The sequence below is a fragment of the Apodemus sylvaticus genome, chromosome 1 (genome assembly GCF_947179515.1).
Source record: "Apodemus sylvaticus chromosome 1, mApoSyl1.1, whole genome shotgun sequence".
NCBI lineage: Eukaryota > Metazoa > Chordata > Mammalia > Rodentia > Muridae > Apodemus > Apodemus sylvaticus.
The window spans coordinates 173422997-173495085 of record NC_067472.1 but is presented as its reverse complement, the minus strand read 5'-3'; the positions used below and the strand labels follow the sequence as shown (position 1 = coordinate 173495085).

At 39.5% G+C, this 72089-nt stretch overlaps 2 protein-coding genes across 3 annotated transcripts in view; both read right to left on the bottom strand.

The window, feature by feature from the left end:
- LOC127670627 (zinc finger protein 120-like) overlaps window positions 1-4933 on the bottom strand; it is a 20186-nt gene extending 15253 nt beyond the window's left edge. Inside the window, exons 1-2 of one of the 2 annotated variants that reach the window (XM_052165101.1) lie at window positions 4398-4933; window positions 1-131 (exon numbers count right to left, since the gene is read on the bottom strand). The exon at window positions 1-131 is cut by the window's left edge and continues 17 nt beyond it. Coding sequence is in view for 1 of the 2 variants with exons in the window: in XM_052165096.1 (XP_052021056.1) it covers window positions 4398-4400 (3 nt within the window). In the remaining variant the exon portion in view is untranslated. The remainder of the gene's footprint in view (window positions 132-4397) is intronic. The other variant, XM_052165096.1, reaches the window with a different exon arrangement.
- A 14498-nt stretch (window positions 4934-19431) lies between these two features.
- On the bottom strand, window positions 19432-46598 carry LOC127694742 (zinc finger protein 431-like). Its single transcript, XM_052196432.1, has 7 exons — window positions 46551-46598; window positions 23102-23228; window positions 22843-22903; window positions 20547-21095; window positions 20098-20381; window positions 19868-20015; window positions 19432-19609 (listed from the first exon to the last, which is right to left on the bottom strand). The coding sequence occupies exons 1-7, from the start codon at window positions 46551-46553 to the stop codon at window positions 19432-19434; spliced, it is 1350 nt and encodes a 449-aa protein (XP_052052392.1). The 5' UTR covers window positions 46554-46598.
- Window positions 46599-72089: the final 25491 nt, after the last annotated feature.

The following is a 72089-nucleotide window of genomic DNA, read 5'->3' as shown; positions in this document are numbered from 1 at the left end:
TTCCTCTTATCAGGTGGCCTTGTACAGTGTCAATATGAAGTCTATTGCCTTGTCTTTTTGTATCTTGTTCTTGTTTCCTTGTGCTCTCTTGGAGGCCTGCCCTATCCTGAAAAGGAGTTGGAGGAGTAGATCTGAGGAAGAGGAAGACAGGAGAGGTTTGGGTTAGCTGGGGGGAGTGGACACTGGTCAGTATATACTGTATGAGAGAAGAATATATCTCAATTAAAAAATTTCATTCACTGTGCATAGATGAAAATATAAAGAAGGGAAGCAACAATGAACAAAGAAAAGCAAAACAGCCAAGGCAGCAAAAGCATGATTTTCGTTCTGTTTGTATAAAGGGTGACCATCATGCAGGAATTCATAACAAGATCATTGATGGGCCCTGTCCAGATCTGTGAAATCAGAAGTCTTGCTCTCAGCAATGTGAAATATATATCATGCAAGAAACAAACCCAGGTCATTTTTTCATTAGCTTCCACTAGTTTGGATTATGGAATTACAGAAGTTCCTGCACACTCATTACCAAAGAGTATCCTTCCTTTTCTTTAAGGAAAGGCAATGTTTGAATAACCATTCAAATAATATAAATATATATGTAATGTAACATAGTAGAGCTATATTAATTATATAATACATTAAACATATACAAAGCATTATATCAAATGTTTAAACATGTCCTCCAAAGCAAAAGTGTTACCATCTAAGGCAGGAAATTTTATCATAGAAAAGAAAGAGATGTGTCATTTGTCTATGACTATTATATTTTTGATAAATTGTAATTTATCATCATTAAAATTCAAACAAAAAGACTGTGTCTTAACCTCACTTTTACTTTTTCCTGCATGATTTATTGGGTTTCAGAACTTGGACAGCAGCTGAGGTGCCTGTTTAACATAGGAAAATGGACCTGGCATCTAGGTTCTCCTAGCATCCCCCACTCTACCTGTTACAAGGCATGACTGCCACACCCCATTCTCTAAGATGAACTTTTCCTGCCCCAGAAACTCTTCCTTCATTGCTCCCTTGGCTCCACCCTTGGGTGTGCACTGACTTTCTTCCTTTCTCTTCCCTGTCCCCTCTCTCCGTTTCCATGACAACTCACTGACCTCTATAAGGTCAGTGACCCTACCCAAGATCTGTTTCCCAGGGCAGACATGACCTTGAACAATGTGAAGACAAGGAAGAGTCAGAAGATATAGCTATTCTAGAACTAATATGCCGTCCCAGGGAGAAATCAACGCATACACAATTAAAGGAATATTTAATGACAGCATGCATTCATCCCTGGCTAATGCTCAAGCAGGAGACCACTGAGAACAGATTTCATATTTTATATATACTGTCAACTTTAAGTCTCTTTTAGGTTCAGTCTCCACAGTAAATTACATTTTGAACAATTTAAATATGAACAAGAGACTGCAAGTCTGCAAGATTGGAGATTTATACAGCAGAGATATTCTCATATTTTTTAAAATAAATCTCAATTGTTCGATTTTACCAATAAAGACCCAGCAGCCAGATGCTGGGGTGAAAGTCTGGCAGAGAATGCACCCAGCTGACCTTTCTCCTCAGCAGATACCCCACCAAGTATGTCCCTCTCTCACACCACCACACACACACACAAAAAAAAGAAAACAAAAAACCAACCTTCTAATGTGCCTCCCTTCTAATTCCTGTGCATCTCTATCCATCTCCATGACTCCTTCTTACTCTTTATGGTTTTTTTCTTATTAATCCTATTTGCACTTCTGTCAACTGGTTATGATCTGACTCTTAACCTATGGGTGACTTTGTTAAATACTGTTTATAAAATTCAAGAAGGAAGCTCTTGGATTAAGGGCGTGTGCTGAAGTTGAGCCACAGCAAAATTAAAAGTAGTTTTTTCCAGTAAATAACAGTCTCAGGTTTCACTGTGAGAACAAATATCCTGCAACACAGAATTATTTCTCCTCCCCCTCCCATAAAAAGCAAGAGGTTTATTTTCTGGCACAGTAGGTTCAACTTTCAATTAGTCCCTCAAGTCAAGTGGCAACCCTGAATGGCTATTACAAGTAGTTTTTATACTTTTTAGGAGCACAGGTTACATCAGCAAGGTTACAGTTCAAACTTATTGTTTAAGTGTATTGACCTTTAAATAAATCTATTGGCAAGCATGACATGCATTTGAACTCTACCTGGGACTTTCCAGAGGATCAGATGACTATCAGTCAGTACATTGTGAGAATTTTTTACTCAAGAATGTTCCTTTGGGTGGAGACTGGAACTTGGCTTAACCTCGACCCCAGACGGGAGGAGGAAGCTGCAAGGAGGGTGTGGGGCTGGAAAAGCCCTTAGGATTTCTCATTCCCCGATTTTTCTTGTACAAGCTCCATTCCTGGGGCTACACTCAGGGGTCTCAGGTAATTAACTCATATTCTTTAGGTCCTGGACTCAAGGTCTCGTATTGTTGGCGCAGGAGCATCAGCTGCACTGCTCCTATTCTCTCTTTTATGAAGGCTATAAGCTTGTTCAATATGCAGGGTCCAAAGGTCAACACTAGCAGGAGAATAATTAGGGGCCCTAACAAGGTGGGTATGAGGGTGGTTAAACAAGGGGAGGAGTTAAAGCAAGACTGGAACCAGCCCTGACAGGATGCTAAGTGGAAGATCCCAGAGGATGAGAAACACAGGAGAAGTAGAAAGTAGAAAAGATAAAAGCTGGTGGGAAGGTCTTGTACAAGCTTTGTCTTATGCCAAGTAAGCTTCTTAAGAATAGCATCTTGTATACTACTTACCAAGGGAAAATGGAAAGAAATGGGAAACTTACAATGGGACAAACTCAGGAGGGCTCTAATAAAATAATACTGTAGAAGGGAACACAGGGTATTTCAAGGGTATCACTTAAAGGCTACAGAGGCCTTCCCCATATGGTGAGAAGAGTTGGGTTCTCAGAATCTGAAGTAACCCTTCCCCGAAGGCTTTGGCCTCAGAGATCCTTACCACCTCTCCCAAGCATCTTCTTGCTTTGGAAAAGGGACTCTTCCTATGGGGTTATAATTCCCTTCAGCTCCTTCAGTCCTTCCCCTAACTCTTCCACTGGGGACCCCTGGCTCTGTCCAACGGAAAGAACAATAATATTAACTAACCAGACACCTCAGAGCTCACAGGGACTAAACCACCAACCAAAGAGTATGCGTGAGTGGGTCCATGGCTCCTGCTACATATGCAGCAGAGAACTGCCTGATCTGGCATCCATGGCAGGGGCGGAGCTTGGTCCTGTGGAAGCTCGTTGCCCCATGGAAGGGGGATGCTAGGGTGAGGTGAGAGTGGGTAGATGTGAGGGGAACCCTCTTAGAGGCAAAGCAGAGGGGTATGGGATAGGGGAAGGTTGTGGAGGGGAGACCAGGAAGGGGAGAACATTTGAAATGTAAATAAATAAAATAATTACTACTACTAATAAACATAAAAGAAAAAAAAAGAAAGAAAGAAAAAGAAGCTCCATTTTACTCTCAGTACACCAGGGCCAGGTGCCATACCTGATGATTTTGAGAAAGAGCTATGCCACTCTCTGTACATGAGGTCCTCACAGAAAGCCTTGCGTCATCAAGTCAGTCCTGGACCCAACAGTTTTTGGTTTTTTTTTTTTTTCTTTTCAAAGAGTTGTCACCCGGTGTTCTCCTGCCGTTGTGGCAGAACTATGCTTTTACTCAAGAAGAAAACTAGCACGTTATGGTAAAATAGGCTTTAATGTCGATTGTGACCCTTGAGCAGCTGGTTAGAAGACAGTTCTTTGATGATGGCCCCAGTGGTTGGTTGTAAATCAGAGAAGCAGCCTTTCCGGTGCACTGGAACAAAATCTCTGGACAATCCTGGTGAACAATGTATCTATCCCAGCATCCTAACAGGTCTGGTTAGCATACTACTTATCTGTGGGGTGTTTCCAAGGTATTCCTCCCTCAGCTAAACTCTACTTGGTGTCTAAGCATCGGTAAATCCTTGAACATCATCAGTTCTACTCTTCTACACTGCAGTTAATACTGGAGTACTACCCAACATGAGACGCCTTTTACAAGCTCTACAAAACTAACTCCAAATGGATCTTACAGCTAAATGTTAAATGATAGGGGAGTTAACTTTTAGAAGAGAAACTAGGCCTCTCTGAGTTTGACATTCTGCTAAGGATGTTTCCACACACAAGTCTCTGTGCCAGATGCTCTGAGCAGATGCCGCCCTCATAATGAAGTTATTCGCAGCCCACCGCTGGGTTCTGGGAATAACTACGACAAAAAGGGAAGTAACAGGTGGCCAGATTTGGCCACAGTTTACCACCCAGACCCAGTGACGACCCACCATACCAGCTCCCGCTGCACAACAGCCTGCTCTCCTTCCCTCTGTGGGCAGTGACTATGCACTCACCATGTCGCGAATGAGGAACTTGCCAGAGCTTCCCTCACAGCATCCAGCAGCAGCGCTCAGAGAAAAACAAACAGAACTTTTCAAGCCGGCTCAGCTACAAAGCTGAAGCTGCAGCAAGGCGCACCCGGAAGATCCCGCCTCCTCTGATCTAGGTCCACATCAAGGCTCTGATTGGTCCTTAAGTCTTGAGTTACATGAGCAGGTCCACCTCAAGGCTCTGATTGGCCATTAACTCTTGAGTTACAGAAGCCCCTCCTTTAGAGTGTGCTGATAGTCCGGACACTGCTTAATGGTTGCTGGCCAGATCTTCCAGTACAGTACCAGGCCTTTTCCAGATACACAGAGATTTGCATTTCAGTAGCTCTTGTGTGTCGTCTACCTGTCTGTCTTCCCATCCAGCACCGGGGAGAACCCACCACCTCAGCTCCTGCCGCTCAGCAGCCAGCTCCTCCCCTTTGTAAACAGTGACCTTGCGCTCCCGTAGTCGGGAAATCTGGACCTTGCTTGAACAACCTTTACTACCCTCATTAGACACTTCCCTTTCTTCCTTCCGGAAATGAAGGTGGATAAGTAATGTAAATTAAGCTTGCTTGTGTAGTTGCCAAAATTAACCCGTAGGCGTGACCTGCCCAGAAACTAGGTAACTTCTAGGGATGCTGGGAATTGTAGTTCTTTGTAAGTAACATGCCCTCGCGGGAAAGTACCGGGGCCAAATTGATTATCTGTATAAAACCCCTGCAACATGTGATCGGAGGCTATTCCAGCTGGGGAATTCTGCAGATATTTCTGACCCAGGTCCAGATCTTGGTCAGCACTTATTATTTAATAAACTGTTTCTTTAAATTTGGATCGAAATGTTTGAGTTGGTTTTTACAATAAAACTCAAGATTAATTAAAGTATGAGGCGCCTAAGGAGATAACTGCCTCAAATTTGCTTTTTATTCTGGATAATCGAAAGGTGGACTGACCCAGCTGAGCCAGGGTCTCCGCGAAATGCGTTTCCCTCTGCAGACTTCCAAGGCGAATGGCAGACTCGGAGAAAAACAGTAAGCTTGCTGTTGGTTCCTGGATTCTGGTTAAGGGATTCCTGTCTGATGAACAGGGTGAAATTGATGGGGGTTTGTACATCCCGGCCAATTGGGAGACGCCTACCTTTTTTTTTTTTTTTTTTTTTTTGTCATTTCCGCGTAACTGGGAAGTTCATTTAAGGCCATCAGCATCAGTTATTTTCTTATCAGTTATTTGCCAAGGAGCCCTGGAAATACCCTCTAGTGACGCTAGGAGGCAGAAACTTTAGTGGCCCAGCACTTGGCAACTTCAGCTGGGTTCCAACACCTAGGCTGTCCAACAAACAATTTATAGGGGATACCAGGCAGTCCAGGGATTGATTATACAAGGAGAGCGCTGAAGCACAACCCTATTGGTAAAATTCTCATAATCAGTCTGATGAAACCTCTGTGCCATACCAATTCAATCATTGCTGCTGTCTGTTTTGTGACTTGTCCATGTCTGATCTGTCCTTGGGTGTTAGAATTTAGGGACCGTCTAAATTAGACAGATGCAGAGTTAGAAGGACTGATGAGCCTAGAAGCAGCAAAGACCAATTTTAAATATCGTTGTCTTACGTATCTGATCTGTCTTTGTATGATCTGCCTAGTGAAGCTGGGCCTCTTTTGTGATGCTCTGACTTGGGGCAGTATCCAAGAGCCACAGACTCTACCCCAGGCACCGGCCCTTCTTTTGCCTCTGTCTAGATGACACGAAAGCTGGGTCAATAAAAACTTAACATCTGAGAACACCAAGTATGGGTAAGGGGGACTTGGGGTTAAATAATAGCTGTGTAATGTCCAGAATCCCTCCTAGAAGCCAAGTGCTGCTGGACTGCCCTACCCCCAACTGCACTGAGCCAGACCCAGCTCCTCTCCAAAATATGAATGAATCTTGGATTTCTGTGCTTGCAAGTTTTATTGTTTATGCGTACGGATGCACGTGGCCATTGCATGCTGGTTTCTTCAAGGTGTGAAAAATGTTTCTTATTCCTGTACCTAGTTAGTTTACTGGGCTGGAGTTTACTCCTGGTTTTCTGGACACGGGACTTCATATAAAAAGAATTGAAATATTGTTTAAATATGGATGATACTAACATTGTTGTATAATATTCTACTTTATTACTAGCTTAGAAAATGAGTTATGGCTCACCCGTTTTCAGGCCCAGGCATGATTTTAAAGTCAGAGTCAAGAACTAAAAGGACTAATGACTTACAAGTTATTGGATATGGTTTAAAAATGTGTAATATCTATAGATGAATTAACTTGTAACTTGTGAGCCGGGCAGTGGTGGTGCACGCTTGTAATCCCAGCACTCTGGGAGGCAGAGGCAGCCAGATTTCGGAGTTCAAAAAACTTGTAACTTGTGACTAATGATTAGAAAGCCTATGTTTAAATAATCTTAAACCAAGTGGCATGATTCCATTCTGTGACATAGACAACACGTGACTGGTAGCAACCTTTTTTTTTTCCTTTTATTTAGTCACTCCTCATCCCACTAGCAGCACCCTCTTCTCCGAGTCCCCTGATCAGTTTCTCCTCCTCACTCAACCCTCTCTTTCCCATCAGAGAAGGGGTTAGCCTCCCACCCTCCACCCCACCTTACCCTAGATCATCAAGTAACTACAGGTCCAGGTGCACCTTCCCCCACCAAGGCTAGACAAGGCTGTCCAGCCAGGGGAACAGTATCCACAGACAGGCAAGAGGTTTGGGGACAGCCCCACTGCAATTGTTGGGAGACCTGCATGAAGACCAGCCTGCAATATCTGCTACACAAGTGTGGGGAGCTCAGGTTATCCAGCCCATGCCCAGTCTTTGGTTGGCGGATCAGTCTCTGGGAACCCCCAATAGTCCAGGTGAATTGACTCTGTTTGTCTTCCTGTGAAGTCCCATCCTCCTCCGATCCCCCCCCCCCAATCCTTCACCCAACCCTTCCACAAGATGCAGGAGCTCCACCTAATGCTTGTCTGTGGGTCTCTGAATCTGTTTCTGTTGGCTACTGGGTGGAGCCTCTCAGAGGAGAGTTATGGTAGGTTTCTTTCCTACAAGCATAGCAAACCATTAATAGCCTCAGAAATTGGTTCCTGAGATGGGTCCCAACCTGAGACAATCATTGGTTGGCCACTCCCTCCACATTTATTCCATATCTATCTCTTACATCTTACAGGCAGGATACATTCTATGTAGACGGTTTTATGGGTGGTTTGCCTTCTCCATCCCTCTATTGGGAGGCCTGCCTGTCCACAGGCAGCAACAACTTTAGGTGCCATATCCCTTACAGCTAGGTGTCTCAGCTAGATTCACCCTCATAGATTCCCTGTGGTCTCCCCCAATCACAGTCTCTGGCACATCCTCAAGATGTAAATCTCTACCCCAAATTTCCTCTCCCTCTCCCCTGATTGCCTGATACCCCTGCCCTTTTCAACTCCTCCTCTCCCATCCAGTTCCCTCCCTCCATCTGCCCCCAATATCCATTTAATGCCCTACTCTGAGATTCAAGCGTCCTCCCTAGGGCCGTCCTAGGTATTCAGCTTCTTTGACTCTGTGATCGGAGCATGAGTATCCTATACTGTATGGCTTACTTTCCACGAATAAGTGAGGATATATCATGCATGTCCCTCAGGATATTTTCTAGCTCCATCAATTTGCCTGCAAAACTCACAATGTCCTTTTTTTTAAATAGCTGAATACTATTACATTGTGTAAATGAAACACATTTCCTGTATCCATTTTTCAGTTGGTAGACATTCTGGTTGTTTTTATCTGCTGGCTATTATAAATAAGCTGCTAGGAACATAGTTGAGCAAATATCCTTGTGGGATGGTAGGACATTTTTTGGCTATGTTTCCCAGAAATGGTATAGGTGAGTCTTGAGGCAGAACTATTCCCAATTTTATGAAAAATCACCAAATTTATTTCCAAAGTATTTGTACAAGTTTGTATCTTCTTGGTTTCATTGTTCTTGTGCATCTCACAAATCACCCCCACCCTTTATTCCTGATGTATCTCTGTGACACAGACTCAAAAAAGAAAAGAGGATAATGTATGGTTTTGCAGGTACTAACACCCCTTTTGGTTTCAGACAAACCCAGCCCCACTGATTGCCACACACAAAACTATGTTGAAGACTAATTTAATATCTGCTTCCTGCCACATGGATTAAGACACAAGATGTTGATTGTGCTCTATCCACCTTCACAATTCCATGCACACCTGGGAAACCTCTTCATCTCAGAATTTCCTTTTGTGCTCTAGAGTTGAGTTTCAGTGAATGACACCATGCAAAAGTATACTGATTCCAATCTAAATTTGATGAAGGATAACCCCATTTCCTCCTTTCTACCAGTTTCTAAACAAAACTCAATGTGAAATGCAATGGTTCAAAACTGGACGAAAACAGTCCTTGATTTTTTTTTAACTGTGTTCACAGTGCACACTAAAAGCAGTACCTGTGTGTGTGCACACTAAATTGGTATTGTATGCACCATAAATTTCTACTGCAAGGGCTGCAGATCCTCACCCTCCTGACGGAATCTACACCCACGATGCCTGAAAGTCTACGGGTGCCTGCCAAGAATAGCACATGTGACAGCACAACTACAATGTGGCTCAGAGTCCATTCCAATTCTACATCCTACTCTGGCACTTTATCCAATCTACTCTCCTTGGCATGAGGACAGTGGTCACCACGCTTTCACCATGGCTTGGCTTGGCTTGGCTTGTGGTCTTCCTCACAGCTCCCTAGAGCTGCAGAAGTGGAGAGCTCTGAGAAGAACAAGCAAGCTATCTCCCACTACTGCTCCTCATTCCTAGGCTTTTCCACAGCGCATCACTAGCTAGGGTCACCAGCTTGGCCCCAGGACAGTAGCAGCTACCCTAGTTACTGAGCAGATATCAACAGACTCAAACAGCACATGGCTCCCCAGCTCTGTCCTTCCTCCCTATGGGCAGGCAGGGTCTCATGTGAAGGTTTACAGTTGTGTAGAAGTTCTTCACATCTTCCAAAGCACTTTTTCTTCCTCTTCTGGGCACAGGATCCTTTTTTATTTTTATTTTTGGTTTTATTTTTCTTGAGAAGGTTTCTCTGTGTAGCCCTGGCTATCCTGGAACCCACTTTGTAGACCAGGCTGGTCTCGAACTCAGAAATCTGCCTGCCTCTGCCTCCCAAGTGCTGGGATTAAAGGAATGCGCCACCACCGCCCGGCACAGGATCCTTTGTGTGCACACTCCATTACACAATGTCTTATGTAGTCATCCCTTTGATTTAATGGTGTGAGTTCTTGCAGCCAAACATAGGTCACATTCAAATAATAACTTATTAAAGCAAAAAGATGCTGTAAATTAAAAAAGAGAACAATAAAGGGTCTATGGTAGAGCTTGGAGGCTGGAAAGAGATGAACAGAATGATGAATTATAATAACAAAAATTACTTTAACTATTTGAAACAGACTTTATGAACCTAGAGATTAGGGATTTATATTAGTGTACACCAAGTTTTACCCATACCTTTTCTCTCAGAATAAGCATCTCAAACATGGAAATTTATAGTTCCACTTCAGTTTACCCAGATCTTCTTTTTAAGTTGAACTACAGTAATGTGGTTTCACAATAAGTTCAGTTTTTTTTTTACTGAGATACTTGGTTGCCTGGTGTGTGGACATGAAAAATGCCCAGTCAGGATACTTACTGATTATCTAAAATTGATTACCTCACTGTTCATTGCTAATGTCAACTACTGTCAATGCAGGAAAGTTTTCTACATCCCTTTTTTCCTAGCCCATGTTTTGCTATGACTACATGATCTTCTATGTTAATCAAAGAACTCAATTCTTACTATTTTCATTTCTAAGTCCCCATAAAAGCCAGAGAGATTGGGGGACACTCATTCACTGGTCTATTTTTTCTTTTCACTGACCAGTCAAGGGCCTGCCTGGAAGAAGTTGCAAGACTGTCTGTCTTCCCAGCACCTGGCAGCAGAGGGAGGATTGGGTGCTTAAAGCAGTTCTCAACTATATAGCAAAACCAAGCCTGAGGTACAGGAGACATTGCTCTAAAAGAAATAATCAATAACATTGTGAAAAAAAGGAAAGACATTCTACTTTATTAGATATATTCTTTATTTACATTTCAAATGATTTCCCCTTTCCTGGATCCCCCACCTCCCTGAAAGTCCCATAAGCCCTCTTCCCTCCCCCTGTTCCCCAATCAACCCTTTTCCTGCTTCCCTGTCCTGGTATTCACCTATGCTGCTGCATTGAACCTTTCCAGGACCAGGGGCCTCTCTGTCCTTCTTCTTGGGCATCATTTGATATGTGAGTTGTTTCTTGGGTATTCTGAGTTTCTGGGCTAATATCCGCTTATCAGTGAGTGCATACCATATATGTTCTTTTGTGATTGGGTCACCTCACTCAGGATGACATTCTTCAGTTCCACCCACTTGCCTAAGAATTTCAGAGATTTCACCTCACACCAGTCAAAATGGCTAAGATCAAAAACTTAGGAGAAAACAGGTGCTGGCAAGAAAACAATTCTCTGATGTGGAGAAAGAGGAACTCACTCCTCCACTGCTGGTGGGGTTGTAAGCTGGTACAACCACTCTGGAAACCAGTCTGGCAGTTCCTCAGAAAACTGGGCATGGTACTACTGGAGGACCCCATTATACCACTCCTGGGCACGTACTCAGAGAATTTCCCAGCATGTAATAAGGACTCGTGTCCACTATGTTCATAGCAACCCTACTTAAAATAGCCAGAAGCTGGAAAGAAACCAGATGTCCCTCTACGGAGGAATGGATACAAAAAATGTGCTATAATTACACTATGGAATACTACTCAGCTATTAAAATAAATTCTTAATAACCAGAAAACATTGGAGAATAATTTTTTTTAAGAGACGGGGTTCTCACTATGTTGCCCAGGCTGGAGTACAGTGACTATTCACAAGTGCGATCTCACTACTGATCAGTACAGGAGTTTTGACCTGCTCTGTTTCCAACCTGATCCTGTTTACCCCTCCTTAGGCAACCTGGTGGTCCCCTGCTCCCAGAGAGAATAAAATTAATTAAGAGATAAGGGCAGTGATCTCGAGCCAGGCTGTGGTGGCACATGCCTTTAATCTCAGCACTTGGGAGGCAGAGCCAGGCGGATTTCTGAGTTTGTGGCCGGCCTGGTCTGCAGAGTGAGTTCCAGGACAGCCAGGGCTCTACATAGAAACCCTGTCTCAAACAAACAAACAAAACAAAACACAACACAACAACAACAACAACAACAACAACAACAACAACAACAACAAAAGAGCATTGATTTCCTGGCTTAGGGAATGGCATTAAAAATATATTTGAAAAACCAAATGCACAGCTACAGCCAATGGCCTTTTTCTCAATTCTCTGTGTTGACTTAACTGTTGAAATGGACTGGGCTAATCTACAAAAGAGTGCCCTCTAGCTGGAAATTCAATATTTATTGAATGAAGCTAACCTCCCTAAATTGTATATCCACCAATTTGGTCACCCTTCATTCACAAATCATGGAATTAACACATGCTGGGAAATTAAAAAAAAAAAAACCCTGCCACTTTTGGGTCCTTTTTTCATAATGGTGATTCCAGGAGCTGGTTGTCTACCCTGATTACTCCTGGCACTGGACACAAATAAACTATTCCTCCTGGTTTGAAGGCAAAACCCATGCTCCTTTTGCAAATTCTTTGTGTGTGTGTATGTGTGTGTGTGTGTGAGAGAGAAAGAGAGAGAGAGAGAGAGAGAGAGAGAGAGACAGAGAAACAGAGAGACAGAGAGACAGAGACAGAGGGAGGAAGGGAGGGGGAGACACACACACACACACACACACACAGAGAGAGAGAGAGAGAGAGAGAGAGAGAGAGAGAGAGAGTGAGTAATGGACAGTTGACTGCATGACTCAGGGCTAGGACATCATTGTAGAGAATTCTATGCTTTAACCTTTTATTTTATGTATATGGGGGTTTTCATGCATATATCTTTGCACAATATCTTTAAAGTCCATCAGATCTCTTGGAACTGGAACGCGGCTACAGGAGATGGGGTTACCAGGTCATTTCTGTGACTAGAAACTGTGTCCTCTAGAACAACAGTCAGTGCTCTTATCTAGTATCCTATTCTTCTGGCAGCTTCTAACTTCATTTTTTGTTTTTTACATTATAATTAAAATACATTACATCACTTTCTACCTTCCTTGTCATTTCCCCATCCCTTCCAAATTCTTCATTGTTAAGATGAGCACAGCTATATGAATAAAACCTGATCATTCCATTTCTGTTGGATGTGTATATATAGTTTTACAGCTAAAACTTTTTATTGGATATGTAATTAAGGATCTCATTACTGCCTGAGGCTAACTTTTTTTTTAATTGCAGAAGTATTCCACTCTTGTTTTTAATTTTTATTGGGTAGTTTGATTTATATTTCAAATGTTATCCCCTGTCCCAATTTCCTATCCCAAAACCACCAATCCCCCTGCCTCCACAAGGGGTGTTTACCATTCACCCTCACTGGCCCTACCACCCTAGCATTCCCCTACACTGGGGTACCAAGTTTTCATAGGACAAAGGGCCTCCCCTCCCACTGATGCCAAACAAGGCCATCCTTTGCTTCATATGCACCTGGAGCCATGTATCCCTCCATGTGTATTCTTTGGTTGGTGATTAAGTCCCTGCGAGCTCCGGGAGGGTCTGTTTGGTTATTTAATGAGCTACAGGAGTCGGAGAATGAAGTAACCTAGGCTGATATGGACAAAACATCCAGAATAGAAAACATGGCATGGTAAATACTCACCTGACATCAGGTGGTGTCATTGTCTGGATGTTCTGGAGCTGCAGGGAAGACTATGGACACTAGAATGAGGCGATCACAATCTCCCTTGGTTCCATGGGCCTCTCACCACACCCCATTATCCATTCTCATCTTGCAAGACTTTGAAATTCCTGCCTCCATTTAATGCTTGTCCTTTGCTGAGTTAAAACAGACTCAATGTTAAAGGAAAACTATATTGCTCATGGTGGGAAGAAAACAAGAAAGCTACATTTGATGGGAGCTTTCTGTTACTTGTCTTAGGACTAGAGCCCGTGTCCTGGCTACTCATACCACAAGCTCAGCCACTCATTCTTATGAAACCAATTAAAAGAACCAAGTTATGTAGCTGTGACATGGGCATCTATAATGCAGTCACCCTGGCAGCATGGTGGACAGATCTGTCTGATGTTCTATTGACTTCCAGACCAGCCAGAAATTCATCGTGGGGTATATGAGAGAGGGGCAGAGAGAGAGAGAGAGAGAGAGAGAGAGAGAGAGAGAGAGAGAGAGAGAGAGAGACAGAGAGAGAGAGAAGGAAGAAGGGGGAGAGGGAGAGAGAGAGAGAAAGAGAGAGAGAGAGAGAGAGAGAGAGAGAGAGAGAGAGAGAGAGAGAAATCAATGGAAAAGAAAAACCAAATTATTAGTGAAAACTGAAAACATAAATGAGTTTAAACAATGTGACTTCTTTGGACCAGTGATGAAGTTATAAATTAACTAATTATCCTGGGGTCCTAACAGGTATAGATAGCAGGCAATATATATGCACAGCTAAGTAATCTACCCAATCCACATGAATATTTCCCATCTGTAAATCCCTTCCCAATTCCTGGCCCCTTGCTTATCCAACAAAGATATTCTCATCTGAAGTAAGCACTTTTCTCCAGATGCGAGTTTTGGGGAAATTCAAATTACATAGGGTACATTGTTTGACTGCATGTTAGCCAAAGGAAGATCTATATGTGCTCTTTATAATATCATTACTCCTACCAAGCAGATAGGTTACAGCCAATGGCAGCATTAGGACTCTTCAGTTTAATGTACCACTGGGTACTGGCAACTGGTGGATTGTGGGGTGCTGTCATTGACAGCTACTTAGAGTTGCCAAAAAGAGTGGAAAACCTGTAAGGGTCCTGAACCAAAACAGCTGAGTGGACACAGAGAGTACAACAGGAGCTAGCTGTCCTCTGGCACCCCACAAGCATTGCTCTTTGGCCTTTGATCCTCTGGCTTTCACACTTAAAGCTCTCTCCCTGACACTTCATCCATACTCCACAGCTCTCTATAAATGCCTGACTTCCCCAGCCTTAGAGTGACTTCATTTCAGTCTTGGGGTCCCTGACAACAACCTCCATGTCATCAGGAGTCAAACTTCTCCTATATGAATGTTTTGCAAGGAAGCAGAATATGATCCCAAGCAAACAAGCAGATCTTCACGCCTGGAGGTTTCTTTTCTCTCATTGCAGGGGTCAGCCATAAAGTCCAGCAAGGGTAATCATAACATGTGTCTTTGTAAGCTGGGACTGCTGCTTATTTACCACATTTGACATAAACTGGATCTTGTGGCTTTGATAATGTGGTGAGCCACTTCGTAACGATGTATCTCTCCTTATCATTCTTTGCACTCTTTCCTCATTTTGTGAAAGTTTGGGCTAGGAAACTTCTTTCAGCATCAAGCGTAAGATTCTGATGCTATCAATCTTACTTCTTATGGTTCAGTAAGGCCAAGGTAAAGATGAACATAGGATTCATACCTTTCTGCTATGATATGTCCATGGGGCAAAATAGATGGCTCAGCTCCTAAGAGATCTGGCTGATCATCCAGAGGGACAGACTTTGATTCCCAGCACCTTAAAGATAGCTCAAAACTATTTGTAGTTTCTGTCATGGAGGATTTGATGCCACATTCTGGTCTCCACTGTTACATGCCATGCATTTAGTATATGTTGGCAAAACTTTAATACTTAAATTGATTTTAATTAAGAAAACAACATATAAAGAAAACCTTTTTCACAATATGCAATCATTCATTCATATGTAATTTATATTTCTCATGTCCTAGAAGGCCTCAAGGTTGCATCAGATATTCTACACCTGGGAATACAAGTAGCTCTGAGCTATCTGATGCAAGAGCTACAACCCAAACTTCCGTACTCAAGAGGTGAAGTTATTGATCAAGTTCTTTAGCTCTCAAATGTGTCACTGTAATGCAGTGAGGATGCTCCTTTCCTCCTGTATCCTATCACTTGAAAATTATGAAAATCCCTCCGGATGGCTGTTGAAGGATTCAGAGGGTTTTCCATCCCTCTGTTAATGGGCTCTCTCCATTGCTTATTTTCATGGATAACATAATTCTTTAGATGTGGGTGAAGCTTTAAAAAAGTTTTGTTTGGCTGTGAGTCTTTGAATCTATCTGACTTAGTTGGTGGGTAAAGCACCAGAGCACAGTCATCCTGGATTCCTGCCTGCAACCATAACAAAGTATCATTAATAGTGTCAGGGATCTGTGCTTACCCATGGGATGTGTCTCAAGTTAGGCCCTTATTGGTTGGCCATTCCCTCAGTCCCTGCTCCATCCTTAATCCCTGCACTTCTCATAGACAGGATAAGTTTTGGATTGAAAGATTTAACAGTTGGTGGGTGCCCCAATTGCTTCTCCATGGTTCCTGCCTGGCCACAGGAGGGAGCCTCTCCAGGATCCATTTCCCCAATGCTGTGAGTCACAACTAAGGACACCCCCATTGATCCTTCCCTATCCCTTAAGGATTCCATAGGAAGACCCAACAGAATCAACAAAAGTGGACCCTTGGGGCTCTCAGAGGCCGAGGCACCATGTAGGCCTTCGCGCACACATGTAGCAGATACGCAGCTTGTCATTCACGTGGGTCACAAACAACTGGAGCAGGGGGTTACCCCAAAATCTAACGCCTGACTGTCGACTATGTTTTTCTAGTTGGGATGCCATGTCTGCCTCACTGAGAAAGGAAGCACCTAACCTGGGAGATTCTGGATGTGTTAGGTTAGGGGGACATCCAAGGGTGGGGAAAGGAGTGTGGGTTGAGGTAACTGGAGGGGGGACAATGAGAATGTAAAATAATAAATAAAAAAATAAATAAATATATAAACTAAAAAATGTTTCTTTAAAATCAGGCACAATGCAGCAAGATTATATCAAGGGAATACCCATAATGTGAGCTATAGTCTTTATTTTTAAAGACAGGCTAACCTAGATGGCCATGGCTGTCATGGAACTCGCTATGTGGACCATGTTGGCCTGCCACTACTGCCAAGTTCTGGGATTACAGGAAAGCACCTGAAACCCCAGCTGAGATATGTTTTTTTAAATGACTTATGTTTGAATAAAAGGATCAAAGGATAAAATAACACTGAAGAAACCTGTAGCCACAGAAAAATAAGGACCATCAATAAACTTTAATAAAGGGATGTGTCACACATACAGCACAGTTCTACACCAACTACAAAATTGTCAGAATATAAATGACTAAAAATATGAACCATCAGACTTGCATGAACATGATGACTATTTTGAGAAAGAGTTGCAGCAATAATTTTTTTGATGATTGAATGTGATGTCAAAGTCTTTACCAAATTATTTGTAGAAACAGGATTTTTCTCATGGATGAATGATTTTCTTATTACCTAGTATCAACAAAACAAATATTTACAGAGCTAGAGACATGGCCAAACATTTCAGACAAGATCATTTCTAGGACTAAGGGTCAGGTTTTTTTATGACTTCCTATAATTCCTGCTCCAAGATGACCCTAAAAGTTCTTGGAACCAGCATGTACATGCACAAAGCCATATAAAAATACACTGATATAAAATAATTAAAGTTAAACAAATCATTAACTAAATTTTTACTCACTAATGCTTTGTGTGTAAGCATTCATTCCTATTAAGAAATGGTGTAGAGACAGCTAAAGGCTTACCTACAGTTTTTCCTTATTGTGGTTTGATTCATGTAAGAGCAAACTAGTTCACAGTCAGAGAAATCAATCCTATTATGTTGACTTGGGAAGATTGAAAAAATGCTGCCCTGATGAAGGAAATATGTCACTGGAGATGTGCTTGAGAGCTTTTAGTCTACATTCAATTTCTAGTTCCCATTCCTTCCCACATGCTGCAGGTTGACGATGTGAGCTCTGAGCTTCCTCCTTTAGCTGCTATGTCTTACAGCTGATGTAATGATACTTTGATGGTGTGGAACAATAAGCCAAGTTAAACAGTTTTATAGGTTGTCTTAGATATTATGCTCTATCACCACAAAAGAAAAGACGTTAATACACACCCATGAAGTTTTACCTGGATGAATTCTTAGAGTAGTTAAAGAGAAGTGTGAAATCTAAAGGGGTTATTAGCTTGTCATTTAAATCTACAGTGATTTTGTCCAGATGAGTTTGCAGGTGCATTTAAAATGAAAAGGAACATTGTCCTTCAATAGATGGTTGACACTTGTCAGAATTTGTTTTCTCTCCAGCATAATCTTGTGTAGCTGAACAGAATGATCTAACCAAATCATTTATACTAAGATTCCCTTGCTCATGGGTTATTTCACGTCTGCAAAAATTCATAGGGTTTCTCTCCAGAATGTGTTCTTGTATGTATTAAGAGACTATTGTCATCTGCAAAGGCTTTACCTCAGTTGCCATGGACAGACCCAGTCAGGTCTCCTCCCGTGGGAAAAACAGGGTCCAAGTACTCACATAGGTAAGGAGTCGGCAAGTGACAGACACAACACACCAAAAAGCGGTTTGAATCTGTTGCAATTTTACTTCTGTAAAAATCTCAGATATATACACATTATTTAGGAACTACTTTTTGATTTCATGCCAGGTTACATCAGGTGATGATCAGATGGAGGGTTACATGTTTACAACTTAACTCGAAACTAAAAAGCACAGAGCGGGAAGTATCTTTTGGGAATCTTTTGGTACCCAGACAGTAGTTAATCAACCCAGACTTGATGTCACTCTATACTTACAATTCTACCAAACTATAGTCTAAGCAAATTTGCTGTAGCTAGTAAAGTTTATTAATATTTTATGGCTAATCAGGCCAATTTTTAATTGTTGTCCTGAGCCTGTGTGGAATTTCCCTATTTAGTGGAAAAGTCAACTAGCACCCTCTGAGTAAATAATGCTTCCTACCATATATTATAGTTGTTGAAATTCCCAGACTATTATTCTTAATTTCTGACACACCTTTCTGGTCTTTCCCTACCAGTTGTTGAACATTTATCCTTCCACTATCTACTATGTCTGGATTTCTCACAAACAACTCTTCCTGTTATAACTGATTATATCTCTAAGTGTCTCATTTTCTTTCCACTTAACTCGGAGTAAAGCTTGGAAAAATGGGGGATCTTGTGTTGAACAGTTCATGAATCTTCTTTGACCCAAGTCTGGTATTACCTTGTGCTGGTCATCAGGTTCACTGGCATCAGACTTTGTAGGCACTGGAGTGATCACACTATCAGGAATGTTTCCTGGAACATCCCTTGGGCCCTTGATCTATCAAAATCTGGCGAGGCTTTATTATGTTGACTGTTATCATGAAAATCAAGAAAGACAAGGCAAAGAACCCAAATCCACAGAATTTGATCAATGCACTGGAACAGCTTGCAGATCAGGACGCCAGGGACCTCTGGGAGGCTAAGTTCCAAAGAACACATGCCTCAGGTCTGAAAGCATGACTTTCGCCACATCACATAGACTCCACCAGAGTTGGTGTGGCACTCAGTGAGTCCATTTACAAGATTGCTCTACCTTATGCGTACTTCTCTGAGTTTGATGATAAAAGGGTTTGCCACATTGCTTGCATTCACAGACAGGGCTTCCCTCCAGTATGAATACTGTCATCATGATGATTACAGAAATGTGCTAAGACTTCACAATATTAAGTATATTCATAAGGTTTCACTCCAGAATGATCCTGTGCATGCCTTTGAAGATGACTGTGACGTAAAAAGGCTTTATCACACTGATTGCATTTGGATGGTTTTGCCAGTATATATATTCTTTTACATATTTAAATTTCACCTTAAAGGGCATTACCACATTGATTACATTCATAGGTTTTCTCTTTGGTATGTGGTCTTTAATGTATTCAAAGATAACTGTGTTTTTAAAATGGTTTATCACATCAATTATATTTGTAGGGTTTCTCTCCAGCATTATTTTTTGTGTATTTGGAGACTACTGTGACAGGCAAAGACTTCAGTATATGGAATACCTTCACAGTGTTTATCTCCAGTATGAATGGTTTCATGTCTTTACCACATTGATTATTCATAGGGTTTCTGTCTAGTATGCATTCTTTTCTGTATTTATAGTTGACCATGTTACACAACGTGTTTACAACATTGATTACATTCACAGTGTTTCTCACCATTGCATTTTCCTTAATGTATTCAGAGATAACTATATTGTGAAACTATATTATCATACTTGTAGGATTTCTCTCTAATACCTATTCTTTTCTACACTGTGATGTACAAAAGCTTTACATTTCTTCCCTTCATTTGGTTTCTCTACACAATACTTCCATGATGATGAAGACTTCAGAAATGTGCACACACCTTACAATGTGAAAGACCTTCATAGAGTTCCTCTCACAGATCATTCCTTCTATGTTTCTGAAGGCTATGTGATTTTCAAAGGCTTCACCACAGTGATTACATTCATAGGGTTTCTTTGTGATGATTCTTTCTATGGTATTGGAAAATACTGTAATGTGCAAAGGCTTTACCACATTGATAACATTCATAGGGTTTCTCTCCAGTATGTGTCCTAGTATGTATTATGAGACCATTGCGTTGTGAATAGGCTTTATCACATTGATTACATTTGTAAGGTTTTTCTCCAGTATGTGTTCTTTTATGTACTTGGAGATGACTCTGTTGTGAAAAAGCTTTATCACACTGATTACATTTGTAGAGTTTCTCTCCAGTATGTATTACTTTATGTATTTGAAGGTGACTGCTTTGTGCAAAGGCTTTACCACACTGCTTACATTCATAGGGTTTCTCTCCGGTATGTGTTCTTTTATGCAAACGCAAAGTAGAGGGTTGTGCAAAGGCTTTACCACACTGACTACATTCATAGGATTTCTTACCAGTATGTACTCTTCCATGTATTTGAAGGTATCTGGGTTGTGAAAAGGCTTTATCACATTGATTACATTTGTAGGGTTTATCTACAGTATGAATTCTTTTATGAATTTGAAGATAACTGTGAGATACAAATGATTTACCACACTGACTACATTTATAAGGTTTCTCTCCACTATGTGTTCTTTTATGTATTCGGAGATGACATAGTTGTGAATAGGCTTTATCACACTGATTACATTTGTAGGGTTTCTCTCCAGTATGTGTCACTGTATGTATTTGAAGATATCTGCGTTGTGTAAAGGCTTTACCACATTGATTACATTCATAAGGTTTCTCTCCAGTATGTTTTCTTTTATGCAAACGCAAAGTAGAGTGTTGTGCAAAGGCTTTATCACATTGATCACATTTATAGGGTTTCTCTCCAGTATGCGTTCTCTCATGTAGTTGAAGATACTTGGGTTTTAAAAAGGCTTTATCACATTGATTACATTTGTAGGGTTTCTCTCCAGTATCTGTTCTTTTATGTATTTGGAGACTACTATGACATGCAAGGGCTTTACTATGTTGAAAGCCTTCAGAGGGTTTCTCTCGAGTTTGAATTCTTTCATGCTTTTGAAGATGACCACAATGTGAAAAGGCTTTATCACATTGTGTATATTCAAAAGGTTTCTCTCCAGCAGTACTTCTTTCATGTCTGCAATGATATTAGGACATGTAAAAGCTTTATCACATTCATTACACTAGTGGATCTTTCTTATCTATATGAATTAATTTTATAATTGATCTAATTGTAAGGTAGATTCACATCTTAAGGTTTTATCACAGGCCCGGAGAGATGGCTCAATGGCTAAGAGCACTGACTGCTCTTCCAGAGGTTCTGAGTTCAATTCCCAGGAACCACATGGTGCCTCACAACCATCTGTACTAGAATCTGATATCCTCTTCTGGTATGTCTGAAGAAAGTGACCGTAAATTCATATACATAAAATAATAAAATAAGTCTTTTTTTTTTTAAAAAAAAGGTTTTATCACATTGTTTACAGTCTTGGTGTTCCCCCTTCATTGTGGTTAGTTTTGCATCATTAGAAATACCTATGATAGTTAAGGCATTTATTACTAGACTACATGAACTTTTTCAGATATTTGAAGAAAACTGCATGAATTTAGAGATTTACCACTTTAATTATGCTCATAAAATTATTTTGTACTGTGAATCATAATGTATTTCAAAAGTAATGGACAAATAGAGTTTCCACATTTCTAATGCTCATAGGGATTTTCTGCAGTATAAGTTTGTGGTTGTATTCCAAGTGAAGTTGAAAAACTAAGTGATTACAAACTTCTATCACATTCAGAAAGTCTCCTCCAAGTGAGGACTAACATATACTATCTAATAAATAGTTCTAGGTAAAAGAGATACTCTTCTTCTTTCTTTTTTTCTTTTTCTTTTTTTGTTAGATATATCCTTTATTTACATTTCAAATATTGTCCCCTTTCCTAGTCCCCCCACCCCGCCCCAGAAACTCCCTAAGCTTCCCCCCTTCCCTTGCTCACCAATCCACCCACTCCCACTCTTTCCTGTCCTGGCATTCCCCATACTGGGGCATCTGGCCTTTTAAGAACCAAGGGCCTCTCTTGTCTTTGATGTCCAACATGTTGCATATTTGGAGCTATGGGTCCCTCCATGTGTATACTTTGGTTGCTGGTTTAATCCCTGGGAGCTCTGGGAGTACTGGGTAGTTCATATAGTTGTTCCTCCTATGGCACTGCAAACCCCTTCAGCTCCTTGAGTCCTTTCTTTGTCTCCTCCGTAGGGGACCCTGTGCTCAGTTCAATGGTTGGCTAGGAGTGTCCCCCTCTGTATTTGCTTCTTTCAATACCCCTATGCTCATATGGCCTATATCCAGTATGACATATGATATACCTATTAAAACAATAACAAATAAAGGGTTTCCACTTTGCATTCACACAGCTTGACTTTTTGTTCCTCATAGACATGAAGTGTAGGGTAGGGATTAAGGTTTTTCCACAACAACATTCTTAATTCTCATAAACTTCCCCTCACTAAAGGTAGCAAATTTAAGAAAAATATATGAGTAATAAGAGCTTTACTATGGACTATTTGCTTATTAGAAGATTTTGGATATATTCATATCACCTATTCAGTGTGTATGAAAGTACATGAAATGGCAGGTTGACAGTGTATTTCTAATGGTGATATGATTCAAATACTTATATCTGTTAGAAACACCGTCATAGAGGAATGCCTTGTAAGAACATATCAGGTGCCTGGCATCAAGTTACTTGGTGTTATGAGAATGCAATAGTCAACAAATAACCTAAAGCAGTGAATATTTAAACTGTTACTGATCTTTAAAACTGTAAGAACACATCAAATTTTCTTCAGAAGCACATTTGAATCGGGTTTTACAAAAAATTACCTTCTGTATCTTCTATTACTTTGACAATGTTCTTCAATATGATGGCCTTCCCAATAGTAGCCTAAAATATAGTACCAGAAAGTAAATATTGTTGGAAATTCATCCATAAGCCATTATTTCCAGTAAACCCTAGAACCATGCCTGCTTTATTTACCTCATTCTTCCTCATTCTCATTCAAGATTACAGAAGAGCATCAATAACCAAGAAACAGTTGTTCCCCCACTTTATTTTAAAACTCAAAGGAAAATTCAGATTTACCTATAACCATGAGGTTCCTGTATGTGTCCAGCATCACATCTTTGTAAAGATTCCTCTGAGATGGATTCAGCAAGGACCACTCCTCCCGAGTGAAGTATATATGCACATCATCATAGGTCAATGCATCCTAAAATATCCCATGCATGTGTACAAGAGAAAGCATGATAGTGATAACACTGTAATGAATACTTCATTGAAAACATATTCATATAATTCTGATGATTCCCATCAAAGAAATCCTGCTTTAATCATGAAATCATTTTAGAAGAAAATCAAATGAGGTTCACCTAATAGTGTTGTGCCATTTGAATAGCATGTAGCCTACCAAAATAAATGCTAGTTAAAGGACAGATAGACAGATAGAGACAAATAGAGAAGGAGGATAAAAACAGATTAACACCATTGAGAAATCAGTATAAACAATTACAAACTACAAAAAACTATGAGCAAGTTGGCAGGTTTATCTTTTTGACATGGATGCAAACCTAGTCTATTAAACAAGTTCCAGGAAAGCCAGCTCAACCTAGTATGACGCTGTCTCTGTTGCAAAAATCAATCAAAAAAATACAAACAAAAAAATCCCACAAAAAAGTGCCCAACAACAACAAAAAACAACCCAAAGAAGGAAGACAGAAAGACCCTAAGAGGTTTTCATTAAATTTCCTACAAAGAGTTTAACAATCACTGTAGCTCTGTGTTCATATTCCAAGAACCTGAAATTGCCCAGTTAAAACTGTAAAATTAATAAGATCTTACTCAAACACAATAGATGTTTGAAGTTATAATGAACAAATGAAATATTAACAATGTAAACATTTACCCTAGAAAATAAGATATGACTCAGTGCTTAAGAGCTTTTCCTTAGATATAGGACTCAATTGCCAGTACTTAGCATGGAAGCTCAGAACTATTCAGCACTGTTCAGGAATTCTGAGGCAGTCTTTTGACTATAGTGAGGACCAGAAAGAGATGCATATGCATTCGTAGTCATTCAAAATTTTCAAAACAAAGACAGCATGCAAGAAGAATGTCTCACTATTAAAATCAAATGAATCAGAAGGACCCAGCAGTATAATGTCACAAATACATGCTATCCTAGGAATTAGAATAATACTCTCTGAAATTTTTCATTATTCAAGATGTGGGTGATTTGCAAATCAATAGCACATGCTTGTCATGTGCAAAAACATACATTCCAGGCCCATAAAACAGTAAAGTCCAGCCTATTAATCCCTATATTATCCCAACCAAAAGAGCCAGATAGGTGGATCTCTAAATGTAGGTCCATCCTAGTCTACATTCCTACTTATAGGACATCCAGAGTCTCACAGGGAAACCTGTCTTCAGAAACAAAAACAACAAAATTAAGACTATAAAAACATTATGATAGCAAAATTGGGTAGAACTCAATAGGAATTACTTCTACACTATCATATTTGATTTAGGGATAGAATCTAAAATTGTGCCAGCCTGACAGCATGAAAAATAAGCTGACTGATCAATTTCCACCATAAAGCAGTAGACCCAAAGAACAGGAAATGAATCTACGGACACTCCAATCCTATCTTCAAAGAGGAATTTTATCTAGAAAGGCTCCTCTTACAAAAGCTTCAATAAGCTCCCCACAAAAATTCATTGAAGACAGAAGAGTGTTCAAAAACATCATCCCAGATAGGGAGATTTTTTTTCATTCAGTTGACTGCATTCTGAATCTGGTACATATAAACTAGCTCATGGTCATCCCATGATGAAAATGCTTGTAAGTCTAATTTCAGTGATTCCCATATTCTGCAACAACTTGTACCCTGTTCAAATGTCCAAAGTCTGTTTTGACACTCAAGGCAGTCTCTGGACTGACACATCTTGTAAAATCACAAAACAATCTATATCTTTCCAACATACAGTGGCACAAAATAATATATATCCCCATTCCAATAGAAAGGAATGGGTACGCAGGGAGAGAAGATTGAACCAAAGCAAGAAGAGCCCCAGCAGCACAAACACCAGATCCTGCAGTTCAGTCTCAGACTCATGCAGTTTCACATTCAAAGAACTTAGATGGACCTACTCCTTCAACTTTCTTGGACCACAGTTGCAACAGGTTTTCTGTAAAGTTGCTGCCTGGGACTCTGAATCACTTTGCCTACTCATTACATTAATCCAAGCCTTAGTAGAAGGTGACCTTTTGGGCATCTTCTTAGTCTTTAAATGAAGAGCAAGGACCTTCTCTTTAATGGCTATAACCTCCTTGAAAACTCCTGCCTGTTTCAGCACTTGATTACCATTGAAATTACCTATTGCTGTTTTTTTTTTCCATGAACCACAGACTTTTTTTATTTTTGCCTACCAGTTGCTTTTATTCCACTGTAGTTGTGGATAAGTCACTAGTAGTAACCACCCAGCAGATTCAATATTCAATCTAAAAAAAAAAAAAATCAGCCCATTATTTTTCAATTCTGCTTTATTTGATTTCTCAGAGTATGGCCAGAAAAGAAAAGATTTGAGGCCAAAATATGATCCAAATACCTCTAGCTTGTTTTTCTTGGAGTGTATTTTTCACTGAAATCCTTTGAGATTGAATTCCTGTCTCCATTACTATCAATACTCCAATCATCCAGGTGATACAAAAAATGGTCAAGTAAGCTCCGTGTACATCTTTGGTACCTAAAGTCTTCCACATTTATTAAAAACACAAATCCACAGGTCCTGTCCAGCAACAAAAATCATTTTTGAGCTACATTTTTGTCCTAATTTGCATCTCTGCTGTTGTGATAAACCTTCAACCTTGTAAATCTTCCAACTATTATAATTTATTTTCTTTTTTATTAGGTATTTTCTTTACATTTCAAATGTTATCCCCTTTCCTCATTTGCCCTTCAAAAACCCCTATTCTAACCATCCTCACATGGCTCACTCTCCCACCCACTCCAGCTTCCCTGTGAGGTCATTTCCCTGCAGTGGGCAGTGTGATAAACCTCTAACCAAAAGAATCTCTTGTAATGAATGGGTTAACTTGGCTGATTCTGTCAGATCACAGTTCATCACGTTGGGATCTTAAATAGAAACTCAAGCAACAAAATGAAGGAACAAAGACCATGGACAACTACTGTTATCAGGCTTTTGCTCTGGGTTGGGCACTGCCTCATGCTTAGGTATCTATATAATCCAGACCAGGACCATTTACTTAGGGAGATTTCCGACCTAACTGGAAGACTCTTACCACATCCATCACTAATCATCAACACAGGCTCACAAATATATCAGCCAGTCATTCTGATGGGATACACCCTCAACTGAGGCTCCCTCAGATGAAGTGTTGACAACTGAAGCAAATTTTGCCAAAGAGACAATAATATGTAATAAAGTTTTTTAAGGAAAAAACAAACAGACAAATAGCAACAAAAACAAAAACGGGCTGGAGAGATGGCTCAGTGGATAAGAGCACAGACTGCTCTTCCAGAGGTCCTGAGTTCAACCCCATGGTGACTCACAACCATCTATAATAGGATCTGATGCCCTGCCCTTTTCTACTGTCTTTGAGGACAGCAAAGTGTACATAAAATATATAAAATAAATAAATAAATATTAACAATAAATAAAAATGCTGGACAGTGGTGGCACACTCTTTTAATCTCACCACCTGAGAGGCAGAAGCAGGCAGATTTCTGAGTTCAAGGTCTGCCTGGTCTACAGAGTGATTTCCAGGACAGCCAGGGCTATACAGAGAAACCAGTCGCAACCCCCCCACCCCACCAAAAAAAAAAAAAGAATGTGTCTAGCATATCAATGACTTAAATAGCAAAAACTGAGACATTGAAGACTGTGATAACTGGAAAATATAGGTGTACCAAGAAATGAGGAAAGACAAGCCTTTAGAATCCAGAAGAGTAAATTAAAAGCCTCTACAGAAAGTCCCCAAGCCAACAAATACCCAAGGGACTAATAACATAATATTGCAACTCTTCAAAGTACAAGAATATGTAAAGCTCTGTCATTTTTCAGAGAAACAACAATATACTTAAATTAAAGTTAGGAAAATAACGTAACATGGCATCACTGATAAATGGACACACAATGATAGGCCTATACTTACAATAGTCCTTTAAACAAAAAACACTCCACAGGATTATAGTCAAAGTCAAAATGAAAGAAACCACTGGCCAGGATCAAGGACCTCCACCTAAAACCTGACATACTGAATCTAATAGAAAAGAAACTGGGGAAGACCCTTGAGGGCATGGGCACAGGGGAAAAGTTCCTGAACAGAACACCAATAGCTTATGCCCTAAGATCAAGAACTGATAAATGGGACCTCATAAAACTACAAAGTTTCTGTAAGGCAAAGGATGCTGTCAATGGGACAAAATGGCAACCAACAGATTGGGAAATGATCTTCACCAACCCTAAATCAGACAGAGGGCTAATATCCAATATATACAAAGAACTCAAGAAGTTAGATGCCAGAGAACCAAATAACCCTATAAAATAAATGGGGTACAAAGCTAAACAAAGAATTTTCACCTGAAGAACTTCAGATGGCTGAGAAGCACCTTAAGAAATGTTCAACATCATCAATCATTAGGGAAATGCAAATTAAAACAACCCTGAGTTTTCACCTCATATCAGTCAGAATGGCTAAGGTTAAAAACTCAGGAAACAGCAGGTGTTGGCAAGGCTGTGGAGAAAGAGGAACACTCCTCCACTGCTGGTAGGACTGCAAGATGGTACAAGCACTTTGGAAATCAGTCTGGTGGTTCCTCAGAAAACTGGACATGACACTTCCGGAGGACCCTCCTATACCTCTCCTGGGCATATACTCAGAAGATTCCCTGGCGTGCAATAGGGACACATGCTCCACTATGTTCATAGCAACCTTATTTATAATAGCCAGAAGCTGGAAAGAGCCCAGATGTCCCTCAATGGAGGGATGGATACAGAAAATGTGGTATATTTACACAATGGAATACTACTAAGCAATAAAAAACAATGAATTCATGAAATTCGTAGGCAAATGGTTGGAACTGGAAAATATCATCCTAAGTGAGGTAACCCAATCACAAAAGAATACACATGGAATGCAATCACTGATAAGTGAATATTAATTAGCCCAGAAGTTCTGAATTCTCAAGACACAATTAGCATATCAAATGATACCCAAGAAGAGGGAAAGAGAGGGCCCTGGTTCTGAAAAGAGTTGATCCAACATTGTAGGGGAGTACCAGAACAGGGAAATGGGAGGGGGTGATTGGGAAATGGGCAGTGGGAAGAAGGCTTATGAGACCAATGGGGAGGGGGGAATCAGAAATAATCACTGGCCAGCACCCCCCCCACCCCCCGCACACTCTGGTTCTTTTGATAATAATAGATAATGTATAGTGGGTAGAGGATTACGCTGATTGGGGAGATTGCCTTAAAGCATTCTAATGTTTCAAAACTGGACAAAATAGTTTTGATTAGTAAAAATATCTCATTCTCTGATGAAAAAGAAAACGATGTCTGTTACCATCACATAAAAAAAATCATTTTGTTTCCTATGATTGATGATGATTGGATGTAAGTCTGCACCCGAGTGAGGAGATGCACTAAACAAGCTAAACAGCTTGTTTTGCTCGTTTGAAAACAAGTCTATCCTCAATTTTATGTATGTATTTTTGTGTATGAGAGAGAATGCTTCCCATGTGTATACAGGAGACACACCAGAGAAGTTGTCAGATCCTCTAGATTTGGCATAGCATGTCTTTATGAACCTCCTCACTGGAGAGTTGGTATCTGAATTCAGCTCAACTCCAAGAAGAATAATATTTCCTGAGTGACCTTTCCAGCGCACATAGTACTATTTATCCCACAAGCAAAAAACATATTGCAGATCAGTAACAAAAACTTAAATGAATAAAAAAGTAAATAAATGATTCTTGAGACCCTGATGTCTCTGTATTAAGATGTTGAGTACTGGACAAGGTAGGATACTTCCAGATCTTCCCCACTCTGTGTCACAGGCCATGCCTACTAGAAGATTTGGTAGTTTCTACAAAGACTTACCCCACTATTATTTACCAGTGACTGCCCATAGAACTCTGCTATCAGTTATCTCAGAACCAATTTTCACAGTTGTCCTTAGCACTAGAATAGATCAGCAGAGGCAACTTCATCACCCCCTTCATCTATGCCTCCTATGTATAGATAAAATCATATCTCCTTGGCCTCCTCTTCATCAATCCTCCATCACCAGCAAGTATTTCCACTTGAACACACCAACCAAGCAGGCCAGCAGCAGTCAGCCAACACACTCTCCAAAAATACAGAGGGCAAACAGAAACCCAGGAACAAAACTCCCATTCAAACAAGATGAACCCAGAAATAAGTACCTAGTCCTATATATAATCACCACAAACCCAGATGCCCGGACACCAGCATAGGAAGACAATCAGTAACACCCAGGGAAACAGGTCAGCAACAGAGACAAACTATTTTATCACAACAGGTCCTGAATATTCCAACATAGCTGAAAGCACACTCTCTCTCTCTCTCTCTCTCTCTCGCTCTCTCTCTCTCTCTCTCTCTTTCTCTCTCTCTCTCTCTCTCTCACTCACTCACACACACACAAAAGACCTTAAAACCAACTATATGAAGATGATTCAGGTCCTTAAAAAGGCAATGAATACATCCATTAAAAAAAATCCAGGAATACATAATCAAAGAATTGGAGAAAATCAACAAATCCTTTAAAGACAACCAGGAAAAGACAAACAAATAATTGGAGGGAACCATGAGATCCCTTAAATAAAGCCAAGAAAAACCAGTTGAAGTAAAACAGTTCAAGACCTTAAACTGAAAATAGAAGCAATAAAGAAAACACAGACTATGGAAATCCTGGAAGTGAACTATTTACGAATGTAAAGAAGAACTACAAAGGCAAGGCTTACCCACAGCATGGAGATGGAGGAGAGAATCACACATTTAACATATAACAGAAGAAATGGATACGGAAGTCAAAGAATATGCTATATACTAAAATGTTTTAGCACAAAATATCCAGGAACTTTTAGATATTTGAGAAGACAAAAACTATGAATAACAGGAATAGAAGAAGGACACTAACACTAATATCTATAAAATATTTTCAACAAAACCATAAAAAAATTTTTTGAACCTAAAGAATATGTCAAGAGGCATACATAATACCAAATAGACTGGACCACAAAAGAAAGTCCCCTTGCCATGTAATAGCTAAAACACTAAACATAAATAACAGAGAATATTAAAAAAGGAAATGGGAAGAAAAACCAAGTAACGTATTATATCTGTCTTCTAGAATTACACATGTCTTCTCAAGAGAGACTGTAAAGCCAGAAGGGCTTGGAAACAGATTCTATGAAACCATAGAAGCCAGCCCTGATTACTAAACCTAGAAAATTTCAATCACCATAAATGAAAACAAAAATAAGATATTGAAATAATATATATCTACAAACACAGCCCTACAAAAGGTGAGAAAAGGAAAAATCCAACACAGGGAGGTTAGCTACACACATGAAACACAGGAAATAAGTATTCTCACATTACACACACACACACACACACACACACACACACACACACACACACATACACACACTACCACCACCACCAAGAACAACACCAACAACAAAATACAACAAATAGTAATTCTTGTTCATTAATAACTATCATTCCCTAATTTCTTTCTCAGTCTGCTTATCCTTTGAGCATAGGAAGGCTACTAATTTGCTTGTAGGCTTTATTCCAGGGATGCAGGGTTGGTTCAATATATGGAAATCCATCAGTGCAATCCGCTACATAAGCAAACTCATAGAAAAAAAACCACATGGTCATTTCATTGGATGCTGAAAAAACATTTGACAAAATACAGTATCCTTTCATGCTTAAAGTCTTGGAAAGAACAGGAATTCAAGGCCCATACCTAAATATAGTAAAAGCAATATACAGCAAACCGGTAGCCAGCATCAAACTAAATGGAGAGAAACTTGAAGCAATCCCACTAAAATCAGGGACTAGACAGGGCTGCCCCCTTTCTCCTTATCTTTTCAATATTGTACTTGAGGTACTAGCTCAGGCAATTAGACAACATAAGGAGGTCAAAGGGATACAAATTGGGAAGGAAGAAGTCAAACTATCATTATTTGCAGATGATATGATAGTCTACCTAATTGACCCAAAAAACTCCACTAGAGAACTCCTACAGCTGATAAACAACTTCAGTAAAGTGGCAGGTTATAAAATCAACTCAAGGTAGATTTTTTTTTTAAATTAATTTATAGTGCCCTCTGTCTCTTTTGTTTAATTTTGGTTTGGAGTTTTTTCTTTCATTGTTGTTGTTGTTGTTTGTTTATTTGTTTTGGTTTGTTTGTTTGTTTGGTTTGGTTTTTCGTGACAGTGTTTCTCTGTGTGGCCCTGGCTGTCCTGGAACTCACTCTGTAGACCAGGCTGGCCTGAAACTCAGAAGTCCACCTGCCTCTGCCTCCCGAGTGCTGGGATTAAAGGTGTGTGCCACCACTGCCCAGCTTATTTTTTTTAGATATTGAAATGGCTACACCAGCCTGTTTCTTATGTCTCTTTGCTGAAAACATCCAGTGGAACAAAGATAGCCTTTTCAACAAATGGTGCTGGTTCAATTGGAGGTCAGCATGCAGAAGAATGCAAATTGATCGATTCTTATATCCATGTACTAAACTTCACTCCAAGTGGATCAAGGACCTCCCTGTAAAACCAGACACACTGAAACTAATAGAAAAGAAACTGGGGAAGACCCTTGAGGACATGGGCACAGGGGAAAAATTCCTGAACAGATCACCAATAGCTTATGCTCTAAGATCAAGATTTTTCATCTCCTACAATATTCCACCAACTAACATTCCAGTCCTTACAATACCATGATATCTAAAAACTACAGCCCTAGCAATCTCCATTTTAGGCTTCCTAGTAGCCCTAGAACTAAATAACCTAACACTAAATTTCTCTATTAACAAAAAAAAAACCCTTACTCATCATTTTCTACATCACTAGGATATTTTCCACTAATTATTCACCGAATAATCCCCGCCAGTACTCTAACATCAAGTTTTAAAGTATCCCTTAACCTCCTAGATTTACTATGATTAGAAAAATCCATCCCAAAATCTACTTCAACTATCCACTCTCACATGTCAAAACTGTTAACCAATCAAAAAGGATTAGTAAAACTGTATTTCCTATCATTCTTAGTCTCCCTTATCCTAGTGATCTTAATTTATATCACTAGTCTCGAGTAATCTCAATAATAATAAAAATTCCAGCAAATAAATACCACCCAGCAACTATCATTCAAGTGGCACAACTATATATAGCCGCAACACCAATTCCCCCCTCTAACATTACTCCTACGTCATCAATCTCATATATTAATCAATCATTCAAACTATCAAAACTTACTAACTCTATCTCACCCTAATAACTTAACACATATATTACTAACAACTCCATTGTCACTCCAGCAACCAAAATACTAAAAATCATTCAATTAGACCCTCAAGTCTCAGAGAACTCCTCAGTAGCCATAGCAGTAGTATACCCAAACACTACCATTATTCCCCCCAAATAAATTAAAAACACTATTAACCCTAAAAATGAACCAGCAAACCCTAAAACCATTAAACACCCTACAAACCCACTAACAATTAATCCAAGACCACCATAAATAGGAGAAGGCTTTAAAGCCAACCCAAGACACCCAATCAAAAACAATACGCTTAAAACAGAAATGTAATTTATCATTATTTCTACACAGCACTTAACTGCGACCAATGACATGAAAAATCATCGTTGTAATTCAACTATAGAAACCTAATGACAAACATTCGAAAAACACACCCACTACTAAAAATTATCAACCACTCTTTCATCGACCTACCAGCTCCATCTAATATTTCATCATGATGAAACTTCGGTTCCTTATTAGGAGTCTGCCTAATAATCCAAATCCTCACAGGCCTGTTTCTAGCAATACACTACACATCAGACACAATAACAGCATTTTCTTCAGTAACCCATATTTGCTGAGACGTAAATTATGGGTGACTGATTCGGTATATACATGCAAACGGAGCCTCAATATTCTTTATTTGCCTGTTCCTACACGTAGGACGAGGGATATACTACGGATCCTATATTTTCATAGAAACATGAAACATTGGTGTAATTCTTTTATTCACAGTTATAGCCACAGCATTCATAGGATATGTTCTTCCATGAGGACAAATATCCTTCTGAGGGGCAACAGTAATTACAAATTTACTATCAGCAATCCCATACATCAGAACTACCCTAGTAGAATGAATCTGAGTACCCTAGTAGAATTCTACCCTAGTAGAATGAATATGACAAATGGGACCTCATAAAATTACAAAGTTTCTGTAAGGCAAAAGACACTGTTAAAAGGACAAAACAGCAACCATCAATTTGGGAAAGGATATTCACCAACCCTACATCTGATAGAGGGTTAATATCCAATATATACAAAGAACTCAAGAAGTTAGACCCCAGGGAACCACATAACCCTAGTAAAAAATGGGGTACAGATCGAAAAAAGAATTTTCATCTGAAGAAATTCGGATGACCGAGAGGCACCTTAAGAAGTGCTCATCATCATTAGTCATTAGGGAAATGCAAATCAAAACAACCCTGAGATTTTACCTTACACCAGTCAGAATGGCTAAGGTCAAAAACTCAGGAGACAGCAGGTGTTGGCGAGAATGTGGAGAAAGAGGAACACTCCTCCACTGCTGGTGGGGCTGTAAGATGGTACAGCCACTTTGGAAATCAGTCTGGAGGTTCCTCAGAAAACTGGTCATGACACTTCTGGAGGACCCTGCTATACCTCTCCTGGGCATATACCCAAAGGATTCCCCGGCATGCAATAAAGACACATGCTCCATTATGTTCATAGCAGCCTTATTAATAGCCAGAAGCTGGAAAGAACCCAGATGTCCCTCAAAGGAGGAATGGATACAGAAAATGTGGTATATTTACACAATGGAATACTCAGCAATTAGAAACAATGAATTCACAAAATTTTTAGGCAAATGGTTTGAATTGGAAAATATCATCATAACTGAGGTAACCCAATCACAAAAGAATCCATATGGAATGCAATCTCTGATAAGTGGATATTAATTAGCCCAGAAGCTCTGAATACCCAAGGCACAAATCGCATAACAAATGACTCCCATGAAGAAGTATGGAGAGGGTCCTGATCCTGGAAAGGATTGATCTAGCATTGGAGGGGAATATAAGGACAGAGGAAAAGGAGGGAGGTGATTGGAGAATGGATGGAGAGAAGAAGGTTTATGGGACATATGGGGAGGGGGGATCTGGGAAAGGGGAAATCATTTGGAATGTAAACAAAGAATATAGAAAATAAAAATATTTATTAAAAAAAAAACAATGGTTAAAGCAAAAACTCGCCATGAATTTGAAAGCAAAGTGTGGTAATTGAAGGCAAAAGGAAAAGGAAAAAGAAAACAAACAAACACATGGCTGTTCCTAGGTATAATGGAGTGCAAAGTTTATTCTGGATAAAAAGGAGGGCATGCGCAAAAATATGTACATCTTGGAGAGTCCAGAGTTGTCATGAACTGAGCCATGTAAGAGAGGGAGGTGAAGAGAAACAGACCAAAGGGAAAGGAGGGCAATGGTAGAGGAAAAGGATCAGGAAACCAAAATGGCTCAATTTCATCAGGAAGAGCTGCACAGGAAAGGGCATCCCAATCACTCTGTTGGGGGTTGGGGAATGACAGCCATATCTTCTAACAGGAAGACACTGAGGGATGCTGGGAGAACCTGACAGCCAGGTCCACTTTGACTTGTTAAGAGGGTGATTTGTCCCAGAGTTTGAGGCTTAAGAGTAGGGAGGAATGAGAAGGTAGAAATAGTTTAATGAAAATCTCAAAAATCATTTTAAAGTTGAAAAGGCCTTGTGGTTCAATATTCTGTAGGGACTAGATATAAGTAGATTGTGCATTTTCAGGCAGGAATAATAACATTGCTGTCAGGAAGAGCCACACCAGTCTGTTCATATCTTCTGTATTGCTTAACTTAGTGAAACTACAGAATTTTGGTTTCTAAAAATTAGTTCAGTTCCTTATCCAGTATTTGATTGCCCTGATCTAAGAACCCACCCAAAAAACCTGCCAGTCAGCACTTTTATTGGTAATCAAAATTTGATTTCCTGACTACTCATTGCTAATAACAACCAAATATTGTCAAATATAAAAGCTCTCCTCCCTCCTCAACTCTTTCTGTACTGTGCATACAGCATCATCAGAGTTGGTCAGTGAACTCAATTCTAACTCCTGTCCCATTTCATTTTAAGTGACAATTAAAAGCCATGGAAGTTAATGGACACTCATGCACTGTTCTCTTTCAGATCTCACTGACTGGTAAGGGCCAAACCTGAAAGAGCTGCAGGACTGTTTTCAAGTCCCTGGGCTACAGAGGCAGGAGGAGATGGACAAAGCAATTCTTAATTACAAGCATGAGGAAAGCCTAAGGTTTGGAAAGTATTATTCTAATGAGAAACTAATATTAAAGCACTTTAAAGAAGGAATGCAATTCTTAAAGACTGGGAAACATTCCATAATAGATACAAATAAGCTATTGGGGCAGTGACACATTAAAGAAAATGAAATTTAAAGTAATATCAGCCAGGTTGTGATGGCACATGCTTTTAATCCCAGCACTTACTTGGGAGGCAGAGGCAGGCAGAACTCCCAGTTCAAGGCCAGTGTGGTAGATGGAACAAGTTCCTCACACAGAAAACCAGTTTTGAAAATCAGACAACCAAAAAAAAGTCAATATGGCCCTCTCATACCAAAAGCAATACACAAATTCAATGCAATTCCCCTCAAAATTTTCAAGTTCACATGGATGAACAACAAACACAGGATAGCCAAAACATTCGTCAACAACAGAAGAACTTCTGGAGGAATCACAATTCCTGATCTCAAGCTGTACTACATAGCAATAGTGATAAAAACCAAATGGTATTGCTACAGAGACAGACAAGCAGATCAATTGACTAGAATCGAAAATCCAGAAAGGAATCCACACACCTACCTACAGACACTGATCTTTGACAAAAAAGCCAAAACCACACAGTAGATAAAGAAAGCATCTTCACCGGGCAGTGATGGCACACACCTTTAATCCCAGCACTTGGGAGGCAGAGGCAGGTGGATTTCTGAGTTCAAGACCAGTCTGGTCTACAGAGTGAGTTCCAGGACAGCCAGGGCTACACAGAGAAACTCTGTCTTGAAAAAAACCAAACCAACCAAACAACAACAACGAAACAAGAAAGCATCTTCAACAAATGGTGCTGGTCTAACTGACAATGTACTTATAGAAGAATCAAATTGATTGAATTTATCACCCTGCACAAGATGGATCTAGGACCTCAACATAAACCAGATACACTGAATCTAACAGAAGACAAAGTGGGAAATACCCTTGAATGTATTGATACAATGCAGAATTTCCTGAATAGAATATCAATGGCTCAGGCTCTAAGATCAATAGTTGATAAATGGAACCTCTTGAAAATGAAAAGTGTCTGCAAGGCAAAAGACATCACCAATACAACCAAACAGCAGCCTATAAATTGAGAAAAGATGTTGACTAACCTTATATCCAATAATGGACTAATATCCAAAATTTATGAAGAACTCAAGATAGATGCAAAAAACCAATCCAATTAAAAATGGGACATAGAGTTAAATAGAATTCTCAACAGAGGAATTTTGAATGACCTAGTAGCACTTAAATAATTGTTCAACTTTGTTAGTCATCAGGTAAATGCAATCCGAAACAACCCTGGGGTTCCACCTTGCATTAATCAGAATGGCTAAAATTGAAAACTCAAGGGACAGCACATGCTGGCAAGGACTTTGAAAAAGGTGAACACTCCTCCATCCCTGGTAGGATTGTATACTAGTACAAGCATGCTGGAACATAAGTAATCTGGTTGTTCCTCAGAAAACTGGGAGTAGTTCTATCTCAAGAATCAGTTTTACCACTCCTGGGCATGTACCCAATAGATGTTCTACCATATCACAAGGACACATGCTCCACTATGTTCAGACTAGCCTTACTCATAATAACCAGAAATTGGAAGCAAATGGTTCATTTTAAAACTCGATTGTGATCTGGCCCTTTAATGTGGGAATTTAGAAAGTTTAATGAAGAGGAAAGCAAAGCCATTGGCCTCGGGAGAAAGACTGGGGTCAAGGTCACCTGTATCAACATAAAATGTCTCAGACATTTTTTCCTAAAAGGCTGAGGATGCAGCTATTCTAGAATTCATATGCCTTCCCAGAGAGAAATCACTACAATTCAGAATTGGAGGGTCCCAGACCCAGGCACAGTGGTAGACACCATCAATCTGGGCCACCAGATTCTTCTGCTGGAGACCTAATTAAGGACATTGGAAAGAGGAAGATTCACTCTTCGTTGCCTGCTTGCATTTACTTGCCAACAGTTCTGCTGGAATCTACTTCTACAGAAGAGCAGCAGAAATATCTAGCCTCGTGGGACTGAACAACTACTAAATTCTTGGACTGCCCATTCACACCTGACCATTGTTGGGGTAGTTGGACTAAAAACTATAAGTCATCACAATAAATTTCCTCAATATAGAGAGACATTCTATAAGTTCTGGGACCCTAGAGAACTCTGATTAATACACACCCTTTCCTGATCTCTTTGTCCTAGCTACAAACTATGGTCAGATAATCCCATGATTAACTACATGCCACGCATACCTAAAGACTAGGTAGTCTGTACAAAGACTTACTCCATTATTTGTTACCAGCGACCAATTCTCACAGTTCCCCCTAGCACTAGAACAGAATATAGAGAGGCTTCCTCTCCCCCTGCTTATGCCTTTTTAGACAAAACATACCATCCTATTTGCCCTTCCTGTCATACCACATTCCTGTGTCCTAGCCCCAACTTGGGCAGACAACTCCTGTTAAACCACATGCTAAACTTGCCATAAGACCAGGTAGGCTGTCTACAGATCTTTCAGTTCTATCAGTTATTCCAGACCCAAACTTTATAGTTGTCCTTAGCACTGGAAGAGAACAGCAGAGACAACTTCAACACACCTTCATCTATGCCTTCTATGACCAGCTAAGATCACATTTCCCTGGTCTTCTCCATCTCACGCCTCCATCACCAGCAAGCATTCCCACTTGAACACATCAGCCAAGCACGCCAATAAAGTAGGCAACATTCAGCCAACATACTCTGAAAATACAGAGGGCAAACAGAACCACAGGAATAAAACTCCCATTCAAACAAGATAAATCCAGAAATCAGAACCTAGAACTAAAATCACCACATACCCATATTGCTAGACACCAGCACAGGCATGTAATCAGTCACAGCTAGGGAAATAGGTCATCAAAAGAACCATGTGATCCTATCACAACAGGTCCTGAATATTCCAACATAGCTGTGCTGAAAGCACAAGAAAAAGACATTAAAACAAAGTATATGAAGATGACACAGGTACTTAAAGAGGCAGTGAATAAATCCCTTAAAGAAATCCCAGGAAACACAATCAAACAATTGGAGAAAACTCAACAAATCCATTAAAGACAGCCAGGAAAAGACAAACAAATAATTGGAGGAAACCAGTAGATGCCTTAAATAAAGCCAAGAAAAAACAATTTAAGTAAAACAGTTCAAGATCTTAAACTGAAAATAGAAACAATAAAGAAAACAGACTAAGGAAATGCTGGAAGTGAACAATTTAGGACTGTAAAGAAGAACTACAAAGACAAGGCTTACCCACAGCGTGGAGATGGAATAGAGAATATCAGACATTTAAGATATAATGGAAGAAATGGATACACTGATCAAAGAAAATGTTACACATAAAAATGTCCTGGCACAAAATATCCAGAAACTTTGGGGTATTATGAGAAGACAAAAATTATGAATAATAGGAGTAGAGAAGGATACCAGCTCAAATGTCTACAAAATATTTTCCACAAAACCATAAAAAAATTTTTTTAACCTAAAGGAGATGTCAAAAAGCAAAGAGAATATCAAATAAATTGGATCACAAAAGAAAGTCCCTTTGCCATGTAACAATCTGTTTTTCTTTCTTTCTTTCTTTCTTTCTTTCTTTCTTTCTTTCTTTCTTTCTTTCTTTCTTTCTTTCTTTCTTTCTTTCTTTCTTTCTTTCTTTGTTTTTTTTTTTTTTTTTTTTTTTTGCTTATTCAAGTCAGAGTTTCTCTGTGTAGCCCTGGCTGTCCTGGAACTCACTCTGTAGACCAGGCTGGCCTCGAACTCAGAAACCTGTCTCTGCCTCCCAAGTGCTGGGATTAAAGGCGTGTGCCGCCGCCACGGCCACCACCGCCACCACCACCACCACCACCTGACCATGTAATAATCTGAACACTAAACATAAATAACAAAGAGAGAATAATTGAAAGAGGAGAACTAAGTAACTTATTATGTCTCTGTGGTCTAGAATTCCAAAACCAAAAGTGCTTGGATTCTATGAATCCACCGAAGCCAGCCCTGATTACTCAATCTAGAAAACTTCAATTACCATAAATGAAAGAAATAAGATATAAAAACAACATCTATATATATAGTTCTAAAGAAAGTGAGAGAAGGAAAAATCCAAAACAAAGAGGTTAACTACACACATGAAAACACAGGAAATAAGTAATCTCACATTATTAAGAAAACCAAAAGTATGGCTAGGCGGTGGTGGCACACGCCTGTAATCCCAGCACTCTGGGAGGCAGAGGCAGGTGGATTTCTGAGTTCCGAGGCCAGCCTGGTCTACTGAGTGAGTTCCAGGACAGCCAGGGCTACACAGAGAAACCCTGTCTTGGAAAAAAAAAAGAAAGAAAACCAAAAGTACACACACACACACACACACACACACACACACACACACTACACACCAACAACAAAATACAAGAATTAGTAATCACTATTTATTGATATTTCTCAGTATCAATGGCCTTAATTCCCCCAATTAAAAGACACAGACTAATAGTATGGATGGTAAAACAGCATGCATCCTTTTACTGCATACTAGAAACTCAGTTCAACATCAAGAGAAGACATTACCTCAAGGTAAAATGTTAGAAAAAGATATTCTAAGCAAAGAGACCTAAGAAATATGCTTGTGTAGCCATTTTAATATCTAAAAAATTAGAATTCAAACCAAAATTAATCAAAAGAGATACAGGGCACTATACAGTAATAAAAAAAAATTCACCAACATAAGATTTCAATTCATCACAACTAAGCCCCCAAAATAAGAGTAGCTACCACTGTAAAAGAAACACCATTGCAGCTTAAATCACACACTGACCCTCATGCCTTTATATTGGGAGACTTTAATGTCTCATTCTCAGCAATGTACTGGTCCTGTAGATAGAAATTAAACAGAACTCAAACTAACAATTATTAAAAAGCCATGTGGACCTAAGTGATATTTACAGCACATTACACCCAAACACAAAATATTATACCTGCTTCTCAGCAACTCATGGAACTTTCTTCAAAATTAATGACATACTCAGCGCAAGTCTCCACAGATACTTTGAAATACCCTGCTACATCCTATTAGACCACCATGGATTAAAGCTGCACATCATAAACTACAGAAAGGACAGATTGCTAACAACCTCATGGAAACTGAAGAACTTGGTACTGAAAGAAAAATGTGTGAGACAGTGCTAAAGAAATTAAGCATTTCTAGAATCAAACGAAAATGAATATACAACATATCCAAATCTATGGGACACAAGGAAAATTGTGATAAGTTCATAGCACTAATTGCATACATTAAAAGGAGTGATGGGGAAGATATGTCTTACTAGCAACTTAACAGAGCACCTGAAAACTCTAGAACACTAAAAAGCAAGTACAGCATAAAGGAGTAGATAGCAAGCAACTATCAAGTAGAGGGTCAAAGCCAAAAAGGAAGAACAACACAGCAACAACAAAAACAACAGCAGCAGCAATCAGTGAAACATACAGTTCAATCTTTGAGGAAAAATTAGCAAAATAGGCAACTCTAATTCAAACTAATTAAAACAGAAAGAATATGCAGATTAAGAATATCAGAAATAAATGGGGACACTACAGATATTGAAGAAATCCAGAGAATCGCTAAGGATATACTTTAAATACTTGTGCCCCCCAAATTTGGAAATTCTAAAAGACATGAGTAATTTTCTAGACAGTTACCCCTTACTAAAGTTAAACAAAGATTCAGATAAACAATTTAAATAGACCTATATAGAAATCATTACAAGACCCCCAATTTACAAGCCCAGGGCTGGATGGTTTCAGTACAGAATTCAATCAGACTTTCAAAGAAGACTTAATGCCATTAATGCTAAAAGTATTTTACAAAATGGGAACAGAAGGAATACCCAGTTCACAGTTAACTCCATACTAAACACAGTTAAAAATTCGACAAAAAAGAATATTACAAACCAATTTCCCTCATGAACATAATGCAAAAATAGTCAACAAAACACTAACAAACTAAATCAAAAAACACATCAAGAAGATGACTAACCATGATTGTGAAGACGTTACCCAAGTGATGAAGGATCAACATAAAAAAAAAAAATCAAAAAATGTTGCTGGGCAGTAGTGGGGCATGCCTTTAATCCCAGCACTTTGGAGGCAGAGGCAGGCAGATTTCTGAGTTCAAGGCCAGCCTGGTCTACAGAGTGAGTTCCGGGACAGCAAGAGCTACACAGAAAAACCCTGTCTCAAAAAACCAATAATAATAATAATAAATAAATAAATAAATAAATAAAAATAAAAAATAAATAAATGTAATCTACCATATAAAGTGGCAGAAAAAACTCATTAGATACTGAAATACCCTTGAACAAAATCTAACACCAATTGATGATAAAAATCCTGGAAAGATTAGTGATACAAAAGCTATATCTAAATGTAATAAAGGAAATGTATAGCAAGCCTTTAGCAACTATCAAATGAAATGGAGAGAAACTCAAATTTCACTATAATTGATAACAAGACAATGCTTCCCAATATCTCAGTATCTATTCAATATAGTATTTGATGTTCTAATTAGATCAAGAAGACAAATGAAAAAAACCAACAGGATATAATTCAGAAAGGCAGAAGTCAATGTTTCCTAACAGGTAGATGGTTTGATAGTATACATAAGTGACCTCAAATTTTCCATGATTAAATTCCTACAGCTGATAAAACATTTTCAGGGGCTGGGCAGTGGTGGTGCACGCCTTTAATCCCAGCACGTGGAAGGCAGAGGCAGGCGGATTTCTGAGTTCGAGGCCAGCCTGGTCTACAGAGTGAGTTCCAGGACAGCCAGGGCTATACAGAGAAACCCTGTCTCGAAAAAACAAACAAACAAACAAACAAACAAAACAAAACAAAACAAAACATTTTCAGGGAAGTGGCTGGATAGAAGATTAAATAAAAAAACTATGTAAAAATGATATATAGACTGCAAAAGAAATTGGAGAAACACCATTAAAAATACCCTCAAATAATATAGAATATGTTGAGCAAATGTAAAAAGGCAAGAAAAAGTATTAATGATGAAAACTTCAAGTCTTTGAAGAAAGAAATTGAAGTTATGAGAATGTGTAAAGACCTCTCATGTTCATGGATCACTAGGATTATAACACAGAAAAAAGTGGTCATCCTAACAAAACCAATGCATACATTCAGCACAATACTGTTCCAAATTCAAATGGAATTGTTCACAAACCTGGAAAGCACAATTCTCAGCCACATGTAGAATATCAAAATATCCACAATAGCTAAAACAATCTTGTTCATTAAAAGAACTGCATAGGGCTGGTAAGATGGCTCAGCTGTTAAGAGAACTGACTGCTCTTCTGAAGGTCCTGAGTTCAAATCTCAGCAACCACATGGTGGCTCACAACATCCGTAATGAGATATGACGCCCTCTTCTGGTGTGTCTAAAGACAGCTATGGTTTACATATAACAATAAGTAAATCTTAAAAAGAAAAAAGAAAAAATGAATGGTACTGACCAAAAAAAAAAAAAAAGATAGAGACACTTTGATCAAAGGTATCAAATAGAAGACCCAGACATACTTCCAACCACATACACAAACCTGATTTTTGATAAGGAATCCAGAAATATACAATGGAAAGACAGTACTTCAAAAAATAGTGTTCCTTGGGGCTGGAGAGATGGCTCAGCGGTTAAGAGCACCAACTGTTCTTCCAAAGGTCATGAGTTCCAATTCCAGCACCCATATGGGGGCTCACAACCATCCATAAAAAGATCGGATGCCCTCTTCTGGTGTCAGAAGACAGCTACAGTGTACTTGCTTACATATAATATAATAAATAAATCTTTAAAAAAAATAGTGTTCCTTAAACTGTATTTCTGCATGTAGAAAAATAAAGATAGACCCATATTCATCACTCAAGTCTAAGTGGATCAAAGACCTCAAAGTAAAAGCAGACACACTGGAAGTGATAGAAGTAGTGAACAGCTCTAAATATGCTGCCATGGAAGACAACCTTCTGAATATAACACCAATATTGCAGGTGCAAATATCAACAACTAATAAATGAGTCCTCATGAAACTAAAGAACTTCTCTGAGGCGATAACCACAGTCAATTGGACAAAGAGATAACCTAAGAAAAGAGAAAAGATTTTTGCCAACTCTACAACTGACAGAGGCCTAATATACAAAATATATAAAGACCTCAAGAAACTAGATGCTTAAATAAATAAAAAAAAACCAAACAAAAACTTCAATTAAAAATCTTATGCAGATCCAAACAATTCTAAACAGAGGAATCTCAAATGGAGGGCAAACACTTAAAAGACAAGTTCAACACCCACAGCCATTAGGGAAATGCAAATCAAAACTACTCTGACTAGGTAGGTTGGTCTAATGCTATTTGTATTGTAACGTGAAACACTGACCCTAAGGCCAGGCTCTCCCTAAAAAGGAGAGTCGGCAGCAAATCACCCTATGTGACCTTGCCCTCAAGGTGTTCTAGATACCAGGGTCCTCAGGGTAAAGAAGGTAAACACCCAGGATTATATGATATCCTATACGCCCAGCAAATATACCAAAAGATCAGCCTAACTACCCACCACCAAGTGAATAGTTACAGTCACTGTAATCTGCCCTCTAAAAAAAAAAGGTGTTTCTAAATTAGAATCTGGGTTGCCTTTGGTCCCTTGCTTGGCAGACTTCTGAAGGTAGATTCCCAGAGTGACTGAAAATGAACCTTGGCATAGATCTGCATCTCTGTGTCTCATCCAGGGACATCTTGAAGTAAGCACCATTGACTGAGGGTCAGGGTCTTATAGTTCTATCTCAAGACCGAGTTATACCACTCTTGGGCATATACCCAAAGAGTGTTCCACCATATCACAAGGATGCATGCTCTACTATGTTCATACCAGCCTTATTTATAATTGCCAGGAACTGGAAGCAAAATTGTTCATTTTAAAATGCTATTGTGCTACAGCTCCTTTTAAAAAAAGATTTATTTATTTATGAATATGAGTACACAGTAGTTGTCTTCAGACACACCAGAAGAGGACATCAGATCATATTGCAGATGGTTCTGAGCCACCATGTGGTTGCTGGGAACAGACATCAGAATGTTTGGAAGAGCAGTCAGTGGACTTACCCACTGAGCCATTTCTCCAGCCTGTGCTGCAGCACCTTAACATAGGAATTTAGAAAGTTTAATAAAGAGGAAAGCAAGGCCATTTCCCTGGGAAGCAAAATCAGGATCAAGGGAACCTGAGTCAACATAGCATGTCTCAGAAACTGTTTCCTAAAAGGCTGAGGATGCAGCTGTTCTAGAATTCATATGCCTTCCCAGGGAGAAATCACTACACACAATGAAAACATTAATTAAGAAATATCTCTGTAAGTGAACATGGACTGGTCTGAGAACCCTGGCACAAGAGTAGGGGAGGACTACCTTGTCTATCCTCACCGAGAAAGGTTCAGCCTAGTCCTCCAGAGACTTGATGCCCCAGGGAAGACGGATGGGAACAGAGGGAGTTGAGATGGGAGTGGGGTAGGGATGGGGGAGCACCATCTCAGAGGCACAAGAGAGGAGGATGGAGTGAAGACTTTTAGAAAGGAGACTGGAGAGTTGGACTGGGGAGGTGGCTCAGTGTTTAAGAGCACTGACTGTACTTCCAGATGTCCTGAGTTCAAATCCCAGATGCCCTCTTCTGGTGTATCTGAAGTCAGCTACAGTGTACTCATATACATAAAATAAGTAAAATCTTTAAAAAAAATAAACAAAAAAAGGAGACTGGGAATAGTGACAATTGGGATGTAAGTAAGTAAAACAATTTTAAAATGAAAACAAATATCTCAGACGGGCGGAGGTGGTGCATGCCTTTAATCCCAGCACTTGGGAGGAAGAGGCAGGCAGATATCTGAGTTTGAGGCCAGCCTGGTCTACAGAGTGAATTCCAGGACAGCCAGGGCTACACAGAGAAACCCTGTCTTGGAAAAAAAACAAAACAAAACAAAAAGAAAACAAATATCTCTTTAGTAAAAACATGCATCCAGCACTGGGTAATGCTCAAAGAGGAGCCAGCCTAGAACACACCTTGCAGTCCACAGCTGCCATCATCCTTAAGTCTCTCTTATGTTCAGCCTCCAGGTTACACTTTGAACCATTTAAATAGAGGCAGAAGACTGCAAGTGTAGCCACTTAGACAGAGGGGAGATTTACACTGCAAGGACCTCCACAGAAGTGTTTCTCAAGTACACCAGAGACCTGAAACCGTGACACAGTCCTCTGGGAAGATCCCAAAGGATGAAAAGGACCAGAAAAGTAGAAAGGACAAAAGCTGGGAAGGGGAGATCCTGCACAAGCTATATCTTATGCCAAGTAAGCATTGTAAGAATACCATCTTTCATACTACTTCCAGGAAGGGAAAGTTACGACGTGTATTACACAATGGGATAAACTCTGAGGAATCTAAAACAGTACTGCATAGCTACCCAAAAGTGGAGGTGATGTTTACAACTTTCTCATATTAACTCCAAATATATCTTACATCAAAATGCTAAAACAAAGTGCAAAAATTGTAGAAGATACTGTAGAGACTAGGCATTTCTGCGTTTGCCAAACTGCCAAGAGTGTTTCAACACACAAACCCATGCTCAAAATGCTTGCGCAGATGCAGCCCCAGAGCAAAGCTATTCTGAAGTCACCTCAATGCTCAGGCGCAGCTAAGACCACAAACCTCACAGATGTCCAAGTCTAGCTCTGGTTCCCACCCAGGCGCAGGGAGGACTCTCCACACTCCTTTCCGCTGTTCAATCACCTGCCCCTTCCCATTGGAAGTAGCTGCCATATACTCACCATATCGCGGGTTCAGAGCGCCCCTGAACTCCCCTCACAGCACACAGCAGTAGCACACAGAGCAGGACACACTAACCACTCCAGCATACTCGGTTATTGCAATGAACCAGCAATATGGAGCCCCGGAAGTACCCTCCTTCACTCTGACTGGAAGGTAAGACTAAGATCCTGATTGGCCAGCAAGTCATGAGTGACATGAGCACCTCCCTTAAGGTTAAAGTGTGATCAAGGAACAAGGCTTAGTGATTTCTGGGACATGCTTCTAGTCTAAGGCCAACCCTTTTTCAGTTGAGTAGGTGTAAGATTGCCCTGAAGGGATAAGGCAAGGTGGTTCCTCTACCAGGCTTCTTTCCAGAGGCTACCTTTTCCAGATCTGGAGAATTTTGCATTTCAGTAGCACTTGCGCCTGTCTGGCAACACCCTACCCTTCTTGCTTCCAGCACTTCCCCTTCTTCCCCGGGCCGATAGTTTGCAAGGCCAGTTTTTCAATTTGCAGTTTAGTAAACAATCTGGTCTGTATGGGAAGGGTGCTAAGAATATAGTTTTTGGAAACACTAAATTTTTTTCCATGGTTTCATGCTCGAGTGAGGTAAATTGTAGCTACTTTTCCCTTATGAGACTTTACACAACCCTGGGAGAAAAGGAGGAAACAGATGATAAACACTGTGGAGCACTATTGTTAGCCAGCAGATCTTATTCAGTGAAAAGGGGGGAAAAACCCACAGCTGTATTAATAAAGGTACCTAGACGAAGAGAACTGATAGAATGGGTCTCTCTGTGTATGTAGAAAGTGGATTTATTGGAATGGCTTAGAAGCTATGGTCCAACTAGTCCAAAAATGTCTGTCTACAAAGAGGCAGATAAAAAGCACAATAGTCGTTCAGTCCATGGGACTGGATGTCTTGACTAGTCTTCAACATATACCAGAATTATGAAAAAGTAGGCTCTAATGCCAGGTTTTTAAAAAATGAACTTACTAGCCAGAGGTAGGGCATGAAGACAAGGAGAAAATAGTATTGTCTCTTCAGTGAAATTTATAAATGTAGGCTGCGACCAGAAGCTGTGGCCTACATTAAAGGTGTTTCTTATCGCTTTAAAAGATCCAGACTTTAAAAAGGGTTTACAACTAAAAAAAGATATAATTAAGAAACATCCTTCATAATGCCGAATTATTGCAATTTTAGTTAATTCCATGATAACCAATTTGACTACTGGCTGTCAACTTGACTATGTCAGGAATGAACTGCAATCCAGAATTGGTAAGCTCCCCTGTGATCCTAATCTGGAGGCTGGGAGAAACAAGTTTCTGACCTGGATCTTGGCATGGAGATCTTGAGGCATAGTGGCTATGAATACCAGATTACAAGAGGAAAAATCTCAGAGTTCAAAATCATCTGAAACAAAGCAAATCCCAGCTTCAGGCATGGTGGCACACACCTTTAAATCTCAGCCAAACCTCTACTAGAGACTTTCATAAGAAGGAACATTTATTCTCTCTTCTTTGCCTGCATGCCTTATGGGACTGTGCAACTGCTAGATCCTTGTACTTCCATTCACAGCTGCTGCTCACCATTGTTGTGGAATTGGACTACAGACTGTAAGTCATCAACAAATTCCCTTACTATATAAAGACTATCAATAAGTTCTGTGACTCTAGAGAACCCTGACAAATAGACCTACCAAAAATATCTATCACAAGAGCCAAGACAGAAGAACTAAGAAAGATTTCTGTCCTGTTGCAGGAAAGGAGAACCTGGGACTCATTTCCAAAGCAATGCTTTTATTTTTTATCAACAGAAAAAAAAATAGGATTCTAACCTAATCTTACTTAGGGAGTCTGGTATGTTCACATACAGGTTCACTTACTTCTAAGAATCCTAAATAAATCCACTTCTGAAAATGGACACAACGTAAAAAGCAGAGATATTTAAGGACATTCTTAATTCAAACTCATTCAGAAACATATGTAAATGGTAAAATGATGGACAGAAATCCCTCTGGAATGTTCAACTTATACCCTAAGGCCATAGCAGATAATCAAGAAAGCTGGGCAGTAGTGGCACAAGCCTCTAATTCCAGTACTTGGGAGGCAGACGCAGGTGGATTTCTGAGTTCCAGGCCAGCCTGGTCTACAGAGTGAGTTCCAGAACAGCCAGGGATACACAGAGAAACCCTGTCTTGAAAATCCAAAAATAAATAAATGAATAAATAAAAAGATAATCAAGAAAATGATATTGTGAAAGTTGTAAGAGGAAGCTTGCTCATAGAAAGTCCATAGCTGCTTCCATGAACAACTAGAAGGAATGCATTTTAGCTAGCCTTGAGGATGTGCTAATTTTTTCAAACTTTATTTTTCATTTTACATGGGGGTGGGTGAGTATTTGCCTGCATTTATCTGTGCATGATACCTACAGAGGCTAGAAAAGGATATCAGATCCCTTGGGACTAGAGGGATCTGATTACTTCTTAGCTACTATATGGTTTATGAGTATGGGATCTATAGCCTCTGTTAAAACATTCCATGCTCTTAACTGATAAGCCATTGGTCTAGCCTTTACTTTAACATTGATTTTTTTTATATATTGTAATTAAATATATTGTATCACTTTCCTCTTTCTTGTCCTCTCTGCAGTCCTTCTTAAATTTTTCCCAGCCAATTTCTTCCTTGTTACATATTTTTTTCTTGTAAATAAGTCTGCCCAAATATATTAATATAATTTTCTGTTTCCATTTATGTTGGTTGTATGTACATGAATTCACTGTGCATGTCGTATTTTGGGATAATCACGTAGGGAGCTCATCCTTGGATGTGGATACTTCTGCTTTCAAGATAGGTCCACTTTTTAATGAGGAACAGGATGTTGGGGCACAAAGATACTTGTACCCACAGATCACTACGGAAACCAGGAATCTAAGATATTCAGAGGACTGCACTCAGTGAAGAAAATAAAATATCTGCATTCAATCTAAAAGGCTGGAAGTGGATTTTCTTAATCACCCACTGGCCTTTTTGGTATCTGTGTAGGAAGATCTCACATAACTTTTGCTATAGAGGCAGACCTTACCCAAATTCTCCAAAATGACTGGCTTAAATCATTCCTTCCTAAACTACTACCAGTCATTAGGAAAAATGTCATATGTCCTTTTTGGCCTGCTTATATCTCTGTTATTTGTCAGAAAACATATTAGATGCCAGATCTTTTAGCCTAGAGAGCCCACCATCAGAGTCACATGTACTTTGTAAAAGGGTTTCTATGTAGAGATATAGTAAGCTTTATTATAGTCTTGAAATTGCACTGATTGGACTGATTTTAGCCTAGAAACCTTTTTCCAAATTGTAATGTATTTTAAATATGCTGAAAATGAACCACATAATAACCACATAATATTACAGTCCCTGAATTCTAATTCAGATTGACAAAGTCAATCTGTATCTGGATTTTATCCTCATCTCTTAGTGTGGTTCACTTTCTAGTCTCTCATACCTGCGGGGGTCTACTCAACAGAACTCTGGCCCCCAAGTAACCTAGAATGTCTTGTATGGGAAACCTTATCAAGAACAGAAAACATAGCCAGACCTTGGTGGTACACACCTTTAATTCCAGCACTTGGGAGGCAGGGGCAGGCAGATTTCTGAGTTCGAGGCCAGCTTGGTCTACAGACTGAATTCCAGGACAGCCAGAGCTACACAGAGAAACCCTGTCTTGCCAAAAAAAAAAAAAAAAAAAAAAAAAAAACCACCAGCAAAGAAAAAAGAAAAGAAACTTGGGGTGGAAAATACGTTAAAGTTTTAGAGAACTGAAATATTTCCTAGAGGACCCAGGTTTCTCAATTCTCAATACATAAGGCCTCACATTCCTATGTACAACTCAGCTCCAGGAATTCTGACAATATTCCCTGGCCTCTGTGGCCAACAGGCATGAATGGAATAAAAACACACATACAGACAAACAGTCATATGAACAAAATAGCCGTTAAATTTATATTTGTTTTAAAAAGACACAATTTATACCATAAAACATATTTTTCAAGCCAGGTATGGTAGAGCATTTCTTCAGTTCCGGCACTGAGGGCAAAGAGGCAGAAAGATCACTGTGAGTTTGAGAAAGTTCTGTACACACACACACACACACACACACACACTAAGGAAAAGAAGAACAAATGTAAACAACATAGACAAAGAGGACCGTTGAAGAATTGCAACAACACAATCCCTCTTAAGGTAATTTCATGTGTTTGCTATCAGTGCCCATGAAATCATTTTCAAAAATCAATATTGCCCAGGATGGTAACACATTCTATTAACTTTAAGACTTTAGAGGCAAACTCATAATCATGAATTAGAGGCCATGCTGGTTTACATAGTTACTTCATAGTACAACCCATCTAAAATTGAGTTAATATTTTTAAGTGAATATTGTTCTGGCATCTAAAACCAGGAGCAACCATTGAAGAGTAATGCTAAATTTTATTTTACAAGCAGTCCAAACTTGCAGTCTCTTCTGAATTAGAAGAGATAAGCATTCCTGATTAAATGCAGGGGAGCCTGTTTATATGGAAACTCAAGGCTGAGGTACATATAAAATGCTTACAAAAGCAGATTGTTTTGCATTTAATAATTTAGTTGACTATCAACCAGTTCATTGAACACACCATGAAACGACAGAAACAAAGTATGATGTGAAGTCATAAGATTGTTGAGAAAGAACAAATCAAATAAGGTTGACTTTCAACTTGGAACATGAGGAATGAAAAACACCATAGGGAACTATGTAGAAATAAATTAAAGTTTAATAGTTTTAATAGAAAAAGACATAAAAAGTGTCACCTAGTGTTTAACAAGCATAATGTACTTTATTTGTATCTCATTGAGAACCCCGTAATACCTTTATCTTTTAAGTACACTATAATGTATAACACATATTGAATTTTTAATAGATAGCACTATATATTTAATCCTGTGCCTTTGGATCATCATTCTTACCGTGACAGTCTTCTACAGGACAGAAAGCTTAGAAGTAATGACAAGTTGATTTGGTTAGAAGTTGTCTTAGGGCTTCCATTGCTGTGAAGAGATACAATGATGAAAGAACCTTTTTAAAAGAACAAGATTTAATTGGAGCTACCTTACACTTTCAGAGGTTAAAATCAATGATCATCTTGCTGTAAGGAAGGTAGTATCTAGGCAGACATGGTGGTGGAGGAGCCAAGGGTTCTACATCTTTATCCAAAGGAAGTGAGAAAAAGTCTGTCTTCTGTAAGCAGTCAGGTGGTGCCTAGAAGGCCTCAAAGCCCACGTACACCATCCCTGACATCATTCTTTTCTACATAGCAATAGAGATTTTAAAAACTGCATTGCATTTTTACAAAACCATACACTTTGATCAAGGGAATCAAATCAAAGACTCAGAAATAAACTTGATTTTTGATAAAGAAGGCAAAAGTATGGAGTGGAAAAAATAAAGAATGTTCAAAGAATGGTGCTGGTCTCACTGGATGTTTACATATAGAAGAATGAAAATAGATCCATATTTATCACCCAGCACAAAACTCAAGTCCAAGTGGATCAAGGACCTCAACATAAAAGTAGATACATTAAATCTCATAGAATCTCTTCTGAGAAAGTGGGAAATACCCCTGTACACATTGCTACAGGAACCAATAGCTCTAAGCTCTAAGATCAGCAATTGATAAATAAGACCGCACAAAACTGCAAAGCTTCTGGAAGGCAAAGGACCCTGTCAATAGGACAAAACAGCACCTTACTGAATGGGAAAGGATCTTTAACAAGCCAAATCTGACAGAGGGCTAACATCCAAAATGTACCAAAAATTGATGAAGTTAGACACCAACAACCCAAACAACCCAAGTAAAAATGGGTTACAAAGTAAACACAGAATTTGCAATACAGGAATCATGAATGGCCAAGATGCACTAAAATATTCAAAGTCCAGTGGAGCTCTAACATATTGTTGGTCCCAGGATATTAGGATGGTCAGTGGGATAATTTTATCTGAGTCTATGAGACAAATTTTGTGTATTATGTGGGTGACAACACAAGAGAAGTGAAGCATCATAAGCCCCTTTTGACAAAGATTTGAGTTCCAACACTGAACAGTTCACCGAAGACCAGGCTTGGCTTAGAGTTTCTGAGAAAGTGATGTCTGGGAATGGATAAATAACATACCCAAGTCAAGGTGAATCCTAGTTGGTGGTCTATATATTGCTTCAGACAGCTTTCCAGATAGCTCTATGTTCTGCTTTCTCTGCAGATCTCCAGATAGCTCTCTGTCTCTATTTTCTGCTCAAGACAGTTTTCCAAACACTTCTCTCTTGTTATTCTAAAAGATTCTCTGGTTATCTCATCACTAGTAGATAAACCCAGCCTTTTATTTTACCTATCGAACTAGTTTTTTCCTCCAAGTTCCCATTTTATTATCCTATGAATTGGCATCCATTGACTGTAGCCCCTTACTTCTTAAGACGTGACAAGCATACATTTTCTTTAATATTTCAAAAGTACTCAGAGATCAGCCTGCCTCTGTTAATCACAGATGGTAAATTACTTGGGTGGGACCTCATCCTGAAATTGACATTTCTACCTCATCTAGGCCTGACCTTGCTCTGTCTCCTAACAGCACAGAATTCAGGAAACTGTCTTTGTAAGCATAAACAAAATAACTTAGCTGGGTGGGATCACCTGTGATCACCACTCCCTAACTCTCCTTATCTTCTTCCTTTTCTTTCAGACAAGTTGGCTCTTCTAGGCTGCTTTTGTTCCTTTAGATTTGTAAAACCTTTCATATAGTTTATATTGTATTCTTATTTTTTGAGAAATTATATTTTTGATCCCATGTTTTAGAGGTCTTTAGCACAGCCTGAAGGGCTGTCCAGAAGGTTCTAGCATTCACCATTTTGCTGATACATTACTCACACCTTCACCTTCGAGACTTGGGCTCTCTCTGATTATTATGGAGTCATTAACAGGAAGGACATTCATTGATGGAAGAATGTAAAATATGTACATTATTACTAAAAAAAAAAAAAGACCCTATCCCAGGGGCAGGAACCATGTCATACTGTCCCTACCAAGGCCTTGTAGGACCCAGCAACACCCAGTTATTTATTTATTTATTTGGTTGTTTGCTTGTTTGGGTAGTTGGTTTGTTTTTTGGATTTTGTTTTTTTCGAGACAGGGTTTCTCTGTATAGTCCTGGCTGTCCTAGAACTCACTCTGTAAACCAGGTTGTCCTTGAACTCAAAAATCCACCTGCCTCTGCCTCCTAGAGGGCTGGGATTACAGGCTTGCACCACCACGGCCCAGCTCAGTTATTTATAACATTAGGTTATCTAATGTTTGTGTGAAGAGTGTGCAGTGGTTCCGCCTTCTTAGAAGAAGAAAGTATATAACTTCATTTTGATTTTTGAGGAGCCCACAATTAAGAGAATGGATATATTAAGGAAACAATGAGTCTTTAAAGTGTTGAAATTTTTGAAATAAATAAGGACATTTAAAAGTTTTACTGTGGCTGGGTAGGGGTGGTGCACACCTTTAGTCTCAGCACTTGGGAAGCAGAGGCAAGCAGATTTCTGAGTTCAAGGCCAGCCTGGTCTACAGAGTGAGTTCCAGGACAGCCAGGGCAGAGAAACCCTATATCAAAAAACAAAACAAAACAAAACAAAACAAAACAAAACAAAAAAACCAAACCAAACCAAACCAAAACAAAACAAAAAACAAAAACAAAACAAAAAAACTGTGTGTTATAGTATGATAAAACAAAAAATCTCTTCATCTGCCTTTTCCTTTCTACTGGGGCAAACTCTTAGCTGATCTGCTCCAGTGAAGACACCAAATCCTGACTTATCCTTGAGAACCCCTTGCACTCATAACAGTTGGTAAGAAACCCTCTTATGCACCTCCAGAGTCCCAGAGCTGCTGCTGGGAGCCCTGTGGACTCGGGATCCATTACCCACCAAAACACCCACCCTCCTGAATACCACTCCCCTTCTGTCTCTTCTGCCCCTTCATTTCTGCTGGGGCAGACTCCTAGCTGGTCTACTCCCTTGAAGACACCATATCCTGATCCATCCTGGAGGCCTTGCTGCACCCAGAGCAGTTGGACAAGAGCTTGACTGCTCCACTGAAGACCCAACAGTCTGAAGGCCTCCCAGGAGACCTGCTGCAGCCTTGGAAACAGATCAGCAGCTTCTCTGCCCTGGTGAAGAGCCTCCAGTCGCAAGGCCCCACAGGTGGTCTGCTAGAGCCAATGCTACAGGCCTACCAGGAAACCTGAAGCAACCCAGAGACAAAAGAGGCAGACCCCAGGCAGTCACCCCTACCAACAAACACCAGGAATACCCAGATGGCAAAAGGCAAGTCAAGACCATAAGTAACAGAAGCCAATATATGTGGGCATCATCAGAACCCTTCTCCTACCACAGCATGTGGTACTTTGAATACCACAACACACCTGATAATCATGAAGATGACCTAAAATTCTATCTCATGAAGATAACAGAGTCCTTTAAGGAGGATATCAATAACTCACTGAAAGAAATACAAGAAAACACAGGTAAACGGGTGAAGGAATTGAAAAAAGCAACCAAAGACCTAAAAGTGGGCAAAGAAACAATAAAGAAAACACAAATGGAGGCAAACCTGGAAATGGAAAACCTAGGAAAGAGGTCAGTAGTTACAAATGTAAGTATCACCAACAGAATACAGAGATAGAAGAGAGAATCTCTGTTGTAGAAGATTCTGTAGAAGAGATAGACACAACTATCAAAGAAAATTCAAAACATAAAAAACTCCTAACCCAAAGCACTGAGGAAATTCGGAACACAATGAAGAGACCAAATCTAAGGATAATTGGAATAGAGGAGAACAAAGATTCCCAGTTCAAAGAACCTGAAAATGTCTTCAACAAAATCACAGAAGAAAACATCCCCAACATTAAGAAAGAGATGACCATAAAGTTTCAAGAAACCTATAGAACACTAAATCAATGGGACCAGAAAAGAAAATCCTCTTGTCACATAATAATCAAAAAACTAAACCCACAGGACAAGGAAAGAATATTAAAATCTACATGGGAAAAGGGCCAAGTAACATGCAAAAGTAGACCTATCAGAATTACGCGAGGCTTCTCAAAAGAGACTATAAAAGCCAGAAGAACCTGGTCAGAGGTCATGCAGACTTTACGAGAACACAAATGACAGCCCAGGCTACTATGCCCAGCAAAACCCTCAATCAGCATAGATGGAGAAACCAAAATATTCCAGGACAAAATAAAATTCAATCAATATCTATCCATTGGTAAATGCAGCCCTACAGAGGATCCTAGAAGGAAAACTCCAACACAAAGAAGGTACCTGCACCAAAGAATAGCCAAGATATTTAACATCTCACAACAAAACCAAAAGAAGAGATCCATGAGTACATAAAGCCAGCTACAAAAACAAATATATCAGGAAACAACAGTTATCTCTCCTTAATATCTCTCAATATTAATGTACTCAATCACCTATAAAAAAAACATAAACGAATAGACTGGATAAGAAAACAAGATCCAGCATTTTGCTGCTTTCAAGAAGTACACCCTAGCCGTGAGGTGGTGGTGCACGCCTTTAAAGCCAGCACTTAGGGGGCAGAGGTAGGCTAATTTCTGAGTTCAAGGCCAGCCTGGTCTACAGAGTGAGTTCCAGGACAGCCAGGGATATACAGTGAAACCCTGTCTCGGGAGGGGGAAGCACACCTCAATAAGAAAGACTGTAAGAAAGACTGACACTATCTCAGAGTAAAAGAATGGAAAAAGATCTTCCAAGCAAATGGTCCCAGGAAACAAGCAGGAGTTGCCATCCCAATATCCAATAAAATAGAATTTCAACCAAAAGTTATCAAGCATGATGAGAAAGGACACTTCATATTCATTAAGGGGAAAATCCACCATGAGAAAGTCTCAATCTGAACATTTATGCCCCAAATGAATGGGCAACCACATTCATAAAAGAAACTTTATTAAAGCTCAAAAACACACATTGATCCCCACACAATAATAGGGGGAGACTTTAACACCCTACTCTCACAATGGACAGGTCATTGAATCAGAAACTAAACAGAGACACAGTGAAACTAAGAGAGATTATGAACCAAATGGATTTAATAGGTATCTACAGAACATTTCACCCTAAAAGAAAAGAATACACCTTCTCAAAAATCAACTATATAATTGGTAAGAAAACAACTCTCAACTGATTGAAGAAGACTGAAATAATACCATGCATCCGATCAGGTCACCATGGCATAAGGCTGGTCTTTAATAACAGCATAAACTACAGAAAGACCACATACACCTAGAATATGGTCTTTCTGTAGGTCATACATCATACTTGAACTTATGAGACACAATGAAAGCAATGCTAAGAGTAAAGTTCATAGCACTAAGTGCCCTGGTAAAGAAACTGGAGAGATATTACACTAACAACTTAACAGCACACCTGAGAGCTCTAGAACAAAAAGAAGCAAACTCACCCAAGAGAAGTAGAACGCAGGAAATAATTAAACTCAAGGCTGAAATCAACCAAATAGAAACAAAGAAAACAACACAAAGAATAAACAAAACCAGAACTTGGTTCTTTGAGAGAATCAAGAGATAGAGAATCCCCTAGCCAAACTAAGTAAAGGGCATAGAAGCAGTATCTAAATTAACAAAATCAAAAAATGAAAAGGGAGACATAAGAACAGAAACAGGAAATTAAAAAAAAAATCATCAGATCCTACTATAAAAGCCTATACTCAACAAAGCTAAAAAATCTAGATGAAATGGATGGTTTTCTAGACAGATACCACACACCAATGTTAAATCAAGAGCAGATAAATTATCTAAACAGGCCCATATCGTGCAAGGAAAGAGAAGTCATTAAAAACCTCCCAACTAAAAAAAGCCCATGGCCAAATGGATTTAGTGCACAATTCTACCAGACCTTCAAAGAAGACCTGATACTAATTTTCCTCAAAACATTCCATAAAATAGAAAAAGAAGGAACACTACCTAACTCATTCTATGAAGCCACAATTATTCTGATACCTAAATCACACAAGGACCCAACCAAAAAAGAGAACTTCAGACCAATCTCACTTATGAATATAGATGCAAAAATACTCAAATAAAATTCTTGCAAACCAAATCCAAGAAGATATCAAAACCATCATTTACCATGATCAAGTAGGCTTCATCCCAGGGATGCAATGTTGGTTTAATATATGAAAATTGAGTAACATAATCCACTATATAAACATACCCAAAGAAAGAAATCACATGGGGGAGTGCATGCCTTTAATCCCAGCACTTGGGGGGCGGGGCAGAGGTAAGCAGATTTCTGAGTTCGAGGCCAGCCTAGTCTACAGAGTGAATTCCAGGACAGCCAGGGCTACTTACAGAAACTCTGTCTCGAGAAAACCAAAGAAATCACATGATCCTCTCCTTAGCTGCAGAAAAATCACTTGACAAAATACAACACCCCTTCATGTTAAAAGTATTGGAGAGATCAGAAATTCAAGGCTCATACCTAAACATAATAAAAGCAACGTGCTGCAAACCAACAGACAATATCAAATTAAATGGAGACATATTTGAAGTAATCCCACTGAAATCGCAGACAAGGATTCTCACTCTCCCAATATCTATTCAGTATAGTACTCAAAGTACTAACTAGAAAAATAAGGCAACAAAAAGAGATCAAGGGGACACAAATTGGCAAAGAAGGAATAAAGGTATCACTATTTGCAGATGATATGATAGTATACATAAGCAACCCAAAAAATTCTACCAGAGAACTACTCCATCTGATGATCAACTTCAGCAAAATGGCAAGATATAAAAAATAATTCAGCCAGGCTATAATCCCAGCACTTGGGAGGCAGAGGCAGGTAAATTTCTGAGTTCGAGGCCAGCCTGGTCTACAGAGTGAGTTCCAGGACAGCCATGACTATACAAAGAAACCCTGTCTTGGAAAAACCAATAAATCAGTAGCCTTCCTTTATACAAATGACAAACAGGCTGAGGAAGAAATTAGGGAAACAAATTCCTCCACAATAGCCACAAATAACATAAAATACCTTGGGGTTACTCTAACCAAACAAGTGAATGACCTGTATGACAATAACTTCAAGTCTCTCAAGAAATAAATTGAAGATCTCAGAAAATGGAGAGATCTCTGATGCTCATGGATTGGCAGAATTAACATAGTAAAAATGGCCATCCAATCAAAGGCAATCTACATATTGAATGCAATCCCTATCAAAATCCTAACACAATTCTTCAAAGACATGGAAAGAACAATTCTCAAATTCATCTGGAAAGGCAAAAAACCCACAATAGCAAAAACAATTCTTAACAATAAAAAATTTCTGGGGGAATACCATCCCTGACCTCAATCTATACTATAGAACACAGTTATAAAAACTGCATGGTATTGGTACAAAGAGAGCAGACATGTCAATGGAATAGAACTGAAGATCCAGGAATAAAATCACTCACTTATGGATACTTGATCTTTGACAAAGAACCCAAAAACATGCAATGGGGGGGAAAAAGCATCTTCAATAAATGGTGCTGGTCTAACGGGCTGTCTGTATATAGAAAAATGAAAATAGACCCTTATTTGTCGCCTTGCACAAAGGTCAAGTTGAAGAGGATCAAGGAACATAACATAAAGCCAGATACACTGAATCTAAGAAGAGAAAGTGGGAGAGCCTTGAACTTATTGGCACAGGGAGAAATGTCCTAAGCAGAACTTCAATCGCTCAGGCTCTAAAATCAAGAATTGATACATGCGACCTCATGAAACAGGAAAGCTTCTGTAAGGCAAAGGATATAGTGAATAAGACAAATTGGCAACCTACAGATTGAGGAAAAATCTTCACTAATCCCTCATCTGATAGAGGGCTAATATCCAAAATTTATAACGAATTCAAGAAGCTAATCACCAAAAACCAAACAACCCAATCAAAATTGGGGTATAGAACTAAACCGAGATTTTACAACTGAGGAATCTTGAATGGCTGAGATGCACCTAAAGAAATATTCAAAGTCCTTAGTAATCAGAGAAATGCAAATCAAAACGATCCTGAGATTCCACCTCACACCAATCAGAATGGCTAAGATCAAAACCTCAGGTGATAACACATGTTGGAGAGGATGTGGAGAAAGAGGAACAGTCCTCAATTGCTGGTGGAATTGCAAACTGGTACAACCATTCTGGAAATCAATCTAGAGGTTCCTCAGAAAATTGGAAACGGATCTTCCTGAAGACCCAGCTATACCACTCTTGTAAATATATCCAAAACATGCCCCAACATGCCACAGGGGCATGTTTTCCACTATGTTCATAGTGGCCTTGTTTGTGATAGCCAGAAACTGGTAACAACCTATATGTCCCACCACAGAAGAATGGATATAAAAAATGTAGTTCATTTACATAATGGAATAATACACAGATATTAAGAATGAGGGCATCCTGAGTTTTGCAGACAAATGGGTGGAACTAGAAAATATCATCCTGAGTGAGGTAACTCAGACCCAAAAGGACATGCATGGAACTCATTAATAAGTGGATATTAACCATAGACCTCAAAAAGGTCAACAAGCTGAAGTGCACAAGTGAGGATGCCTCTATCCCACTTGGGAAAGAGAAGAAAGCAATCATAAGTAGGGAAGGAGGGAGGGACCTCGGAGGGAAAGTGGATGGGGCAGAGGAGAGGGGGAAAGAAGGGCACCTGATCTGGTATTGGGTGAGAGAAAAAGATTGAAGCTCTGAGGACCAGCAGAAAGAAGGAAAACAGGCAACCACAGGAGATAGGAGGTTGTGGGGACCCTCCAGAATGTACCAGAAACCTGGGAGGTGAGAGACTCTCAGGACTCAAAGGGAGGGATGGACCTTAGATGAAATAAATGCCCAACAGCAGGAAAAGGGAACGTATAGAGCCCACATCCAACAGGAAGACAGGGCATCAAATGAGAGGGGGGCATCCCATAGTTACAACTCTGACCCATAATTGTTCCTGTCTGAAAGAATACAGAGGTGGAAACGGAGAAGAGCCTGAGGAATAGAAGGTCCAGTCACAGGCCCCAAAGTGGGAACCAGCATAAGGTGAGATCCCAAGGCCTGACACTATTACTGAGGCTATGGAGCACTCACAAAAAGGGACCTAGTATGACTACACTCCAGAAGACCCAACAAGTAGCTGAAAGAGTCAGATACAGATATTTGCACCCAACCAATGGACAGAAGCATCTGACCCTTGTTGTTGAACTAGGGAAGGCTGAAAGAAGCTGAGGAGAAGGGTAACCCTGTAGGAGGACCAGCAGTCTCAATTAATCTGAACCCCGGAGATCCCTCAAACACGGGACCACCAAACAAGCAGCATACACCAGCTAATATGAGGCCCCCAACACACATACAGTAGAGGACTGCTGGGTCTGTGTTCATTCAGAGATTATACACCTAACCCTCTATAGACCGGAGGCTCCAAGGAGTTTAGAGGCCAAATGGGGTTGGGGGTGGGGACATCCAAGTAGAGTCAGAGGGGTGGTGATGTGGAACAATGGGAGGGTATACAGGAGGGGGAGAATAAAATATGGAGTGTAAAAAAATTAATAAATAATTTTTAAAAATCTTAAGAATAATGTAAAAAGCAAAGGTTAACATTTGGTAATGATGTATTTGTTGAGTTGACAAGATGTCAATTATAATATATATGTATATATATATACATATATATGTATTTCACTATATATATGTATATATACATATATATGTATTTCACTATATATGTATATATATGTATATATATACATATATATATATATTGAAATGACAAAACTGATCATTCTTTAGGAAGGAGAAACCACAGTCCAGAAATATAGAAGAGACTGTACTGCAGGAATGCATGTAGTTCAATTTTCTGCATAATGATTGATGTGGGACACTATGAAGTCTCATATATGGGCAAGTGGTTCTCAGGAGTATTAGAAAGTTGGCTGAACATGAGTCTAGGCAGCAATCCAATAAATAAAATTCTTCCATGGATTCTATTTCAATTCCTGGCTGCATCATTTCTGTTCTGCTGCAATTCCAGCTTTTCTTCCCTAAATGATGCACTGTAGGCTCAATATACAAGCCAGATACACCTTTTTTCCTTCATGTGTTGCTTTCAGCTATGCTCTTTATCACTGTGCTAGAAAACAAACCATGGCATTGTCCTTTTTTGTGTTGATATGTGTGTACCAATATTTCTGTTTGAGGCCAAAATGTATTTCATACATTCTAAGATTCCATGCAATGTTTAAGACTTTGTTCTTGTAGTTCCTTACAATACCATATAGGCTAGACGCCCTTGAGTGTCCATGTATTCTCCCTTATCAAACCTGTATTGCACCATAGGAAAACTAGGAATAGATGTGTGCACTAACAAGTCTGCAATAGTGATGGGTTTTGTGAAACCAAATTCAGGACTCCACAAATTGTTTGAAACCACTTTACACATGGAGCTATGTTCACACCTGAAGTAATTTAGTATTTAGCATATTTCTTAGCACTGTAAAGACACAATATATGTTAGTTAATAACACTATGAATTCCTTAAAACAAAGAAGAAAAGATCATTATTTACTGGTAGTAGGCACTGCTACAAATTTCCAGAAATTACATATAGATCATTCACAAATGATTACTTGACTATCACTCTTAGTCGTTTCAGTACAGAGTAAAAGAGAATTGGGCACTTTGCTTTAAACCATTGTCAAATATATCAAAAGGCCAGGACTTTAGGACTTTTCTTAAAGGAAGAGTTACAAATAGTGATCAGTTCCTTTCCTAGGAACCATGGATCAAGAAGTCCTTTAATATGTTATTGTCAGGTGTTATAGGGAAACACAACCGTATGGCATTCTAACTGCATATTTTGTGAATGGTCTTTGTTTTGTAATGTTGTGTATAATGGGATAACTTAATGTTGGCAACAAAGTTTCATCCCCGTATCTTGTAACTTCTATTTGGGATATTCACATGAAACATCAGGTTTCATGTTCTGTCTTATTGGTACATAAACTGGGAAGTTTATTTTTTGAAGGTGAAAATTTTGAGCTTATGTCTGCTGAAAATAGCTTTGACAGATTTGAGGTATAGCTGTCACAAAGGTTGCTAAATACATTTATTTAGAAAATAGATAAATTTAGAAATAATAAGCTTGCTAGTGCAACATAAAGCACATAAAGCCTTCATTGCAGAAAGACAATCCTTTTAAGGCTAATGTCATCTCTCACCTCATGAGATAGATCAGCATGCATAAGTAGTGCCCACCAAGTCTCATAACTTGGTTAAGTTCCTCAGAACCTCATATGGTAGAAAGAGATAGGTGGTTGACCTAACATATCCTCTGCTCTCTACATATGCACATACCTGGATGTCAAAGTAAATAAAAATTAGCGGAACATGATGCAGATTCTGAAGAGAATTACTTTCATGGGCATCTCAGCTGCTTAGTTGGAATGTCACCAAGCAATCTTAGGAGAATTATTTTTCAAGGGGTGCCACAATTCAAGTCAAAGTCTCCCCCATTTGGAAGATGTAACATTTACTCCATCAGTGAATTCCAGATTTGCAAGTGGATAATTTGATTAACGTCAGTTCATTATCATTGCCAGGTTTGTTTCAGTTCTTGAAGCCATTGTTCCTTCTGAATCTTCTCTCCAGACTAAGGCCTCAGTGGGCAGACACACATGCTCATCTGTGTAGGGAAATATATCATCTCCTGGTCTTCAGGTAATGAAATTGGTTTGTTCCTGTATCTGTAATCCTATTTCTCTGCCTTTTGGATTGTCTTCATGCTAGTTTTACATCTGAAAATGAAATCCCAAGCCAACATTTTTAGTTAACTGACAGTGTTGATGTTCTGTTGCTGCTTTAATAGTTTCCTCTTAGTACGTGGAGTAGACTGAGTAATGAATGTGACACCAGCCCCAAGATTGTCAAAGTTGGGAATGGTTAAGCATAGTATTTGTAGTAGTTTGATTAAAAATGTTCCCAATAGGTCCATGTATTTAAGTTCTTAGTCATCAAAATGGCAATATTTGAAAAGATTAAAAGAATAAGGAGTTATAACCCTATTGGAGGAAGTGTGTTACTAGATAGGCTGGGAAGTTTGAAAATCCCACAGCAGACTCAGATATTCTCTCTCTCTCTCTCTCTCTCTCTCTCTCTCTCTCTCTCTCTCTCTCTCTCTGTGTGTGTGTGTGTGTGTGTGTGTGTGTCTGTCTGTCTGTTTCTGTCTGTCTCTCTCTGTCTCTCCCTGTCTCTGTCTCTCTGCCTCTGTCTCTCTGTCTCTATCTATCTATCTATCTATCTATCTATCTATCTATCTATCTACCTCTCTATCTCTTCCTTCTCATTCTTTGTAGGCTTTAAGACATAGAACTCTCAGCTACGTATTCAGTACTATGTCTGGCTAAGTGCCACCAGGCTTCCTACGATGATACTAACAGATTATCTGAAAGTGTAAACCAACCCACAATTTAATATTAGATTTACATCCTGTTTTCCTACATTTGCTGCTAATAAAGTGTTTGGGAGGGGTATTTAATTTGGATTTAAAATAATTATTTCTCTTGAAAAATTGATGGACAGAGATTTTTTGTTTGTTTTTTGAGTCAAGGTTTTTCTGTGTAGCCCTTGGCTGTCCTGGAACTCATTCTGTAGACCAGGCTGGCCTCAAGATCAGAAATCTGCCTGCCGCTGCCTCCCAAGTGCTGGAATTACAAGCCTGAGCCACCACACCTGGTCAGAGATATTTTTAATTTAGTTTCTATCAACAGCATTTAAAGGTCATGTCACAGGGCTGGAGTGATGGCCCAGTGTCTAAGATCATCTGCCGCTCTTTCAGAGGACCCAAGTTTGATTCTCAGCACCTACAGGACCTAACCATATGCGACTCCTTTCAGTTGAAAGATGATTTGGTCAGGCTATTAGTACAAATAAATAAATAGAATGTAATGAAAATTTGTACCAATTAAGTGGGGATGGTCTTAGTAGGAATGTGAATTTATGTGTCTTATGACTTTCAACAATTTTGTTAGAGAATACTGAAGGTGTTTGCAAAAAAAAAATGGACTATAAATGCCATCGAGTGCTGAGACATTATTAGTGGACAATTTTATCAGACCTTCAAAGAACAGCTAATATTAATACTTCTCAAACTATTTCACAAACTAGAAACAGACAGAACAGTACCTAATTCACTGTATGAAACCATAGTCACTCTGCTAAACCACATGAAAAGTCAACAAATAGAACATCAGCCCAATCTCACTTAAGAAAAAAATGGAAAAATACTCAACAATATTCAAGAGCACATCAAAACCATAATTCCCAATGATCTTGTAGGCTTTGTCCTAGGCATGCAAGGATGGTTCAATATATGAAAATCCATCAACATAATCCACTATATAAACAAACTCAAAGGAAAAAAAAAACACATGACCATCTAATTAGATGCTTGAAAGGGTTTTGAAAAACAAAATGCAATACTTCATGTCAAATATCTTGGAGAGATCAGGATTTCAAGGCACATAGCTAAGGATAATAAAAGCAATATAGACCAAGCCAAAAGTCAGCATCATATAAAATGCAGAGAAACTTGGAAGCAATCTCACTGTCTTAGGGTTTTACTGCTGAGAACAGATACCATGACAAAGGCAACTCTTATAAGGACAACATTCAATTGGGGCTGGCTTATAGGTTCAGAGGTTCAGTCTATTATCATCAAGGCAGGAACATGAGAATACCTAGGCAGGCATGGTGTAGGGGGAGCTAAGAATTCTACATCTTAATCTGAATGCTGCTAATAGAATACTGGCCTCCAGGCAGCTAGGATGAGGGTCTTTTTTAAAAATTGTTTTTTTTAGATATATTCTTTATTTACATTTCAAATGATTTCCCCTTTCCTGGTCCCCTCTTCAAAAAAATCCCATAAGCCATCTCCCCTCCCCTGTTCCCTAATCAACCTTCTCTTTCTTCCCCGTCCTGGTATTTCTATACACTGCTGCATTGAGCCTTTACAGGACCAAGGGCCTCTCCTCCCTTTGATGTACAATAAGGCCATCCTCTGCTGCCTATGCATCTGGAGCCATGGGTAACACTATGTGTACCATCTGGTTGATGGTTTTTGTCCCTGGGAGCTCTGGGAGTACTGGGTGGCTCATATTGTTCCTCCTATGGCACTGCAAACCCCTTCAGCTCCTTGGGTCCTTTCTCTGGCTCCCCAACTGGGGACACTTTGCTCAGTTCAATGGCTGGCTGAGAGTGTATCCCTCTGTATTTGTCAGGTTCTGGAAGAGCCTCTCAGGAGACAGGCATATCCTGCACTGATCAGCAAGTACTTGTGGGCATTGATAATAGTGTCTTGGTTTTGTAACTGTATATCGGATGGATCACTAGGTGGAGTAATCTCTGGATGGTCTTTCCCTCAGACTCTGCTCCATACTTTGTCACTGTGTCTCCTTTGGTGAGTATTTTGTTCCCCCTTCTAAGAAGGAAGAGAGTATCCATACTTTGTACTTCCTTCTTCTTGGGTATCATTTGATATGTGAATTGTGTCTTGGGTATTCCAAGCTTCTGGGCTAATATCCACTTACCAGTGAGTGCATACCATGTGGGTTCTTTTGTGATTGGGTTACCTCATTCAGGATGATATTTTCCAGTTCCACCCATTTGCCTAAGAATTTCATGCATCCATTGTTTTTAATAGATGAGTAGTATTCCATTGTGTAAATATACCACATTTTCTGTATCCATTCATCTGTTGAGGGACATCTTGGTTCTCTCCAGCTTCTGGCTATTATAATTAGGACTGCTATGAATACAGTAGAGCATGTGTCCTTATTACATGCTGGAAAATCCTCTGGGTATATGCCCAGGAGTGGTATAACTGGGTCCTCAGGTAGTATAGTGCCCAGTTTTCTGAGGAACCACCAAACTGATTTCCAGAGTGGTTTAACCAGCTTGCAGTCCTTCCAGCAGTGAAGGAGTGTTCTTCTTTCTCCATATCCTAACCAGCACCTGCTGTCTCCTGAGTTTTTGATCTTAGCCATTAGGATGAAGGTCTTAAAAGCCACTCTATAGCAACACACCTACTCGAACAGAGCCACACCTTCTAATAGTGCTATTCCCTGGGCCAAGTATATAAAAATCATCACACCTACTAAAATCAGGAACAAGTCATGGCTGTGCATTCTCTCAAATCTCTTCAATATAGTACCTGAAGTTCTAGTTAGAGCAATTAGACAACAAAAGCAGAAAAAAAGTGCATGAAAGAAGTCAATGTATCACTATTTGCAAATGATATGATAGTACACATAAGTGGCCCCCAAAATTCTTTCAGAGAATTCTTACAGCTGATAAACAACTTTAGCAAAGTGGCTGGATATAAAATTAAAGAAACCAGTAGCTTCCTTTTTACAAATATCAGGCCTAGAAAAAGATAGTGGAAAAAAAAACACCCTTCATAATAGCCACAAATGATATGAGATATCTTGGTATAAATCTGATCAAGCAAGTCTCTGTATGACAAGATCATCAAGTCCCTGAAGAAAGAAAGGCCTGGAGAAGATGTCTCAGTGGTTAAGAGCACTGACTGTTCTTCCAAAGGTCCTAAGTTCAATTCCCAGCAACCACATAGTGGCTCACAACCATCTCTAATGGGATTCAATGCATTCTTCTAGTGTGTGTCTGAAGATAACTACAGTGTACTCATAAAAATCAAAAGTAAATAAAACTCTAAAAAATAAAATAAAACAAAGCTTGTGATGAAATTGAGCATCTTTAAAAAATTGAAGAACAGCTCAGAAGATAGAAAATTCTGCTCATGAATTAGTAAGATTAAGATACTGAAAATGGCCATTTTCCCAAAAGGAGTCTACAGATTCAATAAATCCAGATGAAAATTCCAACACAATTTTTCATAGACATGGAAAGAGCAATTCTCAACTTTATATGGATAAACTCAAAATCCAGGATAGCAAAAGCATTTCTCAACAATGAAAGAACTTCTTGGGTAATCACCATCTCTGTATTACAGAACAATAGTGATAAATTGATCTGTGATAAAGAAACTAAAACCACAGTGGGGAAAAAAATCCCACTTCTTCAACAAATGGTGCTGGACTTCCTGGAAGTCTGCCTTTCAAAGAGTACAATTGATCCATATCTATCACCTTGTACAAAGCTCTAATCCTAGTGAATCAAGGATCATTACATAAAACCAGATACACTGAATCTAATAGAAGAAAATGTGGGAAATAGCCTCAAACACATTGGCACAGGAGAAAATAACCTGAACAGACCACCAATGTCTTGGGCTACAAGATCAATGATTGACAAAAGGGGCCTCATGAAACTGAAAAGCTTCTGTAAAGCAAAGGACACTGTCAAACTACACAATGTCAACCTTCAGATTGTGTAAAGATCTTCACTAACCCCACATCTGATAGAGAGCTAATATCCAAAATATATAAAGAACTCAAAAAGATAGACTCCAAAAACATAAATAACCCAATTAAGGTACAGAGCTAAACAGAATTCTCAACAGAGGAATCTGGAATTGCCAAGAACCACTTAAAGAAATCTTCAACATCCTTAGTCATCAGTGAAATGCAAATCAAAACCATCCTGAGATTCCACTTTACACCAATAAGAATGGCTAAGATAAAAAAAACTCAAGTGATAGCACATGCTGGTAAGGATGTAGAGAAAGAGGAACACTACTCCTTTGCTGGTGGAATTGCTAACTGGTACAACCACTCTGGAAATCAATCTCATGGCTCCTCAGATGACTGGAAATAATTCTACCTGAAGAAACAACCATACTGTTCCTAGGTCTATACCCAAAAGATGCTCCACTATACCACCAGGATACATGTTCTACTATGTTTATAGCAGCCTTTTTCATAATAAGTAGAAGCTGCAAACTACCCAGATAACCGTCACCTTTAGAATGGATACAGAAAATGTGATTCATTACACAAAGGAATACTATTCACCTATTAAAAATGAGGACAACATGAATTTTGCAGGCAAATGGATAGAACTAGAAAATATCATCCTGAGTAAGGTAATCCAGACACGGAAGGATATTTGTGGTATGTATTTACTGGTAAGACGATATTAGCCAAACAGTACAGAATACCCGGGTTCCAACCCCCAGTTCACTGTAAGTTTAACAAGAATGAAGACCCAAATGAGGATGCTTGAATCCCACTTAGAAGGGGGAACAAAATAATCATGGGAGGTAGAGGGGGGAGGGATTTGGGTGGGAGAGAGGAATTAAAGGGGAAAATGAGGGTAGGACCAGGTATGGGAGAGACAGGAGAGAAGTCCAAAAGGCCACAAGAATAAATGAAAATATGCAGCTGCTGGAGGTGATGAATGGGTTAATCTCTAGAAAGTCCCAGAAAACTGGAATATGTGAGCCTCCAAGGACTCAATATGTTAGAACTTATCTGAAAGCCCTAATGCCTAATCCTGTAAATAATTGATGCCCCAGGGAAGTGGGGATGCCCAGTGTGGGGACTGGAAGAGAGTACTCTCTCAGAGGCAAAGGGGAGAGTATGAAGAACTCTGGGAGGGAGAACTAGGAGGAGGGACAACATTTGGGATATAAATAAAATAATTAATTTTAAAAAATAAAAAGAAATTAAATTAGGGATCATGCCAAAAGGTTCAGGAGCCCTGAGCTAGTTAAACAGCTGGGGTGGCTAACACAGAACAAGATACAAATTAAAGCCCCACACTACAGTTAGTAATTATCATAGTCAAATAAAATAATCACTACCTGAGTCTCTTTTATTTGTCAGCTAGTTAGGGAAGAGATTAAATTACATGAACTTCTTTTTGTAGTACCTTACTTACCTGGGGAATAAAACCAAGCTATCTGAGACAAGTTAATAGGTCGGAAGTCACAACCTTCCCCCTCCCCCCCAAAATGAGGCTTTGAAGCTACTGCTGCTGTGATAGGCTGGAGTACAGTGCCTGAGGAGGTTTTGCACTCACTTGGTCTCTCATACAAACAGGCTGTGGTTCTCCCAAGAGCTGCCTGCTGGCTTTCCAGAATGTGTTTCTCCCAGCGTGTGCGGAAGCCCATGGAGAACAGCATCCTCATTGGGTCTAACCCATTACCTGGTGAGAGAGGTCGGCTCAGTCAAGCATGGTAGATGACTAGAAATTAAGGTCAAAAGCAGTGCAGAAGCAGGGCAAGTTGCAGAGGCCGGGCCAGGGCTGCCAAAAGGTTCAGGAGTCCTGAGCTAGCTAAACAGCTGGGGCAGCTAACATAGAACAAGATACAAATTAAAGCGTCCCAAGAGTCAAAACTGATGGCAATATTGAGTTTAAAGAACAATACCATCCTGCTGCCCCTTCCATCCCTGTCCTTTCTGCTGGGGCAGACTCATCAAGTGGAAAAAAGACAGCAGTTTTAACAAATGGTACTGGATCAACTGGAGCTCATCATGTAGAAAAATGCAAAATGATCTATTCTTATGTCCTTGTTACAAAGCTCAAGTCCAAGTGGATCAAGGACCTTCACATAGAACCAGATGCACTGAAGCTTATAGAGGAAAAAGTGGGGAAGAGCACAAGGGAAATTTTCCTGAACAGAGCAGCAATAGCTTATGCTCTAAGAACAAGAATCGACAAATGGGACCTCATAAAATTGCAAAGCTTCAGTAAGGCAAAGGACACTGTCAATAGGACAAAACGATAACCAACAGATTGGGAAAAGATCTTTATTAATCCTACATCTCATAGAGGGCTAATATTCAATGTATACAAAAAACTCAAGAAGGTAGACTCCAGAGAGTCAAATATCCCTATTAAAAAATGGGGTACAGAGTTAAATAGAGAATTATCAACTAAGGAAACTGGAATGGCTGTGAAACACCTAAAGAAATGTTTGACATCCTTAGTTATCAGGGAAATGCAAATGAAAACAACCCTGAGATTCCACCTCACACCTGTCAGAAGGGCTAAGAGAAAAAACTCAGGGGACAGAAGATGCTGGTGAGGATATGGAGAAAGAGGTACACTCCCCCATTGCTGGTGGGATCATAAGCTGGTACAACCACTCTGGAAATCATTTTGATGGTTCCTCAGAAATTAGACAGTATTACCTGAGGACCCAGCTATACCACTCCTTGACATATATCCCAGAAGATGCTCCAACATGTAATAAGGACATACGCTCCACTATGTTTATAGCAGTCTTATTTATAATAGCCAGAAGCTGGAAAGAATCCAGATGTCTTTCAACAGAGTAATGGATACAGAAAATGTGATATATTCACACAATGGAGTATCACTCAGCTATTAAAAACAATGAATTCATGAAATTCTTAGGCAAATATATGAAACTAAAAAAGTGTCATCCTGAGTGAGGTAACCCAATCACAAAAGAACACACATGGTATGCACTCACAGATAAGTGAATATTAGCCCAAAAGCTCAGAATAAACAAGATACAATTCACAGACCACGTGAAGCTTAAGAAGAAGGAAGACCAAAGTGTGGATGCTTCAGTTTTTCTGAGAAAGGGAACAAAATACTCACAGGAGCAATTATGGAGACAAAGTATGGGGCAGAGACAGAAGGAAAGACCATCCAGAGACTGTCCAACCTGAACATTCATCCTATAAACAGTCACCAAACTCTGACACTATTGTGAATGACATGTGCTTGCCAAAAGGAGCCTGTTATGGCTGTCTCCTGAGGGGCCCTACAAGAGCCTTACTGATACAGTGGCAGATGCTGGCTGCCAACCATTGGAGTGAGCATGGGGTCCACAATGAAGGAGTTAGAGGGAGGATTGGAGGAGATGGAAGGGATTTGCAGCCTTATGGGAAGAACAATGATGTAGGCCAACCAGACCCACCCAGGGCTCCTGGGGACTAAGCCATCAACCAAGGGTACTCATGGTTCCAGCCACATTTGTGGTAGAGGAATGCCTTTCGGGCATCAGTGGGAAGAGAGGTCCTTGGTCCTATGAAGGCTCGATAGATGCTTCAGAAAAATTTATCATTTTTCCTAACTCATTTTGACTTATAAAGCTGAACCAAATAAACTTTATGTCCATTAAAATAAACAGACCACCTTTGGTTCGAAGACTGAAAGAAAAATATAGGTTACCATTTTATGATTCTGAAATTTTAGTCCTTTTAGAACATGCTGAAAGCTTTGATCTCACATGCAAAAAGAATCAGGGACAAGTGAAGCAGCTTGTACTTAAAGTGAAGATGTCAAACATCTCATGCAATCCCTGCTTAGGACTGGAAAGAAGAGAAACCAAACCTGAAGGGTGGGGGGTGCAGGCAGGGAGGGGCAGAGAGCATGTTCACCCACACCTGTGCACGTGGCATTGTAGTTCCACTGGGAAGAGTACAGAGAAAGCAGGAGCAAATTAAAATTGCTTTCTATTTAAAAAGTAAAATGACGTGG

Bases quoted from the DNA above. Each gene is read 5' to 3' on its own strand.
- LOC127694742 (XM_052196432.1), bottom strand. The intron at 22,904-23,101 runs GTAAATCTGAAT...ACTATATTTTAG, and splicing joins CAGGAACCTCATGGTTATAG to GCTACTATTGGGAAGGCCAT. The intron at 20,016-20,097 runs GTCTCATAATAC...TGCACATTACAG, and splicing joins AGCCTATTCACAACGCAATG to TATTTTCCAATACCATAGAA.